Source organism: Gavia stellata, chromosome 13, assembly GCF_030936135.1.
Source record: "Gavia stellata isolate bGavSte3 chromosome 13, bGavSte3.hap2, whole genome shotgun sequence".
NCBI lineage: Eukaryota > Metazoa > Chordata > Aves > Gaviiformes > Gaviidae > Gavia > Gavia stellata.
Window position 1 is genome coordinate 3459725 of NC_082606.1, and position 69068 is coordinate 3528792.

Below are 69068 nucleotides of genomic sequence, written 5' to 3' on the forward strand. Positions count from 1 at the left end.
TTTTGGGGAGGGTTTCAAAGCCAAATGATCCTATCTGCCCTGGGTGGATGCTGAAAGAAACCTGTTTGGCCTATTATTTATTTGCATTTGAATAGGTGCCTGGAAACTGGCTTATGTCACCAGAGCTGTGGCAGCCTCTCCTCCCACTGTGTGTCCATCCCCACCTGAGCCCTGGCATCTCCAGCTCCTGAGGAGTGCTGGTACCGTTATTAACCCAGGGTCAGATCCAGCCTGCCACAGATGCGATGGCTGTGGGGTTACAGTCCCCTTCTCTCTTCCCAAGGCAGTTATGCGTGGCCTGGGGAAGCTTTGCCTTGCCACGGTGCTGGGACCCATGGCCAGCACAGGACGGGGCCAGTCTGATGTTGGGTAACTCAAGAGGAGGTTTTCTGGCTGCTTAAAGGCGCTGTGGGTCTGCCAAGGACATGGCAGGGGAAAAGTGCTCTTATTCCCTTCTCCTTGCTGCTTCCAGGCTGGACTCTGCAGCGGGGCATCATTTAACCGTGCCCCTTCCCCGCAGCCGGGGACAGCCTGGCCCTGCCATGGGGACCAGCGGCGCTGCCTTCTCCCCGAGCCACGCCGTTCTTCTCCCCGAGCCATGCAACAGCGCTGCTCCTCCGGCCTCGGCTGATCTCAGCTCAAATCAGGATGTTAACCCCAGCACTGGGCTGAAATCCCGGCAGGGCTGCGGGGACTTCCCGGCTGATCCAGGCTGTATCCTGCCCCAGGATCCAGCTGTGGGGGCTCCCCAGTGGAGGAGGAGAAAGCCCCTGCTTCTGGGGCTTATAGAAAGAAAGGGTGACTTTTTTAATTAAAGAACAAGATAGAAGTGAAACTCATCGGCATTTTTGCCGCTTGTGAGGCCCCATGGGTGATCTGGTGGTCAGGCACTGAGATGCTTTGGCCCGGGTGGCCTCCTTGGGGTGTCTGGAGGTGGCACAGAGGACAAGGGACACCAGCTATTGAGTTGTCCTCACACCTGGGTGCCTCTACTTGCTGATGTCCTTGCTTTTGAGATGCTCCTTCCTACCGTTTAGGAGGTGGTGGCAGGTATGGCTTGTCATCTCCATCCTGTCGCACCTCCGTGAGTCGCTGACTTGCTCATTGTCCTTTGTCCCCATATCTGGGTGTCTTCTGGCTCCTACCCTGCTTTCTGCCACCCCACATTTTCCCTTAGTGACTTGAGGCTTTGCTGCAGGCTGGCTTTCCTTTTGGCCTGCCTCTTGTCCCCCGCCCTGGGTGTCCTGAGAAGCTGCTCGTAGATGTACAGGGGGGGACTTGATGACCTGTTGATCCAGGTGCCCTCACACCTTCTTACAGCCCCTCTTCTGCCCTTGCCGCTGCTCCCACATCTGGTGTCCCCACTTCACCCCAACCCCACATTTCTCTGCGCTCACGACCTGGGCACAGCAATGCCTCCCTGGCACTGGGAAGAGGGACATCTCCCTCCTGGGCAGCACCCACCTGTGACCCCCTCTTCCACGACAGGGCTGGGGGAGACGTGCACCCCGCCGTGGGTGCAGGTTCCCTGCTTTTCTTGCTTTAAAACCCTGGGTAGAAGGCAGAGGAGGGATGTGGGTGCGAGGTGCCTGGGCTGTGCCCAGCCTGGGGAAACACCAGCAGCTGTAGGTGCGGGAGGGGGTGCTGGGGGCAGACCTGGCATTGGTGAGTTCATGGGCATGGCTGGCTCGTGTCAGCCAGCTGTGCACATCTGGCCTGTCTTGGGGGGGAACAGCACATCTGGCAGAGCAGCTGTAAGCGTCTTCCCTAAACCTCTGCAAGCTTTATAACCAGCTTGGCAGGGAAGGGTGCAGCCCAGCTCCTGTCGCTCCCCAAAACCTCCCAGGTAAGAGCGGTTCTGGCCCAAACTGGGGTGAGGAGGGGTGGGCTGCACCTCTGCGGGAGCAGGCAGCTTCGGTGCCGTGCCCTGGCTGGGCGCAGAGCCTGCAGGGCTCCGGGGAAGGCAGAGATGCTGCACTGGCCCCTTATGCGGGGAAGCCAAAGGGCCTGGCCAGGAAACTTTTGAGCTTGTTTAGACTGCGGTTTGTCTGCTCTGCGGCCGGGCAGGACCCCCCCGGACCCTCAGTCCCTCCCCAGGTGGGCTGGCAGTGGGCAGCACTGAGGCTGGACCTGACCCTGCCCCAGCCATCCTGCTGCAAACCCCCAATAAGCCAAGCGGAACCACCAGCTTTGTCCAGGATTATTGAAGCCTTGCCAGCAGAGCTCGGGCCCGGAGAACTGTGATCCGTGCTGGCATTTTCCAGGTTACTGCCTGTCCTCGCTTGACCCTGTGAAGTGGATGTTTCCCAGCAGTGGGAATACAACCACAAGCCTTAAAAATAACCTGTTTCGCTTTCAATGTTCCTTACAAAATAGGCCACGTTCCTCCTATTTAATCCCTGGGCACGAGGCGAAATCATTCAAAAGGAAAATGTGGCGGATGCTTCCAAGGGGGCCCTTGGTGGATGCCACTGGCGTCCCTGCAAACCTCCATCCCTTGCTGGGGGGTACGTACTTGGCAAAGATAATAAATGTGCTTGTCTAAATGTGACGGGGAAGGCACAGAGCTGGGGTTAATCTGGAAGAGGAAGGGAGGCGATGGCACTCCCTCTGCTTTACAGGGAGAGGTTGTCCCGACCTTTTGGGAGCAGCACTGCCCCAGCAAGATTCTGCACGGCAAGCTCTGAGCCGTGGCGTGGGCAGCCCGGTTGCACTGACCCCATTTTAGAGGGGAGAGGATGTGATTTGCCTCTAAGCAGAAGGAAACCTCATTTTTCCCCCTCTGGATGGGGCAGGAGGAGGGTTTGGGAGGTGGGGAGGTTGCAGAGGGAAGGAGGCAGCAGGGTACAGGCTTGGCACCCATCGGTGTGGGCTGCCTTGGGCCAAGAGGGCTCGGAGGTGCTGGGGCTGCCCCTGCCATGCCCTGTCTTGCCTGCGCCATGGGGTGGGTTGGGGGGACACAGGGCTGCCTGCCTGCACCCCGATGGCTGTGGGTGCCTGGTGGGACGTGCCAGCACCCCCGGCTGGTGCAGGGCAGGTGTGATTACAGCTTGGCAAACATTTAGCCCCATAAATCCGGCTGGGAAAACTGTTGGCGTGGTCCAGGCAAACATCCCGGCTCTGCCAGAGCCTTGGAGCGGGACCACCCCAGGGTGCTGATTTGGGGAGGGATCGTGCATTGACACTGGGGATGGATTTTACCCTGGCTGAGAAGGGTGCAAGGGGGACCCAGCCCCTGGGGGCTCATTTCAGCTTCCCATGGGTGTTGTGGGAGTGGGATGTGCCCTCTGATGAGCTTCCCAGCTGCAACAATGCAGGGTATTATTGTTGGGTCCCATCCTGAGCTCAGGGCTCAGTTTTTCCTCTGCTCTTCTGCAGATAATGTCTATTTAAGTTTTTAGGACTCCAGGCTGGGGAAAATTTGAGCAAGAGCCCAGAACTTGGTCCATTACCTCCAAATGTGGCTCAGCAGTTCGCTGGGCTTAAAACAGGCCTGGCAAGGAGCGGCGACGTGAGGGAGATGGCTTACAAAAACAGCGGTGCACCTCGGAAAAGGCACGTTATTCTGTTTACTTCTGCTGTACTGGAGTATACAGTGGAAAACGGCGCTGGCTCGGGTTCTCTGCTCTCCTCTCTGGTTTCACGCTGCCCAAGCGAGCACCTGCAGTCCCTCCCCGCCGAGGGCACCCTACCTGTTGTGCAACCCCCCCGCCGGGGCTCGGTGCAAGCTGCTTTATGAAACACAGGGCAAGCATGCAGAGAAAGAGCGAGGCGGGTTTTTTCCAAGTGGGTGGGGACTCCTTAAATTCCCCTGGCATTGGCCACAGAGTTTTTTCCAAGTCTCTGCTCCAGTGTCTCAGCCCGCCTAGCCCTGGGGGATTTGGGCAGCTTTATCCCCAGCCTGACTCAGCGCAAGCTGCTCCTCATCCTCCCTCGTACACAGAGAGATGTGGCAGTCAGTGCTGCCCATGGAGAAGCCACCGATGGCTCGGTGGGGACCGGTGCCGGCAGGTCCCCTCCAGCACCGTGGCCATCGTTGGGTGGCCCAAATGAGCACCCGAAGTCAGCATTCCCTGGGGTTGCTCAGGTATTTTGCCTATGCAGTGTCCCCCCTCCCCTGCCCAAAGCCACCTGGAGATTGGGGGTCCTGGGTGGGCTGGACTGGCAGCCCCCATATCCCCAGGGCCCTCTTGCATCTGTGGGATGCCAGCTCCCAGAGGGGAGGAGGAGACCTGGGAGGAGGTGGCCGGCAGTGCTCTGGGAGGGTGCGGACCCCCCAGGTGGGCTCGTGTCCCCACGCCTGAGCCCTTCACACCCAGTACTGGTTGTTTTTCAAGGGGGGGTTGGAAGTCCGGCAGTACTGGAGGAGCTCGGGGTCTGGCGGCGCCCCGGGACCTGTGCCCTGGGGCAGGGGACCTGTGCCCTTGCACTCCAGGGCGTTGACAGTTGTTAGGGGGATGCCTTGGTTGGGGTCCGTCCTCCGGAAGGTCTCCTGGTCCGGTACGGCCCCGTTCTTGGCCTTGGAGGAGGGAGTGCCCTGGACATGGTGCTTCCCCGTCTTGTTGCGCTTGTGCAGGTAGAAGAGCAGGGGCAGGATGAGGGCCAGCAGGAGGAAGATGAGGCAGATGGGGATGATGATGCTGAACATGTTGGCCTCGATGAAGCTGAGGAAGGTGCCCCCCTCCACGGGGCTGGGGCTGGTGGTGGCACCGGGGCCCGGCCAGGAGGTGGGGGGCATCCCCAGCTCGCTGGCGTTGGGGCTGCTCCGCACTGTGCCCTGGGGCACCAGGGGTGAGGGTGCCAGGGGGGCTGTGAGCAGGGTGACACCGTAGGCTTTCGAGGTGTTGTAGGGCTCAATGCTGTACCCCAGGGATGCCAGCGCTGGTGGCACACTGGTGGCCACCAGCTCGAAGATGAAGCTGTCACTCTGCAGGGGGTGGTCGGTCTCCCTGGCATCCAGTACCTCCAGCCCGACCTGCCCTTGCTCCAGCTCGCTCTGGCTGAAGGTCTCGATTGGGGTGGTGAGTTGTCCTGGGTCCCTGGGGACCCTCACGAGACGGCTGCCATGGGGTGCCCTGCGGATCTTGAAGACCGGGATGCTCTTGGTGCGGTTGGCCAGCTCGCTGGCATCGAGAACGCTGGTGTCCAGGAGGGCTGTGGTGCCCCTGGGCCACACGCTGCCTGGCTGAGCCTTCACCAAGGCACGGACGGTCACGTTCACCACCCCAGTCCTGTTCGCTGCCCGTGACATGGCGAGGAACTGGAAGTTGTCCTCGGGAGAGGTGAGGTCGGTGAAGGTGAACGTCACCTCCCCGCGGTCCAGCTGCTTCTGCGAGAAGCCCCGCACCGGCTTTTGGTTGACCTGCACTTGGCCAAACCTTGGGTCCCTGGTGATCCTGTACAGGGCGTTGCCCGCTCCCAGGAGGTGATGGCGGGACACCACAGCCCTGTTCAGGTCTTGGGGCACCTCCAGTGGCACCGGGCTGGCAGCGGTGCTCGCTGCAGGCAGCACCTCGATCTCCAGCGAGGTCAGGGTGGGTGGGTGGTGGCCATCAGAGAGGCTCAGGGCTAAGGACCCTGGGGCACGGCTCCCGGTGGCAACGAACACCACGTGGCCCGCATTGACATCCGCTTGGGTGAAGCGGCTGATGGGCTCCTGGGGGTTGCGTGCGTTGGCCAGATGGCCAGCGAGAGGTCTCTGGAGGACACTGTACACCATCTCCTCTGGGGACCCCGATGGGTCTGCCACATCCAGGTACTCCTGGGACAAGGTCACCACGGAGCCTGGTGGGACCTGCAGCACTTCTTGTCGCTTCACCACCTGCGGCGGCTTGCTGCTGCTGCTGGTCACCGTTATATTGAAAGCTTCAGAGATGACCACCCCTTCCTGCGGAGGACGGATGGACTGCTGCACCCGGGGCCGGAGCCAAGCCTTAAATCTGAAATGGTCATCAGAGACGCCGCCTCCACCATGGGCATATGCCAGGCGCCCTGTGGCCAGGTCTGACTGCAGAAAGAACGGCTGTGACCGCTCCAGGGGTGCACCGGCCACCAAGAGCTGCCCATGAGCCGGTAGCCCCGTCACCAGGAAGACAACATCGTGTGCAGCTCTCTCAGGGACCGGGATTTGGCTCAGTAGGTTGGAGGCATCCAGGACCGAGGTGTTGATCTCAGCCCGTTGAGTTCTTGCGAGCTGGAGACCTGGAGGGAAAAGGGAAAACCCAAAAGCTTGTCACCCCTGAGAAGAGCCAGGGTCTGCTAGAGAAGAGAGCAGACCCAGCTGAGAGCAAGTTATAGCAGAAAAAGGAGGATTGCAAAGAAATGGAGAGGGATGAGAATCAACTGGGACTTATTAGTTTGGTAAGATGATGGTGGAAGGAATTGTGCAGAGAGCCCGCAAAAGGACAGATGCAATTTTAGATATTGCTTGACATAACATCAAAGCTTGTGCTTGGATGGCTATGGGAAATTGCATGGTGGTGATTTCTTCGGACTTCTTTGGACAAACAAACCCACCTGAAGTTTGCACAATCCCCCCGAATGGGGGGATTGCTTTTCTTCAGCTTCTCCTTTCCTTTACCTGCATTTCTCCACAGCTGAGTCGAGCGCTGGGGACACCTCGCTTCGAAGGAGATCAGCACGAGGAGGATGAAGGAATCGGAGATGGTTGTGGGAGCGACCACACGGAAGCGGATGGCATCTTGGGCGAGCCAGAAGGGCTTCTCTGGCATCTTGTGGTGGTAGAAAATCAACCCACTGTCCACCTAAAATAAAAAAAAACCTCAATGAGCTCTGCTAAAGGTCAAAATAAACACCCAGAGTGTGTGATACCATGTGGGAGATGGGTGCATCTGTCTTATCTCTGGTGTGACGGGCATGGTAGCACCACGGGGGACCTTGGTGACGCTGTGTTGGAGCCAACGTGTGCACCCTGAGCTCTTGTCTTGGCTGTAAGAAGGAGCAGCCAAGCCCCAATTAGGTAAGAAATGGGGATCATCACCAGCCATAGCATGGTAGCCACCATCGAGAGGTCACGGTGCCTCTCTGCCAGGATGTTTCTGTCCAGCAAGTGGGGAAACTGAGGCTCAGAGGAAGGGCTGAGCTTGCTCAGCATCCTCCAAGGGTCAGGTGAGGCTGCCTCCGAGGGAGCGCAGCACGGGGGAGCTTGCAGGGTGGGCAAACCTGCGTGCTTCTGCGGGAGGCTTAGAAATAAGCCCTTCATTGTGCTCTGCGGAAGTCTGGCTGTGTAGGAGAAGCGTGGATCTGCTTGGAGCTGGGGTGAGAGCGTCACGCCTGGCTCTTGCCTTAGGCAGCAGCCAGGATGGCTGGCTCTGTGGCAGGGAGGTAGCCTAAGAAAAGGGGATTATAACTCCCCGAGCCTCCCCTGGCACTAAATCCAAGGCTGGTGGCCACGGTAAAGCCGATGCTGGGGCAGCAGCTCTTAATCCCTCTTAGCAGCCGTTGGCAGAGCTGGGAAAGTCACGGCGTGCCTGCAGCCTTGCTCTGCCTCCTGCCAGGGATCAGCAGCGGGGTCGGGCTGGGACCCCCGGCCTGGATGGAGGGCTGTACCTTGGGACCCTGGCAGGGCTGGGGGAGGCGAAAGCTCACCTGGGCTTGGGTGAAGTTCCTGATTTCCTCCCCCCGGGAGGTGCTCAGCCTGCCCAGGCGCGGGGCTTGCTCAATGCTGTAGTACAGAGCGGTGGAGCCAGCGGGGCTGTTGCTCACTGCCTGCAGGTTCTGGCTGGTGATGGGCTGCAGGGCACCTGGAAAACACGTCCAGTACGGACTTCAACCTCACCACCCGCCTGCAGCCTTTGCCACGGGCATCCCTGGGCAGCGCTGGGGCAGGGGGAGGTGGAAGGGTCCAAGGGCCCTGTTTGCCATTGAACTGGGAGGATGGGGAAGGTGCCCGTACCCACCTGGGCAGGCGGTGAGGCTCTGCTTCTTGGCCAGGCTGATGAGGGGCTCTCTCTGGGCTCTGACGAGGAAGAAGTGCCCAGGAGACAGGTTCTCCCCATCCCACAGGTCGAAGGCGAAGCCCCCATCCAGGGCCCCTGCGGAGAGCACAGAGCTGGGCATTTAGGGGGGGCAGGGGGGCTGCAGCCCCCCATTAACCCCGCACGGTTTCGACCAGGGTGCTCTGCGATGGGGTTAGCATCTGCCTTGGTGGCACAGTGCTCCCCTCCAGTGGTGTCCCCTCCCTTGGGCCGGGGGGGTGACGCCTGGGAGCTGGGGCACCTCAGCCCTGCCCTACCTTGGTGCACAAAGAGGATGAGGCCGTTGTTTATCTGGGCCTGGGTGAACCGCCGGACCTCAGCACCGGGCGCCGACCTCAGCACCACCTTCCCGTTAGCCGGGGGCTGGATGGAGTAGGTCACCTCCTCCGCCGGGGAGTCCTCATCCTCGGCGCTCAGCACGTGGGGGCCAATGGCAGCCGTGGCACCTTCCCGCAGCTGAGGGATAGGGAGAGGCTGTAATCCCCCTGGGATGCCCCCAGCACCTCTGTCCCCTTCCCCAGCCTGCTCCGGACCCCGTCCCAGCTCAGACTGCTTCGCTGGGTGCCTGCGCACATCCCAGCCTAACAAGGGTGCCTTGTCTGTGTGCTGGGTGATGCCCCATCGTCTGGCCTCTTCCCAGCCCTGTGTCACCCTCCACCGATGCCGTGTTTCCCAGTACGTGCCGTGCTGCTGGGTCCATGCATCTGCATGGTGCGTGCAGGACAGAGGCGAGGGCTCAACCCTTCGTGCCTCAGTTTCCCCAAGCACTGGAAAGGGAAGAAGGCACGGTGCTGGGGCAGAGGCTGTGCCTTTGATGTGTCTCTCCCTGTTGCTCTGCAGAAGGTGGTCTTTTTGTGAGGTCTGTGAGCCTTGAACTCGCTCCCTGAGCTGCTGCTGTGTACGTGATGACCGCAGCCCTGTCTCTCCCCAGCTGGGTGTTTCTCCTCCCAGCAAAGCACCCGTCCCGCCACCCCCTCACAAGGCTGCAGCGAGGCCCAGCAAACCCTCCAGGAATGACAAGCATGCGGCCGAGCTCAGGGCCACCCTGCAGCTTCTGAGGGCCGCTTCCCCCGGCCAGCAATGCCCACCCACCCCCAGGGACACTGCCACCCCAAAGCCCTGGCATCACCCCTCTCCACCTGGAGGCAACAATTTTCCTGGCTCCTAATCCTATGCCCTATCTCGGTCTCGGCAGACCACGGGGATGAATCCTGCGCTGCCAGACAGGTTCTGCCCACGCTCCCCAGAGCTGCCTTTCACCCTCGGGATGCCTTGGAATCGCCGGGCGCATGGACCCGGCCTTCCCGCAGCTCATGCAGGGTGGAGGGGCGGGATGCGCTGCATCCCACGGCGTCGCAAGCCTGGCCGGCATCCTGCAAACCTCAGTGCCGGGGCCCGCAGGACAACACCCAGGCGCCGGAGGAGCCGCTCAGCTGGCCGTGCTGGGTTAGATGAGCTCTTTTCTGCCATTTCGGCTGGCCTAGCCCAAAACATTTCATGAGTGGGTGTCAACAGTGACATGAAATCCCTCGGTGGTCCCCGCGGGATGGTGGGAGGCAGGCTCGGAAACACAGCTTTGGAGAGATGGGATGGGGAAAGCGCTGCCGGACATGCGGCCAGTGCGGGAGCCGAAGCCCTCGCAGCAGGAGCTGTTGCTCCGCCATGTGTGCACCGAGGTTTTCGGGCTGCTCCCCCTCCCCGGCAGCCACAGCCAGGTCACTTCAGCACCCGTTGGAATTGCAATAACACCCGGGGCTCGGTGCCAAGGAAAACTCCCTGTGGTCAAAGCCCGGAGAGGCGTTTGTGGGCAGGGGGGACCGGCAGCCCCAGGGCATCGCTGCCCACTGGGGACGGGCACACGCAGCGGCTGGAGCGGCTTTGCTCGCCACCGAGAGCCCGCACCGCCGGAGCTGACCCACTTCACCACACTCTGTGTCCTCTCTGAATTATTAAAGCCTTCTGCCTGGTTCCTGCTCTCACTTACTCGGCTCATTATGTTTGCTCAGCCCCCGTGTCGCCTCTGCTCTCCGGGAGAGCGTGCGGGGAGGCAGCGAAATAGCGCCGGGAGCTTGGCCGCGTGTTTTGGCGCAGCGGTGGAAGCCTCTCTCTCGGTGGCATCCGGCCATCCTCCCTCCTGATGCAACCCAAAAAGCTCCTTGGGGCAAATCTGCCTGGTCCTTTCCAGGGGGGCTCCGCTTCGGGGTCTGAACCCTGTCCATTGGCCCCCTGGCCTGGCGTGGACGCTGCACCCCCGGAGCTGGCGGGCGCGGGCGGCAGAGGAAGGCTTTGTGCGCTCGCTCTCCTGGACCCGGCCTGACCTTTAAACGCTGAAGTCATCTCTCGCCGGAGCACAAACACGGCAGGGCAGGGCCCCTCCTGAGCCTTGGGTTGTTTTAGCATTGCTCCCGCTCGGAGCAGGGAGCCTTTCCCAGCTCCAGAGTCCCTCCTGCGGGCAGCCGGGCGGCTGTGGTTACCCCTCCTGGGGCCAGGGGGGATCCCGATGGAAAGGCGGATGGACCGCTGCCTCAGAGTTTATTTTGGGCGCTTTTTCTTTCTTTTCACCCTTTTTTTAGCATGGTGGCTGGGAGGGAAGGATGTGCTTCCCCAAGTGTCTTGCAATCACTGGGCTAATGGGCTGGCTAAAAATAAGGCGGGGAGGGAGTCTCCTCCTTCCCTTGCGCAGGGCCGGCTCTGGGCATCTGCCCCGGGCGGGATGCATGGCACTGGGGACAGCTGTGGAGGGGGGCACCCCCCAAACTTGGCTGGCAGCCCTGGCCCCTCTCCTTGCTTCTGGGTGCTGCCTGGCCCTGGGCAGGGCAGCCCGTACCCTTCCCTTTGGGCATCTCCTCCGGAGCCCAGGCTCCCAGGCACCTTCCCAAAGCTGCTGCCATGCTCCTGGCGTGATGATCCTGGTGGAAGGAGCTGCTTTCCCTGTCGCCAGCCTGGGAAATCCTGGCACGGGTGAGGCTAGCGTGGGGAGGCTGGGGGCAATGTTCCTGCTGGGCTGGCACTCCTGCATGTCTCCCGATAACTCCTCTGCTGCAGTTTTGGATTAGCGATGCTGAACGGGGCAGGGAGGTGTCTGAAAGGGAAGGTGGGACTGCCAGCAGCCGGTGAGACCTCTCTGCTTCTGAGTTCACTGCTACGGGCATTAGTTATCTCATGCTGCTGCAGCAGGGATAGGAAACCTGGGGGCAAGGAGAGGTGCGAGGGCTGCCTAAAGAATGCTTTCCAATCTGTGCCGATGAAACCCGGGCGAGCTGCCCCTTCGTGCTCCCAGGAGTTACTCGGGGAGCTGGGGAAGGGCGAGCAGGGGTTCTCGGAAGGGGGGGTGAGGAGCCCCTGCCTGCCGCCGTGGCAGCCCGGCTCCGCCGGGCCCGGGGGGAGCGCTGCCGCGGGGCGATGCTCCCACCTTGCGGGCGCCTTCGGCATCGGCGGCGGGGAGGGACGGGGGGAGCGGGGGGGGGGAGGACGGGACAGCCGGGTCTCCGCCTCCTGCAAAGCCTCGCCCCGCCGGGAAACCGTCCCCCCCCCCGCCCCGCCTTCCCCGGAGCCCATCGGCTGCCTCTGAGCTGCACCCCGGCTCTGCTGTGCCCAAATTCCCGGGGGGGGGGTGTGTGTGACCAGGCTCGGAGTGGGTCCGGTGGGATCACAGAATCAATCACAGAATCACTAAGGTTGGAAAAGACCTGTAAGATCATCAAGTCCAACCATCAACCCATCACCACCATGCCCATTAAACCATGTCCCATGATGTCACATCCACACGTTCCTTGAACCCCTCCAGTGACGGTGACTCCACCACCTCCCTGGGCAGCCTCTTCCAGTGCTTCACTGCTCTCTCAGGAAAGACATTTTTCCTAATATCCCGCCTGAACCTCCCCTGGCGCAACTTGAGGTCATTTCCTCTTGTCCTGTCGCTTGTCACTTGGGAGAAGAGACCAACACCCACCTCCCCACAACCCCCTTTCAGGTAGTTGTAGAGAGCGATGAGGTCTCCCCTCAGCCTCCTCTTCTCCAGACTGAACAACCCCAGTTCCCTCAGCCACTCCTCATCAGACTTGTGCTCCAGACCCCTCACCAGCCTCATCGCCCTTCTCTGGATGCGCTCCGGCACCTCAACGTCCTTCTTGGAGTGAGGGGTCCCCACGCTGGGCTGGCCAGCCCGGGGGTGTCCTAGCGCTGAGCACTCAGGGCCCGCGGGGGTGGCTGCCCATCCCCGTGGCATCCCGCTCTTACCTGCAGCCCGGCGTTGACCCTCAGCCGGGGCCCCTTGGAGCTGCGGGGCAGGATGGTGATGAAGAGGGTCCTGGGCTGGCTCTGCCGGTCCATCTCGGAGGCATTGGCCAGGAGGGTGAAGCTGTCAGCCTGGGCCCAGGGGCCATCCTGCCTGTACTGGATCTGCTGGTTCTCCACCTGAGGGGCAGGGGCCAGGTGACCCTCCTGGGAGGACACGGGCCACCAGCCCTGCTGGGGAGGGGACCTGTGCACCAGCCTGGGAGGAGGGAGGGAGCCCGCCACCCACTGCTTGCCCTGGGACATCCCTTCGGGATGGATCCAGCACAAAGACGGGGAGTGGGATCGCCATGGGGAGCAGACCTGGAGCCCAGCGTGGGTGCTCTGCCTGCATTCCCACCCTGTATCCCCAGGGACATTTAAACAACAACCTTGGGGGTTGATGTGTTCCCTGTCTGCAGGGCAAGCGTGCCACCCCAAACCCCTCCATCCTGAGGGCAAATATCTCTGATGAGGATAGGAGCCCCGCAGCCCTCCCCAGCTTCCCAGTGCCACTGGGGGCTGGAGCCCACCCTCAGGCTCTTCCCAAATCCCCTAGGAAAGCAGTGTGGTGGGCAAGCAGGCACCCTTGGCTGCTCACCTCGCTCCAGGTGAAGCTGTGCAGCCCGCCGTCCTCCGGCTGCTCGCTGCGCAGGAGGGTGCCAAACCGGGGGGGCTCAAGCACCTTGAACTCCATGCCGAGAGCCGTGAAGTAGGCATTGGGGATGTTGAGGATGCCCGTGGAGAGGGTGACAGAGCCACCTCCCGGCACCGTGATGTTGCGGATGTCCAGGGGGACGGTGATGGGGAGCACAGCCAGGCTCACCACCACTCCCTCGAGTGGGTCTGCACTGCTGGCCGTGATGTCCACAACAAACTGGTCACGCTCCTCATCCGGTTTGGAGTGGAGGTAGAGGACTCTGCCGTTGTTGATGTCCTCCTGGGTGAAGGACTGGATGGGGTCCAGGCTGGGCTGCTCGTTCGAGTCTCGGCTGTGCTGAAGCATCGCCAGGAAGCCGGAGGCCGGGGGGCTGCTCACCAGGTAGACTATGTCTTGGGGAGGGAACTCTTCGTGGGTCACCTGGGAGCGTGGGGGAGACAAGGCATGAGTGGGGCGCTGGTGTCTGCACGGCTGGGCTGCTCCACAGCCCACCTCTGTGCAATCCTGCAAGGCTTTGCTGTGGGATGAGCTGCAAGAGTCACCTTCTTGCCGAGGCCATGCCTGACCCCCCCGCCCCTGGGCAAAGCCTGACATGGGCACGAGTCCTTTGCTCTGGGCAGGTGGGAGTAAAATGCAGTCCCACCGGTGGCTGTCCTGGTTTGGTGGCCAGGGATGTGATGCAGGCTTGGGGAATGACTAGAGAAGGGGATACTCACCAGTAGGTACTCCTCCTTGATCCCAGCTGCTTCCCCCTGGAAGACGTGGATCTCCTTGTGGTTGACTATGCGCAGGGGGCTGGGATGGGTGTCCAAGAACACGCTGATGGCCAGCGTGTCCTCCACTGCCACCTCGTTCGCTTCTACAGTGAACTGGAGCTCATCTCGGGTGTTCCTGCTTCCATTGTGGCGGTAGGAGATCTCTCCCGCTAGCAGGTCCCTCTGGGAGAAGGCCATGACCGGCTGCTCCCCTCTCAGCACAGTCCCCCACCTCGGGGGGGTCGTTATCAGGAACCGTATCTCTTCATCTGACCTGATGTCCATGTTGGTCTCCAGGCTGAGAACAGAGGAGTCAATGCTCCCTCGGCTGCCTTGGTGGATGACCAGACCAGTGTTGTTGACTATTTTGATGTAGGGGTCCGATGCCTGTACTTCCAGGAGGGCTGTGGTTTGGTGGAGGCCATCTGAGACCTGTAGCTGGATCCAGCCCCGGTCAGCCCCCGAATGGACAAAGAGGATCTTCTTCTTCCTCAAGTCATCCTGTGTGAAGCGATAGACCTGGTGGCTTCTGTCATCGACAGACACGATGCTGCCAAACAAAATGTCCTTCCTTGCCAGCACCAGCTGCGTGTCGGAGAAGCCAGAGTCCTTGTCGGTGAAGGCGATGTCATCTGTTGTCAGCAGGTGCTGCCCATTGCGCACCACACTGAAGACCTTGTTCACCACCTGGACCGGGATGTGGTCATTGACGGGTTGGATGGAGACCCTGAAAACACCTCTCACCTCCTCCGCCTCAGGCTCAGTGCTGCCCTCGCCCTGCCTGATCGCTACGAAGGGGATGTCGTCCTCCAGCGTCTCGGAGTCGTCGTGCTGGTACAGCAGCCGGCGGTGGAGGATGTCGTCGTTGGTGAACTCTGTGATCTCCTCTCTGGAGGCCCAGCCGTGGGACGCAGCCCAGGCCAGCCTCCCGTGCGCTGGCCCCTCAATCACTTCGTAGATGTAGTCCATGCTGTTCATGCTCTGCACAAACAAGTGGTCCTTGGAGATGACGGCTTGCCCCCCTTCTGGCACAGTCAGGAGGACGTTGGTCAGGGCTGGTGCATCAGGATCCCCACCAATGCTGATTGTGTAGGTATAGACGGGAGAGTGCTGCTCGCCAGCGCGGACGCGAAACTGGAAGGTATCCTCGGCTTGCTGAGAGTTCCTGATGGTCGCGCTGTAGCTCAGGTGGTTTCTTTGCAGATCATCTTGGGTAAATCCAAAGCCTTCGGTCAGCCTGTTGCCGAGCAGCTCCAGGTTTCCCTTTTTGGGAGCCTGGATTATCATGTAGTGGAAGGGGACTGGGGCAGAGTTTGGATCTTCCAACATTGCCTCCAGCTCCTTACTGGTGATATTTCTGTGCCGCTTGTTCTTCATCTGGAGGGGGACCATGGTCCTCATCTTAATGGTGGCTCTTTTAATCCTTATGAGAAAAGTGTTGTTTTGCAAGACCTTCTGCCCCACCTGGACTTTGAATCTCACCTTCTCCACAACATCTTCCAGCCGGTGCTCCGGGTCTGTGCTAAAATACTGGACGCGCCCTTGCTCCAGGTCTTGCTGGTGGAAGGACTCGACTTTCTTCCATTCCCCTCCCATGCTCCCTTGCTTCTGGACTTCACCATAGCTTAGGGGCTCTGTGAGGACATACAGGATGGCAACCCGTTGTTTCACGGCGTTAGTCTCCACTGACAGGTTGGCTGTGGTAATGCGTGCAGCCCCTCCTTGGGAGATGGAGAGGCCGGTGTTGTTGTGCAGGCGGATGTCAGGATCAATGGCGAGGATCCTCAGGGTGGCAATGGGGCTTGGGACTGTGCCGTCGCTCACCTGCAAGGTGAGCTGTAAGTTTGTTCCGCTCTGGTGCACGTAAACTATGTTGCCTGCTTCCAGGTCCCTGCAGGAGAACTCTTCGATGGGCACTCCAGGGTGAAAGTCATACTCCACATAACCCTCCTCCATCTGCTGACCACCGTGCAGCTGGAATTCGAGCTCATCACAGGATGTATCATCATCTAGGACCTGCAGGATGTCCGTGGTAAGGTGTTTCTGCGTGTGCTTCAGGATTGTCATGTGGTTCCCATGGGGAAAGATCACCTGTGGGGCATCATTGATGGGGTTGATCATGATGGGCAGCAGGTATATCTGCCCCTGCCGCAAGCACTCTGGGACCCCTTGCTGGGCGGTCACTGTCACCTCCAGCATCAGCTGGTCCATGGGCCCCTCAGAGCCATCGTGGACGTATCTGACTTTCCGATTCACAATGTCCAACAAGGTGAACTTCCTTCTGCTCCTGGACCCAGGAATGTCCAGCTCCAGCTGGCCATGCCTAGGGTCATTGGTGATGCTAAAGAGGATTTGGGACTGCCGGATGTTTGCAAGGCTCAAGTCTACCGTTGGCTGGGCATGTTTCCACTCCAGATAGGCCATGCCTCCTTCAGAGACAATGAGCGGGCTGACGTGCAGCAGCCTGCTGATGTTGGCGAAGGCGGGCGGGAAGCTGTTGTCTGGCCGGCATGGTTCCACCACCAGGCCCGGTGCTCCCAACCAGACATCTGGAGGTGGGGAGGTGGGTGCCTCATCCTGCTCGTACGCCTCATCATAGTCCCAGTAGTGCTCCTGCTTTCCACAGCCTGATGTGATGTCCTTCGTGATCACAGCATCCTGCAGACTCCTCCTCTGCAGGTTTATCCGCAGGTCCTCCAAGCAGCCGACAAATGAGTTGTTGGTCATGGTCCACACAGAGCTGAAAGCCAGATGGTGCTCCCTCAGGCTTTGCAAGGCTTTTTCATTCATACCTCCGACGAAGAGATTTCCCTGAAGGTCCAAGTAGTTGTTGATGCCCCGGTTGGACGTGGATGAGGCGTAGTAATCAATCAGGATCTCAAACTTGTGGATGTCTGTGTAGACTTTGACATAGTGCTGCTGCTCATCGCTGATGAAGACGTTGTTGTGCAGGACGATGATGCCGTTCCCCTTCTCAACAAACCCTCTCAGGCGCCCGTTGGAGATCTCCAGGTAGAAGAAGTCATTCTCCAGCCCTGCGTGGTAGATGAGAGGTGCCTGGGTGATGCTCGTCGTTATCACAAATTCGATGGTCGCTTCCTCCCTTGCATCCCACGTGGGAAACGCGATGTAGGAGTGTGGCCCCAGGAACCCGAAGGGGTCCTCGGGCTCTGCAGAGAACTGTGTGCTGCACCCTTCCTGGACCCGGTGGAAGATCTTGGAGCTGCCATCAGAGGACAGCGGGGAGAGGACATCCAGGCCGTTGAATGTCACTAAGTGGAGGCAACCTCTGAAGGGTGAGCTGGCCTCGGCGAGGTACGGCAGGTCGAGGCTGCCTGTCCCACCAGCATAGAGGCCGTACTGGATGTCCAGCTCCCGTACGGGTCCTGTGACGTCCACAGAGCTGTTGAAGAGGCCATCGATGGTCAGTGTCATCCTGCCGTCTTCCACCAGCAGCTCCACATCATGCACCGCCAGGTTATTGAGCTGCAGCTCTGCTGGGGACTGCAGCATCACCTCCTCCGAGCCCAGCTGCAGCCTGGCCTGCAGGGAAGGACATGGAAAATGCTCAGCTCAAGCAAGGTGTTATCGGTAGCACAGGAGACACCTCTCCACCTACCAGAAATACCTACTGAAGCACGGACTGTTCCTGGGGGCTCACAAGTGTTTTGGTCCCTCTGTTCACTACTGGTCATCCTGCCCTCTTCCTCCTCGGTGCACGTTCCTCCCTCCCCGGCTAGATCCCCCCGTGGGCATGCCTCCTCTGTCCTGCTCTCTGAATTTCTCTCCTTTTTCACTCTTTCTCAGCAAACCCCAGTCTCAGGGCTATTTCTCTGGGGTCCTCCATCTCCCGGTCCTGCCGCCCCACTGCTGGGCTTTCCCTATCCCCCCGTGGAGAAGCCCTGCCAGATGTTGGTTCCTCTTTCCCTGTTCCATCCTGCCTGCTGCCCTCCATCCCTGCAGCCTGGGCTGCTTCCAGTCCTTCCCCTGGGAAGTGGCAGGGGAAATAGCAGGCTTTGCTCCCCACAAGCAGCGGCCTGGAGCCTGCCTAAGTAGAGGGTTAGCTGATGGACACCGAGACACACGGTCTGCATTAGGGAGACCTCCAGCCAGCTCCTTGCTTCCTCTCCTGCTTCGGTTTAGATGTGGTTGGTGGCCCAGCCCAGGCTGCAGGAGAGGTGGGATGCGTGCCTGGGATGCTCCCTGATCTTCTCCTTCATGGCGGATGCCAACACCACAACCCCAAGAGGGAATTTTATTCTTCTGTCCCTTCCCATGCCCCAGTTGGGCTTGGCCCATGGTGGGATGGGGGCATCTGCTGACGGAGACCTCTCCGTTCTCTGAGCTCTCTGGATCCTCTTGGCCTCTTGGCTCATCCCGTCTCTGCATTAACCCCTTGCATCCCGAGGGTGCTGTGCACCATGTCTGCCCACGCAATGTGCATGGGGTGCCGGTGCCTGGGTGTCTCCATGATGCTCCCCGGCGTCACCCTAGGCAGTGGGTGAGGACCTTCCCCAGCTGAAGCCTGTTTCTCTGTATTTAACTGATTCTCCCAAGACTCTGTCCACTCTCCTCTTGAACTCTTAACATCCCCTGGCAGGGCTCTTGGCAGCTTGGCTGGCCGTGCTTGTGGCTGGCCCCGTGGGCTGCTGTTTTCAGGTGCTGCCCCTTCATCCTCGCACTGGATGGATGAAGCCCTGACCCATAGACCCCAGCCCGCATTGGGGAGCGGGACGCTGACCTGCAGGCTGCCGGCTCGCAGCTGGAGCAGGAGGTGGTCGGGCTGGCCGGCGGCCAGGAAGAGCAGCCCGCTCCCCTGGCTGGTGTACAGCTGCAGGTGGAGCCGCACCGTGCGCGAGGCGTCCGCCAGCGGCATCTCCACGTAGCCGTCCCCGAAGAAAGAGGCTGGGGAGAAAAGAGAGAGGGTCAGGCAGGGAAGGACACCCCTCCCGCACGCCCTGTCTGTGTGGGTGCTGTGAATCGGGAGCCTCCCAAGCCCGTCCATCGGTCCTTCCCCGTTCGCCCTGCGACAGAGTGCTGGAGCCCAGCAGCCTGGGAAGACCTTCATGGGAGTCTGTTTTCCGATTTTCCTAGGGAAAGGGGTTTCTAGGGGCTGGGTTTGTGTTTCTCCTTGCCTGTGCAGCATTTAGAGAAACCTTCTGCCTCGTTCCGCGGCCAGGACAGATGCAGTAGCGCCTGTCACCGGGCCGAGTTCCCGAGCGTTAGGAGGCGAACTGTTACCCGACCGAGTCTTTCCCACGTCTGCCACAGCCGTCTCCCTTTGGAGGAATATGCACCCTTCCAGCAGTGGCTGTGTCGTGCCTTGGCCGGATTCCCCGGCCAGTGCCAATTGCTGCTAAACAGAGAGATGCTGTGTGGGAGCCTTGGGGATGCCACTGACTTAGCCAACACCACACTCTGCTCCCCTCCCTGTTTCACACCACTTCCTAACAGCTCTCCGTATCATCCAAACATTGCTGCCGTTCACCCTGAAGGTGGCTGCTCCGTCGGTGCTGGAGGAATAAACGCGTGTGCCTGCAATCCATATGTGGATGTGAGACCATACGGAAACCTCGGCTCAAACAGCGTGCCTGAAGCCGCAGCTGGAACATGTTCAACGCCCAGTATACATCAGGCTCACAGGGACTCAGCGCAATGGCATGCGGTCATGAAATGAAAGACTGTGTCACAGGGCATACACGGGAGAGGGCGAAATTAAAAGCATAGGGAGTGGCAAGGCTTAATTTTAGAGTGCTTAGACTTTTTTTGCTGGCTCAATGCCTGCGCGTGCGTTGCGCGCGCCTTAAATTTGTGTGTCTGCGATGCACTGCCACCCGTCCTGGTTAGCTCCAGAGCAACCCACGGCAAAGTTAACTCCGCACTTGCGGGGCAAAGCGTACTCAGAAGACCTGTAAGTTGTAAATGTTTGGTGAGGATATGTCAGAGGGGTGAACCTTTTCAGTCCATATGTAGTCACAGGCTGTAAAGCCCGCGGTGCTCGAGTTTATACGCGGGGAGCTTTCCTGCTGTACGTCACTATTGCACTTGCCATCAAATTCACCCAGCTGCAGACCCACGCTTGGGTTTAGGGTCCCACATGCAGTTTGCTGAGGTGCCATGGGGCGACGAGGCTTTGGCTGCTCGGAGGGTCCCAGCCCAGCCCCTGCTCTCTTTTGGAGGAGGCAGGGATGGGGGTTCAGTGCTGGGGTGAAACCAGCCTCCTGCATGGTGTGCTCCGGGTGTAAACCCCCACGCGTGCCGGGAGAATAACGTGGGTGTTGGAAGGACCGTCACCCCACCCGCTCCGGGCAGGGAAGAAATGGCACCATGGAAATATCTAGCTCTTGCTTTAATACCAAGCCCTTTGCTCAGCCCAGGGCAGGGCTGCCAGCCCGCCTTACTCAAGCCTGCTCATTTCCTGGCCCTCGTGCTTGCCGTTGGCACGGGGCACTTTGGCTTCCTTGTCCTCTTCGGCCCAGCCCGTGACTCGGAGGAGCTTTGCTATTCTTTGCAGGGCCGTGAAGGGCTCTGTCCTCTCCTGACCTGCTCCCTCCTTCCAGCCGTTCTTGCAAAACCAGCCAGCCCAGGGGTACCTTGCTCGGTGGCCAAGGGTGGTGGGTGCCGTGCCGCGTGCTGCCTGGGGCTCTCGGCAGAAACCTTATCCCGGCATTTGGTGAGCAGGAATGACACTGAGTGCTGTGAAAGGGAGTTTTTCTCTCCCTCCTTGCACAGACGCAGGCGGCTGTGCCGGGCCTCAGCAAGGCGTGCACACATGCGTGCAATATATCGTGGTCCCCGGAGACATTGCATGCATGTTATGTGCTGGCTCTCGCCGAGGTTCCCCCGTGCGTGCACGCTCTGTGCTCCAGCTCCCACCGGGATTTTGCTGCGTTTTTGGTTTTGTGGCTTCCCCTAATCCCAAAAACTTGTTCTTCAGATGGGCACCGAGAGGCTGCTCTCACGGGGAGGGAAAGCTTTGCAGGGGCCAGACCAACCAGCAGCTCCTCTGCCAGCCCAGGGGCCGTGCAGCGTCTCCCATGGGTGCTGGGGATCGCGTTTTGGGGCTGGCGGAGCCGGTCCAGCACAGCCGGCCTGTTTTCCAGCGTGACAAGGGGCAGCAGCTCCTGCAGCCAGCACATTTTGTCCTGCCTCCGTTCTCCCGAAGCTGCCAGAGATGCTTTTCTTCTCTTTCTCTCATAAAATGCTACTAATAAAAAGTTACCGAAAGCGCGGATGCCCCGGGGAGCAGTGCTGTTTGCTGGGGGAGGGAGGGGGGACCCTTGCCCGGCTCCAGGAGGTGCTGGGATTTTTCTCCGGCAGCAGAGCAGTGTGAATTACTGCTGTTTGTCTTCCCAAATCCCTGCTTTATTTCAGGGCCGCTCTCCTCTGCTCTGCAGCCCGGCCAGGACGCGAACGCCACTCGACCTGTGGCATTTCTCTTTCACAAGGGACTTGCAGCTTTTCACCTCCTTCTCCCCTCTTCCTTGCCCTCCACGTTGCAAAAGACACAGAAAATATTTTTGGGGGATTTTTTAAATGCATTTCACCCTGGAGGAGCCTCGGCAGCACAGGGTGCACCACCCCGACGGTGGCTTCGATTCGGGCACGCGCGGAGAGGGCAGGAACCACCCCGCGTACCCGGCCACGTCTGCGGGCTGGCTGCGGCTGAGCGTCCTGGGATGGCCCCATGCCGATGCGCTCCTGTGATCCAAAAGCACCTTTCCCAGGTGATCTAAGGGTGCCATCATCACACCACAGGGATGCCGTGCCCTGAGCCAAGCCTCATCCCTGGATGGGGATGCCCGAGCTGGCCCTTCTTCCCCCATCCTGGGGAGCAGCAGGTCCCCGTGTCCTGGCCACAGGTTGGGGTGGGCACCTCGGCCATCCCGCTCACCCCAGCTAAAAATAATTGATGTTCCCAGCTCGCCGTGTCCCGCAGGAAATTGCTGCCCCTGCCTTGCCAGGCCGATGGAAAGGCGTTGCCGAGGCGAGAGGGACCTCAGTCACAGTTTCCGAGCAGCCGGCCAGCAGCCAGCAGATTATAGGCTGCAGTGTCATTTGGGTTTTGGGTTTTTTTTTTTTTTTTCATTGAAAAAAATAAGGAGACGAGCCAAAAGCTCTGAGCAAGGGGCTGGGAGCGAGGCCCCGGGTGTGCTCAGCTCCTCCCGGGGTCGGCGAACAAGTGAGGGCTCTGTGCGAACCGGCGCTGCCCCAGCACCCGCCCCAGCCGCCGGCCACGCGCCGGGTCCGGGACGCCTTGGCCCCCTCTCCCTGCTCCTCCAGTTGAAAACACGGCGGGTTTGGCCTCTCCAATTGCTGTTTTTTGGTGTTCAGAGAGTTTTTTGGCACCACAGCCGACAAGCAATCCGGGTCCCACAGCCCAGGGAGCAGAGCCTGGTGCTGGGCAGCACCATGGAGGGGAAGGGATCCCCATCTGCCCAGGGGGGGTCCAGGCTGGGGGGTTCCCGGGGTGCTCTGGGGCTCAGCAGGGCCGGTTTGGGCTCTCCTCCATGTTTTAACATCTCAGCACACAAACTTCTCCCACCTCCTCTCCGGCACGTAGGAGGATGGAGGAGCCAACTCCCGGCCCAGGCGAGGGAAAGCGCTCGCGAAGCTCAGCGCGAGGGTTTGCGGAGCGAGCCGGCGCTGGGCGTGAGGGTTTTTCAGAGCGGGGAGACGTCTCCTGGTGTGCACGAAATGCGAGCTGGTGGATGGATGCCTTCCCCACCCGCAGGCTCCTACCCCAGCTCGGGCCACCCCCAGCCGTGCCCACGGGACAGCTGGACGCGTTTCGGGGTGTGTGTGCTCCAGGGGCTGCAGGGACCCCCGTCGCTCTGCCCGGAGGAGGATGCTGCGGCTGGGCAGGGAGGAGCGGAGCACGGAGCGGGGCAAGGTGCTGGGGAGAGGCTGGCTGCTAACAAGGCTTCATTCAGGCTGCGGTGGGGGGGCAGGTGGGGGCCAGGGCTGGTGGCCCCTGTGTGTTTGCAGGGAGGGGACTGGAATTCATTAAAGCAGCTCTTTAATTACCGGAGCGGGTGCCAGGAGAGCCCCATGCGCACACACGCTCCCACGTGAAAGGCTCTCTGTGTTTGCAGCCGCTTCCCGCCCCGGCCACACCGGTTTTCTGACGGTGGTGGAAAAACAGCCGGGGAGTGAAGGCTCCTTGTTGCCCGAACAGCTCTGGGCTTGTGCGGCCGCTGCTCCAGCCCAACCCGCCGGCTGCCCTCCTTCCTGCCCGCCGGCCGATGCCAACAAGCGGCCCCTGTGTCGGCGGCCTGCCCGGTGCTGCTGAGCGCCCATCACCGGCACGGGGTGCCGGCTGGGCGCCCCTCGGCCAGCCTGGTGCGTTCCTCCTCTGCAGCGTCAGGAGCTTGTTTTGAGGCCCTCTGAGTTGTTTGGGGTTGTTTTTTTTATTTTAATGACTTTATAAGGTAGCGAGCTCGCCCGTCGCCAGCCGCGCTGTGCTGTACCCACACGCTGTGCCAACACCGGCGGGGCTGGGGGGGGGCAAACACCGGTGGGGCTCAAGAGCAGCCGCCCAGCCCTGGAGATGCTGCTTGGAAGCTTGAACCCCTCCTCGTCCCCCACCGCGTGTGCGTGAGCTCCCGTCCCCGTTCCCAGCGCAGGCAGGATCAGCCGTCCTGCCTCCACCGTGGGTGGCCCCAGACTTCAGCCTCCCGAATCCCGATCCTGGCTCGGCGATGCCCGATGGGACCTGCAGCCCACCCCGCGCCCCACCTGCATCCCGGGCAGCGGCAGGGCTGGGCTGTGCCCCCGTCCCCGTGCTGGGCGAGGACGGGATCCGATGGGCTTTCCGAGAAAGGCTTCATTATGTTACACATTCCCTTCGTTTTACGGCGCGGTTTTATTTATGGCCGGGGAAGGAAATGAGCAGCTTGCAAGGCAGGCTAAGGCAAACACAGCCGCTGCGGAGCGGCTCTCGGGTTTGGGGGCCTTGCTGGGAGGAAGGGGTGCCGGGGGGGACGACTGCTGCCTTCAGGGATGGCCAGAGACCTGAGCGGCTGCCTGGGTGCAGCAGGAGGGCTCAGCACCCGGCCGGGTCTCCCCAGCGAGGAAATTCAAGTGCAATGGAGACAGGTCACACGTGAGCCGGTCTTGGGATGCAGCGATGGCATCCGAGCCTGGCGGGGACCTCGGGGACGTCGCACGGTCCCCCTCATGCTGGCAGGACCCTTTTCTGCAGGCGGCCTCCAGGATGGGCTCAGGCATTTGGGATGGGGCAGAGCCAGCCCAGCAAACAGCCCCTGCCCTGGGAAAAGCCTCTCCCCGCTCTCCTGCTCCTGGGGTACAGCCTCCGGGTTTATGGGGTGAGGTGGCATCGGCACGGATCCATCCCTATTGTGATAGCTCCCACTGCGGAGGAGGGTTTTTTCTCTTTATCCCCACTTCCAGGTTTTATCCTCCACGACTCCAGCCGGTGATTGCAGCTCCCACACCCCGAGCCAGGGCTGTGCGTGCTTTTCAAACTCCGGCAATGGGAATGAGAGCTCCGGTTCTCGCCTCCCACCCTCCACCTGGCCCTCCCTCGCAGCGGGGCTCCCCGGGGCCGGCGCTTTCCAGGAGTGCCGGCCAGCGGAGATTGCTGGAAAGCAGCGCTGGAGAAACTGCCAGCAAAGCCACGGGCCGATCGCCCTCCTCGGGGCTGCCGACAGCCAAGGGCTTGCCAGAAGTGGCCATCACTCTTGTGTCGGGCGCGGGAGGAGAGCCCCTGGGCCGGGGTGCTCTGTTTCGCCCCCGTCCCGTCCTGCTGGCCCCTGGCTCCCGAAGCCGATCATCCATCCCTACCTCTGGCTGCACTGCACCGCTTTGAAACCCTCCGCCTGTGTTTATTAATTCAGTTCCTCTCCCCATTCCCATTCCAGCTGCTCTCTCTCGCTCGCCTTCCCCTGGCTCCTGCCTGATAGTTTTGGGGGGGGAAAAAAAAAAAAGCCTTTTTTGCAGCCCACGGACTTTGGGGTCAGGGGAAAACATGCCCTCTGCTAATTCTGCGCTGCCCAGGAGGGGGGTTTGCCGTATCACCCCATGTCCCGCCAGCCCTCGACCCCCTGCCCAATGCGTGGGCCAGCTCCTGCCTGCATCCCCCATCCCTACAACGAAGGAGCTGCTGTAGCTGGAGGCTATAAAGGGGGGTCCAGGAGGCTTGGCCGGAGCTCCGGAGCTCCAGCCCTCGCTTATCCAGCGTGGTTTTACGATGATTCAAACAGCCCTAAAGCTGATGGTATTTCCTGCGCTCTCCTGCTCGGCCAGAAGCAGAGCCACGGAGGGGAGGGCAAGGAGCTGGTAGCTGGCACTGCCGCGGCCCCGGCCGCACATCGGCCGCGTCCCCCTTGCAGAGCTCACGGTGCTTTTGGGAAGAGCTGGGGGGATGCGTCCCCAGGGCGAGCACCCCCGAAGCCTGAGGCGAGTGGGAGCAGATACGGAGAGCTTTTAATGACACGTGCCTAATCAGCTCCGCAGGGACTTAAGGAATAAGCTCGAGCTGGAAGCGGTGGTTGGAGTTTTTGCCCTGGGAAGCAAAGGAGGGGGAGAATTTTGGAGGATTTAGGGAAGAGGGAGGCTCAATGGGGCTTTTGTGCCGTCCCCTGCAGCGTGACTCAGGCTCGCTCAGGCTCCCGCTGCCAGAAGTTGGCCTGGAAATATTGTATCAGCCCCAGAGGACGTGGTTTCCAAACCGTCCCAAGTTGGGTTTTGTTCTATTTTTTTCCCCTTCTCTTTCTTTTTCTTTCTCCCAAACCGTCTCCCCCTCTCTCGCTGGCTGGCAGGTTTTCCAGCTCCACCCTGCACATCCCGGCCCCCGCTCCCACAGCTTTCCCGGCACCGCGCCGGCCACGAGGCTTCCCACCCTGCAAGGGAAAGGCTCGCAGAGCTGCAGGAGGGCACGCGGTGGCATACAAGGGGACAATCCCGACCAGCCCAGCACCGGAGAACCAGGGGGACCTTGGGGAAAGCCTGGGCTGGAGGCTGGGTTACGGGCGAGCGGGTCACCCAGGGCGCACATCCCACCTCCAGATCCCCGAATCCCATCCCTGCCCGCCCGACAGAGCCAGCGCCCGTTCCCGAGCCCGTTCCCGAGCCCGTCCCCAGCCCTGGCAGAGGGAAGGGGCCTTCCCGGGAGCCAGCGGCGGTGGGGAGCGGCAGAGCCTGGCCAGGGGATGCTCATAGACATCCCTGGAACGGCTGGACGTTACCGGAGAGATCCTTGCCTGCCGTCAACAAACAACGCGGACGCTGCTGGAGAGGGGCCCGTCTCCAGCCGTGCGGGCTCAGATGTTTCCCAGACTCGCTTGTGTCAAACGGCTCTTGAAGTGCCAAGATGGAGGGGGGGTTATCGGCCAAAGTTGGGGCGAGGGGGGGAAGGACGGGCATGAGCGGCGCACGGAGGGAGATGCTGAAGCTCTGCCAGGAGCTACCTGCCGGCTCTCATTTCAGCATCCAGCGCCGTCCTCAGGCGTAGGGAAGGAGCTTTTAAAATGTGCAGCTCGGGGTGATCTGGCAGTAGCTGTGCTGGCAGGGCAGCACCCGCAGCACCCACAGCACCCCGCACCCCGCACGGCTACAAGGGCCACGGCTGGGATGGGCTTTCGGTGATGCCAGGTGCTGCGAGGGGCAGGAAAAAAGTGTCTCCATGGCCAGGGAGGGGTGTTTGCAGCATGGAAGGGGAAAGAGGATATTTTTTTCTTATCTGGGGGTGACATGCTTAATTCTCTGTCTTGCAGTTCTCACTGCAAAGAAAATGAGTATTTTGGTTTTTTCCCCTTTCTAGAGCTGAAATCTCTGCCTCCTCTTCTCTTCTCTTCTCTTCTCTTCTCTTCTCTTCTCTTCTCTTCTCTTCTCTTCTCTTCTCTTCTCTTCTCTTCTCTTCTCTTCTCTTCTCTTCTCTTCTCTTCTCTTCTCTTCTCTTCTCTTCTCTTCTCTTGCCTTCTCTTCTCTTGCCTTCTCTTCTCTTGCCTTCTCTTCTCTTGCCTTCTCTTGCCTTCTCTCCCCCTCTCTCCCCCTCTCTCCCCCTCCTTTTGGAGGTCCCCCTCCCTACCCTGCCTCCCCCTCCCCACCCCTGTTATCCCCCTGGCTTTTTCCATCTATGAGAAACAAGTGGCAGGGTGATGTTTATAGAGAAAATAAACGCCTGCTCTATTTCTAGCGCGGAGGGAACGTATAGCTGACCGCGTGGGGCTGTGGGGGTGTGGAAGCGGGCACGCACATCCCCTCCCAGGGCTGCGGGGCAGGACAGGAGGCTTTTCTCAGCCTCATCTACCTCGGGCCAAAACTTCCCTCTCTGCTCCCCGGCTCCCAGAGGAAATGACCCCGATGGGCCCAGAAATTTCTGTGGGATGGGATGCAGAAAACCTTGAAGCCCAGCTGAAGCCCAGCCAGAGGCTGGGAAAGGGAATGGGAAATTCCTCCCGACCCCCTCTTGCTTTCTGCCTGTGCACTGGGGAGCACCGGAGGGGCTTATGGCATGATAACAGATGGGGAGCGTCCATCAACACGCCCGGGGACGGGACCGCAAGCAGCCGGGGGCTCTGACCCCAGACCCCCCCTGCCTCGCCCGCCTTCCCTCTGCCCGCCCACAGCCGGCAGGAAAAACAACCACCAGAAAGCCAAGATTTGGGCAAAAGAAGCAGCAGGGATTCACAGGGGCTGTCCCAGGCTGACTCACGGCTCAGGAAGGCTCCTTGAACAGCCAGTGAGTCACGGCGACGGATGAATGCGACTTTTCTCTCTCCTTGGCTTGGAGGCACGTGATGGCACCGGCCACCTCCAAACCATGCTGTTTGCCCCGTGACTTTCTCCTCTCCCATCAATTTTTGGCAGCGCCCTCCCTTCCCCGGGATGCTTTCTGTCTGCTACTGTCTGTCTGTCCGGCTGTCAGGCAGCCAAGAGCAGCCGTTGGGTGCAGGGCAGCTCCCAGAGGTATTGCACGGAGTAAGGCACAACTGGCGCAGGCGACACACCCGGGGAAGGAAGGACGGAAAATGGGAATTTATCACCCTCTTGGATCCAGGGCACGGGCATAAACATCTTTCACCCCATCTCGCTGCCGGTTGGCCGGAGGATGCGCGGAGGCCCTATTTGGTCTGTCCTGAGGATGAGGGACAGCTAACGAGCGACAAACCGGGCAGCAACCCTGCATCCTCCCCATCCCGAGGTTGGGAAGAGCTGCATCAGTCCCGCTCCCTTGGTTTTAAGCCCAGCTTTGGAGAATCCAGAGCTGCCCTGACTCTGGGCTCTGCTTTGCAAAGCAGCCCTTGGCTTTGCAACAGAACGAAGTGGGTTCTCTGGTTACGGCACATTAACAAAAAGCCTCGGGTCCGTTTGCAAACATCACAGGTAAAATAAGCATCACGCAGGCACGTCCGCTCCCACCGCAGCAGCTCAGGGAGAAAGATCAGAACACCTTTCTCTCTATCTCAGTTTTTCTGTTACATTTACCCCAGAAAAACTCTACGGGGCATCCCATCCATGGGCAGCATGGCAATGTGCAACCAAGCACTGGGCATGATGGAGATGGCTCGGGGAAGGGCTGGTTTGGGAATGAGGGGTCTCCGATGGGCAGCCTCCTTGCTCCGTGTCTCCAAGAGGTTTGGAGCTATGGGGTGGTGAAGGGGCTGGTTGCAAACCGGGCTGCGCTGCGTGCAGACCTGCCTTGTACCCGCTGGGGTGACTTGGGATGCCCAGGCAGGACCCGGGAAGTGTACAAATATGAGCTGAGGAGTTTCTAGGACTTTCCCGGCTGAAGGCTGGGGGTGATGCTAACGCTCGGGGAGGCTGGATTCCCAAAAAGGAGACAAGCCAGAGCCCGGCTCCTCCAGGCACCTGGAAAGGGCCGAGGGAGCGGCCCCTGGGAGCTGAGGCTGGGCTGAGCCAACGCCTGTTGCGAACAGTCTGTGCTTTGAGCTTTATTTAGGCACACAGACAGCATCAGCCTACCGCCTCCAAAGTCCTCTTTCTGTCCAGCCTTCAACCTGATGTTAGTTCCTCCGGGTGAGCTTAACCCCGTCCGGCGATCTTGGAGGAATGCGCTTATATATTTGCCCGCAGCCCTCTGTTGCTAAATATAAGAGTGAGACGAGAATATAATATTCCTTCCCGATTCCCACGATACCAGTTTGCTTTCACCCCCCTTTTCAGCCTTTTTCCTGTTCTTTCCCATCAGCTGGAAACTTTTCCAGCTGCTTGGAGCTATGACCTCAAAACATGTGGCGCATTCACAAAAAAGAAACTTTGAATAAATCGGTCGGATTTCCAAAAGTGGAGGAGAGGAATAGCCGAGGCGGCTCCCTAGAGCCGATAACCCCGGATAAGGCAGGAGGGGTCCCGGCCGGGTACGCTGGGGCAGGCACTGTTCCCTTCCCATGAGCAGGTACCCTGCACGGGGCAGCCGTGGATAAGCCGGGGTGACGCTCACCTCCCCGGGACCCCACTGCCGGGGACCCACCCGAGACTTGGGGGGGATCGCATTTTTGGCACCCCCTTGCTGGAAGCTCGGGGTGAACGTTGCTCACAGGGACCCTACGCATCCGATTCCTTCTACCCCCCGTATCCATCCTCATTACAAACCCCCAGCGAGGGGGTTTTTGGGGAAGGGGGAGCTCAGCCCGCGGGTGACCTCACTGGGAACCGGAGCAGAGCCAGGCTGTCTAAAACCAGTTTACTAAAGCTTCACACTCAGATGTCAAGAGGACAAGTTTTACGAGTGTTTTTTCTTTTTGGTAAAATCTTGTATTTATTGAAGTGCATGGTGACTCTTTCCATTTCGGGCTGGGCAGAAGACCCGGGCCCCCCGAACCTGAGCGTGGAGGCAACGCAAAACACAGGCTTCACCCCTAAAAATGCGCCTGTCCCCAGCCCCGTGCCCGGCACGCTGCTGGTGGCTGGTGTGGCTCTCCCTGAAGGGGATGGAGGGACGTCCCAGGGCAGGCAGCCCTTGGGAACGCTTGGCACCGGCGCTGGTGGTCTCAGCAGGGATGCTCCCGAGGGGATGGGGCTCGTGGGAGACCGGTGCCCAGACGCGGGATCGCGGCTGGCACGTCTGCTTCAGCCAGGCACAGAAATAGTCCCCGGCATCAGAAAATGGGTGTAACCCCCCTTTCCTTTCCCAGCCCTGAGGGTCCGTGCCAGGCGGGTGCCCTTTGATCCCTGGAGCTGTGCCCCGGCCGTGGGTGGTGGTACCTGGGGGGAATCGGGGGGGATTGGCGGGTGGCGGTGAAAGCCACGTGCTGTTTTTTGGGGTTGCTCCAGCCTATTCACCATGAAAGAGCTCGGGAGTGCCAGGGCAGCCCTGGGAGCTATCCTGGATACCCAGGCAGGCAACAGCTCGGCGTGGTGAAATCCCTGCCCGGGATGGAAAGGTCAGGGCTGGAAGGAAGAAGACCACTTTGTTCATTAACAAAAGGGATTTTTTTTCCACTCGGCTTGCCAGGCATCCTCATATTTTGATGCATGGAAAAATAAGAAGGAACAAGGCAGGAGGGAGGGAGGAGCATGTCCTGGAGGCCACCTGCTTGCTGGGGAGGGAATGGGGACAACAAGGGACCTGCAGGGACCTTGCAGGTGACGAGAGCCACAGGGCTGGGCCCTGGGATCGTTCTTGTCCTCCTCCTTGTACCGACACAGGCTCGGACGCAGAAGATGGTTGGGGAGCAAAAGACCAGAGGTGGTTGGTAATTCCTTTGGAAACTGCTTGGACAAAGGAAGCTCCTGCCCCACCGCTGGTCGGAGCCCCGGAGCCCGGGATGAGCTTTGGGGAAGAGAAACTGCTTGGTGGAATGTTATATTACTTTTGGGGTGAGTTAGGGAAAAACAAGTGCTTTTTAAAGCCCCTTCTGAAGCGGTGGATGCCACTGACCCACTGCAAATGGTCAATTAGACCCCGAGCGCGGCTTGGAGGGTTGGGCTAAGGTGCAGACCTGTCCCGAGCAGGATGAGACCCATGTCCAGACCCCGCAGAGCCTGCCGAGGCTCGGGACATCGTCCCCAAGCTGGGGAGGGAGCAGGGGGCAGGAGGCGCAGGGTGGGAGCGGAGCTGCGGGATGGCCGTTGGGATGCTGAGGCAAGGCATGCCTCCATGCCAAGAGCTGTGTGGTCAAACCTGGCCACTTCTTGGGGAAAAGTGGCTATAAATCACCCGCTCTGCTCCCCGCCCAGCCCGTGCCCTGCAGTAACCCCTCTGCCCAGCTCGGTCCCTGTGCAGTAGCCAGCGTCCCCTGTCCTCCCCGCTGCCTGCATCCTGCAGCACTGTGGCTCCTTCTCGGGGAGACCCTCAGCCCCGGGTGGTGCCCCATCACCCGAGGGGTGATCCTGCGTCCCCCTGGGGCCATGCTGGCAGGAGAGGTGAGCCCCTCGCCCTGTGCTGGGGTCTGCACCCAGCCGCCCCGAGTGCACAGGACAGACGGATGGAGCAGTGCCGGGAGGCAACACGCACCCTGGCAAACCCTGCCCAGCTCCTTCCCACCGGCACCGTCCAAGCCCCTGCTCCTCGGATGAGAGGGGCTGCCCTCGCAGGCAGCTACTGTGGCAGGGCCAAACATGGGCAGGGAGGGCTGGCTCTCCCTGCCGGGGCTGCGGGACGTGCCCACGCCCCGTCCCCATGGCACAGGGCTTCGGCAGAGCAGGGAAGGTGCCTTTCTCCCGCGGGCTGCCCACGGCGCAGACCAAAGCCCTGCGGCTCCTGCCTGTGTGCGGGGAGCGAGCCCCATCCCACCCAGCACCACGTTTGCCTGTGCCCCTGGGGAAAGCATCAGACACAGCCGGGGCACGCTGCGCCCCAAGAGTCAGGGTGGGCACGCAGCCCCACTCCCTCCCTTGGCTTTCCCCACAGGGCAACCTGGCCCAAACACCCTGCCCAAAACCAGGCAGCTGCCTCTCCTCCCTCCTGCCAGCTTGGCGACAGGCCCCCCGCACCTCGGGGAGAGACAGCCTGCACCCATGGGTGCCCGCACCGCTCCACGCTGGGTCCCCATCCCTCCCAGCCCACCCCACGCACCCGAAGCCGAGCCTTTCCCCCCCGGTTTCTTAGTGCTCCATCCTTTGGGTGGGCTGGCGGGACGGGACTTACCTCCGGCCGGGGGTCCCGCGCGGAGGGGCAGCGGCTGGCAGGCCAGCAGCAGCAGCAGCAGCAGCAGCGTGGCAATGCCACCTCGGGCAGCCATGGTGTCCCGCGCGGCTGGAGCAGCAGCTCCGGCTCCGGGCACGACACAGCCTCCACCAGCGCCCGCTTCCAGGCAAGGGCTGCTGCTACTACTATATTTAATAAAGCGGAGCGAGGGAGGGACCCGTAACTTCTCCCGCCTGTCAGAAAGGACGAATTCGCTCAGATTACAAAGTCAATTTTCGCTCTTAAAGGGCTAGAGGCCCGCCGCCCACCCGCCGCTCAAAGCACCCTTGTTCCCGCCGGGGCGAGGCGAGGGAGGAGCGGCTGCCGCCGCCGCCGGGAGGGAAAGGAGCTCAACATAGGGTGCGACGGGTGGCTCCGGAGGCACCGCCTGCTCTGGGCGAAGCGGGGCATCCATGGCTCTCCCCGGCACCAGGCATTTTTTGGTGGTGTCCGTGCAGACCCAGATGAGCGGCTCGGTCCCAAAGCGGTGTTACCCATCCCCAGCCGTATCCTCTGGCCTGCCGCCGTGCCGCCTTCCCTGCCACCTGCCGAAGCAGCTATCCAAAGCTCGCAGGACTAAAGGCAATCGGGATGATCCTCAGCCCTCGAGGTTCATAACGGTCCAACCGTGGTAGTGTGGCACTGGGAAAAGACCTTTCCAGCTTCTCCCCCCCGTGTAGAGCTGATGCCACACGTGTTCCGGACAAGGTCACAGCGTTTCAGAGTCACAGCATCCCACCCAGCCTGGGTCCCTGCTCCTCGCTCCACAGAGCCCCGGCGGGTTTCGGGGCTCCCCTTCCTCACGGCATAGCTCCTCTCCCATCTCTCCACCTCCCTCCAAACCTGCTCCCGGCCTCCTGCTTGGATCTCGTGCAGCACACCCCTCCTTCCTCTTGGATGTCTATATTTCAGGTCCTTTTTCCCCTGCGCCGTGTTTCACTGATGGATTACATGCAGCTTGTTTCCTGCTGGTTTATTTCTAACCCCTTTAGGGTCCTTGGTGTGACTTTGCTGTCTTTGGCAGCGTTTGCAACACCTTCCAGCTTACAGTCATCTGCAAACATAATTAATTTGTTGTTTACTCTTGCTTTCAGATCATTAATAAAGACATTAAATAAACCTGGGATGTGCCATTTTCTCAGTAACTTTTTATGAGTAATTGTCAGGGGCTCGGTAAGTTCATTAGCTAATTCTATTTAGTCTGGGGGTTACATATTATCCAGACTTGCTGATTTGTACAGATTCAATTTTGCCAAGTAGTCCCTTTCCTGCTCTTTATCTCGAGGTCTACTGAGGACCTCTGCGTTGCTTTGCTTTCTGTCTTGTCCTCAGCGGTCCCGCTTTCTGCACCTTGTTAAGGGCTGACTGAGGGATAGAGGCGTGCAGGGCTTGGCCCTTCGGGTGGGTGTTTGATCTCGACTGTCCCCATCACTATTCATGGCTAAACAAGCAGGCTGAACGCCTCCACTCCTCTCCTGCCCGTTTGGCACAGGAGGTCCCATTCCCCTCTCTGGAAGGATGCACCAGGACCATCTCCAACCCATCAGAACCACCTCCAACCCACCAGAACCACCTCCAACCCACCAGGTCTGCCTCTGACCCACCAGAACCACCTCCGACCAACCAGAACCACCTCCAACCCACCAGGACCATCTCAACCCACCAGAACCACCTCCAACGCACCAGAACCATCTCCAACCCACCAGGACCACCTCCAACCCACCAGAACCATCTCCAACCCACCAGGACCACCTCCAACCCACCAGAACCATCTCCAACCCACCAGAACCATCTCCAACCCACCAGGACCACCTCCAACCCACCAGAATCATCTCCAACCCACCAGGACCACCTCCAACCCACCAGCAAGCAACCCTGGGTTTGCTCCTGGCTCCCCGCCCCCATGTTCGCTTCGCTTCCATCAGCACCGGGGACGAGCCACTACTTGCCAGGGGAACATCGGCCTTGGGCAAGGGCAGCAAGTATGGCTTGAGCAAGGAGAAGCTGGCTCCAAGCACCCCAAGCATCCCCCACCTTGGGGGTGCTCGCTGGTGGGAAAAGATCAGAGACAAACCCCACCACGGAGAGTAAAACCTTCCCTGCTTTTTTAATTATTATTATTTTTTTCCCCTCCAATAAGGAAATTACAACCTCTGGTTGAAACCTCATGGCTTATCCGGAGAACTGCCCCCACCAAGTCCCCGCGGCAGCCCGGCGCTCCTGCCGCAGGCTGCTCTGGCCGCCCCCCTCGCCGGAGCCCCCCAGCACAGCCGCGTCTGGCCAGCACATTTGCTATCCCTCAGCCAGGCCCTGGCAGAAGCTGGGGATTTGTTTTTTCCTTTCCGAGCCAACATCTGGCTGAGCGGCGGAGGGGCAGAGCCAGCGTGGAGCTGTGCCTTCGCTCTCCGGGCGCTCGGGCAGGGCTGGCAGCCTGGCTCTGCACCGAAACCCCGCTCCGGTGCCGGTGCTGCTGGGGGGGGGACCCGCATGCTTCCCCCAGCAAAGGCAGCTCCAACCGGGGTTTGCGCGCTGCCGGCACGGGGAGCCGATGCCTGGGTGCCCCCACCTCCATTTGCCAGCAGCATGGAGCTGCCCTCGCCCTTTGGTGAGTGCCCACCGCAGGGAAACCCTGCTGCCAGGGCAGGCGGGGGGCTGCGGGCTCGGGGGGCCTGCCAGGAGGTGCTTTGAGGAGGGCTGGGGCAAAAATAAGAAAAGTTAAATTCTTTCCTTCCCCTGCAGCCCGGCAGGCTGGTGTTTGAGGTGGCGGCGGTCGCCGTCCCTCCGGGCGCAGGGCTGCTCCCCCGCCTCCTCTCGCTGCTGGCCGGCCCGCCGGCCTCCGGATGCGGTTATTTATCTAAGCCCAGCTTTTATTTAGGATGTCTTTCCAGGGTGGCCGGTGCAAAGGGAGGTGCGGAGGGCTGTCGGGCACCTCTCAGCCACCCCATCTCTGGTGGGAGCCCCACTTCGTCCGCTGCATCCGAGCCCAGCGTGGGCTGGCCAAGCCGGGAGCCCTTTCCCTGGAGAGCAATGTGCCCTGTTTGCTCGGCGCAGGCAAAGCCGTCCGTGGCATCTATTTCATGGGCTGCCTTTTGCTGTCTCCTGTGTCCTGCACCTCTGGGTGAATAACCCAGGATGAGATAAATCTCCGGAGAGCCTTTCCAACCCCACTGCTTGCTCTGTTTGAGACTCAAGCGACTGAGAGCAGTGGGATGCTGGCCTTCACCTGCGGGGAGGGAACTCCCCACGTGCCCTTTAATAAGCACAGCTCAGCTTCTGGGCTTGGCTTTTCCTCCCCGACGCAACATCCCATGCCCTGGCTGGGCTTCGCACCGGCCCCCCACTCCCATCCTGCCACCCACCGCCAGCAGAGGAGGGGCTCGGCCGCCCGTGGAGCAGGGATGGGGGTTCCCGACGGCTGTGAAGGGCTGCAGCTGGGGAAGCAAGTCCAGCCGAGGGAGGAGAGCAGCAAGCGTGCTTGGAGCGCGCCGCGAGCGTCTGGAAGGAATATCCCATCCGGTGCTGGCAGGAGGGAGCGCATTCATGAATGCTGCTGGGATTTAGCTTCTCAGCATCTGCCTTCCCAAGTGCTGGAGGGATTTTAATAGGAAACAAAGCAAAGCCTTCGGATCTGACTTGGTCAAAGCAATACCCTGGCTGGAGGTGCCGGGCGGATTTGCCCTGGGGTAGTGGGTCCCCAGCCTGGGCCGTGTGGCTGTTCCCCCAGGAGCGGGACATCAGCTGGGTGCTGTTTCAGCCAGGCTGGAGCCCGCTCCTGCCTCCACACGTAGGTGCCGCGCAGGCAGCGGTCGCCTCGGGGAGGTTTTCTCTCTACTCCCTCGGGGAGAAAGCAATGTCAACCTTGTGACTGTGGTTTGAAACAGCTGGGCAGATGTGCAGTGTCTCTGCGGTTGGGCTCACCCAGGGGAGCAGAGAGGGATGTCACGGGGTTTGTTCGGTACTTCTGGCATGCCCCGTCTCAGGGTGAGGGAACGGGCTCGAGGAGGAAGAGGGTGCTGCAGGGAGTTAGGGCTGCTGCCTGCTGCATTAGGCAGGAGAAGCGCAGCCCCGCGTCCTGGCAAGACTTTCTCTCGTCTCTTTGCAATCACCAACAAAACAGTCTTTGTCTGGCAGAGACTTGTGACGCTGTTAATTTAAGGAGACAAGCAGCTCTTCACAGAGTTTCGGGGCCCTGAGTGCTAATTGCCCTGACGAACCCCATCTGGGCTCTCACCCACACCCTCCGCCCCCCGCACCCGGCTGCATTTAAGCTCAGATGCCATCAGTTCTTGTGCCCCTTTGTCAGGGGAGTGCTGTGGTGCTGGGCTGGTGCCAGCCCTGCCTGCCCTGGCAGAGCAGCCGGCCCCTGGGCAGGGGGCTGTGTCCCTGACCCGGCTCCCTGCTTCGCCCAGCGCAGGAGCCCCCCTCTCCTCCGGCGACTTTCCCCCTGAGGACCGGGATGGGGATCAGGATGTGTCCGCAGCACGGTGAGCAAACATCTCCCCTCTGTTGACTTGGTTCTACTTTGGGGTGTTCCCACCTGAGTGCATCACGTGCAGCCTCTGCACGGGGATGGGTTTTGAAGTCCCCAAACAAGCGACCTGCCGGGGTGCCCCTGGGCAGTGCTGGGGGGCTGCCACTGCGCTGGGGCCTTGCAGCCGCGCTGGATCACAGGCTAACGCCAGACCCATGGCTCTCCTGCTGCTTTCCCCAGGCCCTGTGCGAGGGGCTCGGTGTGAGAAGGGCTTTATTTGCCCCCCCTGCAGGGTTCAGAGCACTGTGACTGTACTTCCCTGTGACTAATACCCTTTGCTCTTCCTTGAGCACTGAACACATCACTCCCCAGCGTTAGTTTAAAAAAGGAAATCAATAAAGCCCATTTATTTTTAGCCTGGATTTAGGGTGTTTTGGAAGAGGAACTGAGCTGTGATTTGGAGCCAGCAGGCTCACCGGCTTCTCCAGGGCTTGTCTGATAGAGAAACCGGCTTTTAACACTAGATAAATATTGACCGATGTATTTTCAAGGAGTGAGTTCCCTGCCGTGTGAGCGGGGAACGCTCTGAGGGCACGGGGAAGGCTGGAGCAAGCCCTTGGAGCATCCAGGGGAGCGGTGGTGAGCTGTGCCGGCTGCCTTGGGGTGGCCAGCATGGTCTCGGGATCTAACTGGGCTGTGCTGGAGCTGGGCTTGGACTGGGAGCTGGTGGCAGTGTCTGCTTGAAGAGCCGCTCTTTGTCACCAAGCACCAGCTAGACCTAAAGCCCACTAAACCCAGCCCAAAACCGTGGTGGGCTCCAACCTGGGGTAGTTTGGGCTGGCAGGGCTCTGGCTGGCGTTGGGAGCAGGGCGGGCGCTGAGGAAGGTGCCGGTGAGGGAGGAAGGCTGGAGCAGCCCGGCTCGGTTGGGGACGACGTGGAGCCTGTGTTGTCGCGGTCCCGCGGGGGCTGTGGGGACCCGCAGGGCTTGCCCCCCTCTGCAGCAGGCAGGAGTGCGGGCAGGGCCCGGGGAGCCGCTGCCACCGGCGGCAGCCCAGGAGATGGCACCAGCGGACCGCGCTCCCGGGCCGGGGATGCTCCCGGCGGGGCGCTCCCGGGCCCCCACCACCGGGCCGGGGATGCTCCCGGGCCCCCACCACCGGGCCGGGGGTGCTCCCCCCGAGGCGGGCAGCGGACTGCTCGCAGGGCTGCCCTTGCTCCGAGGGGCTGGGGGCACGCAGGGCTCTGCTGCCAGGCTGTGCCCTTGGCTCTCCTGGGGTTAGGGAGAGGTGGGGACCCTGGGGGCTGATCCCCCCTCCCCTTGCTCCTAATCTTCACCCATGCTGATCTGGGGGGGGGTATTCCCTCCAAGCCAGTGCCAATGTAGGGTCTGGAGCCCCCCTGGTGCTGCCGGGCTGGTGCCCCGCAGCAAAGCCCCCCCCGGGACATGGGGAGGGGATGGGGAAGAGCTCTGGCAGGTACAGCCTGCTCTAGGCAGGGTCCTGGTAAGCCCTCCGTTGCTCTCCATCCCTCGAGCAAGCAGGGGTGCTGCCTGGGCATGTGTCTGGCAGCTCATCCCAGCCGGGTCAGCATCCCGGTGAGGGGTGGGATGTCCTGTGACTCCCAGGGGTGGGTGACAAGCAGCCCCAGAGCCCTCGGGGTCCCTCCTGTCTCTGCTCTTGACGCAGGTGCCCTCGTGGCTCCTCCACCTTGCAGGCAGTGGTGGGACACCAGTTAAAAAGGAGAGACACCAGCCTTCTGTGTCCCTCCAAATCCCTATTTTTGCTCTCGTGTGCTGTTTTTCTTCCCAAACACCCTTCCTGCTGCTTGGCCCCTTGACGTCTGTCTTTGGGGTCACCAAAACAGGTCTCTACCTGCAGCGACCTTCCCTCCTAAGCACGTGTTTGCAGGCTGCCGGGAGCACGCACCGAAACCACAGCAGCATGAAGCCTTGACCCTGGAAAGCCCTGGCTTCTTCACCTGGTGCTCACCAAGCTCATGACGCGAGAGGCACCAGGAGCTGCCCCTCTCCATCCAGGTTCTCGGAGAAAGGTGGAGGCAGCTTCTTTACCTGGAAAGGCGGCAGTTTTGCTGGATGGACTGAGCTGGCAGGGTAAGATGCTCGTGCTCCATCTCCCCATTCCCAGCCAGGCTCATGGTGGAGATGACACCCAACCAGGGACCCAATTCCTCTCACCCCCTTTTCTTTTCCCTCCTTCACACAAACCCCGAAGCCCCCAAAGATTTAATGAGGTGGGTGGGAATAAATAAGCAAAGGGAAGATGCAGTGACTCCCCTCCCATCAGCCCAGCTCCTGGTGCTGTGGTTTCCCTCCTGGTCAGACTTCACCGGGAGATTTCCCTCCTTGCAGTGGGACCTGTCTGTCTTGGAACAGCTTAGGAAGATGTTTCTTTGCTGGCACAGTCATTTGTCACAGGGGCTGGGCATGGAGGAGGGAAATTGGGCTTGTCCTGGTAGTGTAAGTAAAGGTTGTGGAGATTTCTAGGCTATTTCTAGCTCAGCATTAGTTTGTCCTGAGAAGGAAACCGGTGCCTGGGATTTCCACCTTTGTGTCCCGATGGGGCTGAGAGCAATAAATTCTGCCAAAATTTATGGGGCAGAGTATCTGGGATCTCTCAAGCACTGGGGCTACAAATGCCCGGCTTTTAACCAAAAAATAATAATATTCTCCTTCCAGCTGTTAATTCTGGGAGCTGGAGTATAAATTAAGCCTTCAGCCTTGCATTAATAATTACAAGGGTGGGACAAACCACATCACCCTGTTGCAGTTTGCAGGGGTTACCTCGTGCGCAGGAGCAGCTGAGCCAGCCTTGATGCTTTGCACAGGGGACAGTGATGGGGTAAGGGGCCTCGATCAAGAGTTGCCAGCTCGAAACATGACAAAACTCACAAAGGGGGGGAAAAAGAATGTTATTTTGCAGCTGTGGAGAGACAGTGCTGCAAACAAATGAAGAGTAAAATGCAAATTAAAACCGATAAAAATTCCTTGGCAGCGTCCCCTTTAAGCATCATATATTTTTATCTTACTCCAGTTTTATTTGCTGGAAAAGGAAATGTAAAGGGAGAAACATTCAATTAAACCTGCCCGTCAGCTGGAGCCTCCGGGCCGTGTCACTCTGGGGCTGGAAAAACGATGCTGCCGGAGGTCTCCTCTGCACCATCCCCATCGGGGTGGCTTGGGGCGGCTGGGACCGTTGATACTGTCTCTTGTCTGTCTGTTCGCCCACTGCTGTCACAGCCATCTTGTAGCACACGATCGCATTTGCAAGGCAATGTTAATCACCATAGTAACGAAGGCCTTTATTTCTGGCAGGATCTGTCCCCCCGGCTGCGTGGCAGAGCACCAGAGCACGGCCATCTCCTTCCCGGGCTCCTCGGAGCAAGGCTGGCTGCAGTGGCTCCTCGAGGACATGCTTGTGTTTCCATTCTCTTTCCCCTCTGTGCCACCGTCCCCTCCTTGCCCATCACCTGCTGGCTTCTCTCCTGGCTTCTCTCCATCTCCTCCTCCTCCTCTCCAGTGCAGTGCCCACAGAGGACACGTGGGGACCCAAGTCCTGCGTTAAGGACCCCGTACATCCAGGGTCAAAACCGGGACTTTTGGGGCAGCAACTGCCTCTTCAGTAGCTTCTGGGGGGCTCTTCGGTGTCCTGCGCTCAACTGACACAAGAAGGAGATGGTCACAGGCTGGTTTCTGCTCGGACCACTGGCTTTTCCTTCTGGAGGGTAATGTGTTGGAGTTTCCACGAGCATTACTGGTCTACAAAGACATACACCAGTTTCTAGACAGCAGAAATGAATGATGACTATCAACTGTGAAGCCCAGCACATGCTCACCGTCGGGCTTCTTAAACATCTCGGTGTGAGAGCTGGAAACGTCACTGCAAACCTTGAAGGCTGAATATTTCTGATCTTGTAGCAAGGCCACGTTTCAGTGGGTTTTGGCATTTTTCCGTGAAGGTAGAAGAGCCAGGGAGATGGTCCTGGAGATGATCTCTTTCTCCCCAAACCAGGCAGGGCTTCTCTGACCACTCTTTCCCCCAGCTGGGGTTGCTTCCCAGCAGAAACTGGTGATGTGGAGAATCCTGGTCATGTTGTGCTGGTGGGACCCCAGCACTGACTTGAAGGAAACCAGCTGCTGGCTTTGTCCTGTTGAAGGCACAAGGCAGTGGAGAAGATCCTCCCAGAAGTACTCACACCTGTGGGCACTTGGATTTTTTTTCAAGGCAAGGAAGTCTTCTCCCCTTGGTGTGGAGGCTGCTGGTTAGCAATGGTTGCGACAGGAACGGCTGTGATGTGGACATCGGTCTCCTCATAACTAGACTGAGACCAACACCTTATTCCCTGGCAGGCATTCATCAGTCGGCAACGACTTTCTGTCTCTATTGAGCCAGGGCTGGAGCTGAGCCAGCGACACGGAGGTAAAAGGGTCTGTTTACCCATGAAAAATACTCCTGAGACATCTAGAGCCTCTTCAAGCTTCAAATACTGGCGAAACCAAAGATGTGCTGTGCCTGGGGAGACGCAGGAGCTGGTGGGACTGGAGCACCCAGCAAGTGTGCATGGAGCCTTGCTGGAGCCAGTGGTGTCGGTGGAGGTGATGCTCAGGAGATGTGGAAGAACTGCTCTCCGGGCATGGGTAGACGCTGCAATGATAGCGGCAATTTTCGGAAGGTGCCTCTTGTGCCCCTGTTCCCTGTCAGCACCCCACTGGGCAGAGGGGAAAAAACCAAGCGGCTGTGAGGAATATAGCCATAATAAACCCAGACCCCTGATGGGAAGGGTGTAATGTGCTGGAGAGAAATGGTTCAGCAGGCAGCGGGTGGTGGGTGTGTTACAGAGCCGGGGATAATAAGAATAATATAAAAAATGTCAGGGAGAGTGGCAGCTCGGCAGGCTGGGGTCAGGCTAGCCTCCCGCCAACATCCTGCCGCCCACCAGCACCTCCGGCAGTGCTGCCGAGCTCCAGGAAAGCTGTCAGCCGCTGACACGGCACAAATAGAGCCATTTCCCCCCACAAAACCCCAACCTCTGTTGTGTGTTTCCACTCGATGCATTGCCGCTGTTGCTCGGTGAAAGTCCTCGCCGAGCGTGCTTGGGCGTACGCCTGGGCTGCTTGGGTCTGATTGGGGCTGGAGCGGGGTGGAGAGAGGGAAATAGAGATGATAGAAAAGGGACAATGTTTTTTTAAAAAGAGCAAAGCCAGGAAGGATTGACTGGTTGGAGAAGGAAATGGGGGGGAAAAATGTTTTGGATGAGAGAAGTGCCTCCATCCCTTGAAGCATGGGCTGACTTCAGCCCCTCCATCACCTCCTCAGCCTTCTCCAGCCAATGTCCCTCATCTGCCCTGCTCCTACTTGCTCTCTCCAGCGGACTTGGCACCCACGGGTCCACCTCCCCATGCATGGTCCCCATCCTCTCCTACCCCCCAGCAGAGCCCTCAGTTCCGGAGCTGTATCTGCTTCCCACAGCCCTGCTGGGATGCACACAGTCACGCATCCCCTTCCCCGTGTTGTTTCTTTAAACAGATGAAAATTCCCTATCCTTACTGATTTTTCTCATTCCATATGCTGTTAGGGAGACGCATCAAATTTAATTCTTGCACAGATAATCGTTATTTTTTATTTTCTAGCTTGCTAAAAGGGCCAGGCGCATCCCAGAAGACTTTCCTGGGTAAGCCAAGGCTGCCAGGATGCATGCGGAGAGCGGACCAAGAAATCGGGTCTTCTGCTGGATACGGATGGTCCCCATCCAGCCCAGACCCTGCGGGAGGGATTAACCACAGAGGAAGAACACAAGTTGGAGGAGGAAGAGTAAGGTAGGAGGAGGAAACGATGAGCTGGTTGGCAGTGATGTTGAAAGCAGGAGAGAACGGGCTGGGTCTTAGCTGTGAGGATGAGGACGGATTTTTGGAGTAGCCTTGGGGTGGTGTGGTTTTTTTGTTGGAAACTGCTCCTTTGTCAAACAGAAAGTGCTTGTGGGGAAGCTCAGACTTGCTAAATCTCCCCAGTTTGAAAGCAGGTGTTCAGGAATGTCCCATTTCGGTGATTTGTAAGCAGACAAAATTGGGGGAGCGTTGGTTCAAAAGACTTTTTGCCTGGGAAATGTGAGTTTGCAGTACAACATCCAAAGACAAAAATATGAAGCGAGCCCCAGTGACTGAACCCATTTGGTGCTTTCTGGTGTGATGGGCTTGACTCCCACCCTCTCCTCGCAGCCCTTCCTGGCCGTCTCCGTGTCCTTGCATCATGGCCCCATGAGGACAACAGTTCTTTTGGGGGACAAAACCCTTTCCTGCCAGCTCGAGCAAGAAAGCATCTGAAAGCCAGTCCAGAAGCCCAAGAGGGCGATTCAGGGGACCGGGAATTTAAATGTGTCTGAAGCTCAATGTGCCTTGACCAAGGCAAATATGAGCTCTGGTTTTATGGGTGCTGTTACAGACCCCCTGCCCCTGATTTTCCAGTGCGGCTCCAGCCCTGGGGCAGAGGGAGCGGGAGCCCTGCAGCAGCATCCTCTGGCACGAGGGCTGGCGCTCGCCCAGGGTAAGTCGCTAAATCGGGGGAATCTTCTTTAAATAGTCTGTGCTGGAGTGACTTCTGAATGCTGTGTGGTTAATAAGGATTAATAGAAAGGAAATAAGAATGGGAGAGAAGTGCTGGGAGGTGTAAACTGCCTTGGGAATAGGCGTTAAGCAGGGGGAAGTGTTACCTGGAAGGTATCTGGGGAGAGATTGTTGCTGGTATGGGATGGCTGGAAATTGGGCAACTGGGATCCTTTGGATGATGGTTTTCACAAAGCCTCGGGGCAGGGGGATGCTGCGGCTGTACCTCAAGATGTGGGGCAGGGTTTGGGGGTACCAGCCGGGGTCTGGCAGGGGCAGGCAAGGGGTCTGCTCAGAGCCAGCCGGGGCTACTTATTTCTACACCTTGCGCACAGAGTTTTTTGCAGCTAGTGAAGTATGATTTGAAAGTCACATACAATCCTGGGAGAGGTCTGGGGGCTGCTGGCTCACCGGAGGGTTTTGAGGGTGTGTAAGGCTCCCCGACCCTCCTCGCCCTCCCTCATGACATACCAGTCCCATGCTACCCAATGTGACAGCAAACTGGTGTGAGAGGGAGGTAACAGCTGGGAAAAGCTGGATATTGATCTGTACTTAGCTCCGTGGAATTACAGCAGAGCGCCGGTGAAAGGCTTCCCTGGCAGATGCTGCCCAGGACAGCGCGGACTGGGGTGTCTGTGGGGTTAGGAGCCCCCCAGCCAAGGGCTCTCCTGGCTCCCGATGACAGCGGCTCCTCTGGGAGATGTCCCAGCCACCAGCCAGAGCCCTGCGCAAGCTAATTACGGTGTCGTTAGCGGCTCCAGCTACTAGAAATCTCCTAAGTGCTGACGCATGTTGTGTTGGCGCATCCTTGCCTGGGCTGTGATGGAGTCGGGTACGGAGCAGCCTGCGGAGCTGGGCGCGGGGATGCGTGGTCAGTGGAGCTGGGTCATGGTGCGAGAGAGGACCTGCCTGCTGAAAACACCCTCAAGAGCTCTGGGAGCGGGGCAGGGATGCGGGAGCAGCACTGCCTGCCACCCTGCAGCTGGCTTCCCCGAGTGCCGGTCTGCTTGGCTCACCTCCGAATCTGGCTTTTGTGTTTTCGTTTTTTTTTTTTTCATCTGGGCAAGCCTCATAGGGGCAGCTATTGAGAGGCAAAGCAGCTGATTGGGATTTTTGTGTCCACATGAAGTAGGTTCTGGTTACACAGCCGGAGAGAATAGGATCCTCAATTGGATTTTGCTGCGCACTTGGAATGGGCTCCAGTCATATGGGATTATTGGGGATTTAAAGCTAACATATAGGAAATGATAATGAAGCCATCCCCCAGCCAAAAAGCTGGGGAGCTCTGTGTGCTGCTCCGTTAACAACTGCTGAGGAATCACAATTAATATCTGAGCCGTGAACAGAGCATCGCTGGCGACGCCAGCGTGGTAATGAAAGTTTGCAGGATCACAGCGTGGCTATTATCTCCTCCTCTGTTTGCGAAACAAAGGCCTGTGTGTCAACACAGCCGCCTCCTTCCTCCTCCTCACTGCCCCGTGGGCTCCATGTCCCCTCCTTGCCTCTCCTGGCCTGGGTGACCCTTGCAGGGGGCTCGAGGGGACAAAGCAAATCCTCAGGCACTGGGATGGCCGGCACCTATCTGCAGATCTGCAAAAGCATTTTGTTCTCCAGTACAATCAATGATGGATTTTTAAATAAAAGAATGAAATTTGGGATGCTTAATTGGATTTGCCTGGTGCTGAGATTCAGTGTCTGTGATTTTTTTTTTTTTCCCACGCCACCGCCACGTCCTCGTTTTGGCCCTGGAAATGTCAAGGTTCATTGCCAGCATTATTTCTCCTCTTGTTTCAGCCTCGCTCACCTGAGCGCTGGCAAATTACGCGGCGTTGTGCGAGCATTGTCACCCAGTGCTGGTGTGGGCATCCCCTGCCCGGGGGGCTGGCTTGGGTAGGGGGAGAGACCTTAATTTGGGGAGCAGCGCTCCTACCAAGCTGCTTAGCGAAAGAACGTGGCTGAGAGAGTCCGGGCACGGATCTGAAACGGCAACTGATTTTTGCAGAGAGATAATTGAAGTGGAGCCGTGGGAGCTGAAGTGGCAAGGGGGGGATCAGAGCCTGCAGCTGGGCAGGCTGGTTGTTTTGGGGTGTGGTGGGGTCTGAGGCTGCCTGGGGACCTGCACCCTGGCTGTTTTTGGGGGGATCTCGGTGGGGTGGGGTGCAGAGCCGGGTGCCACTCCTGAACGTACCACCCAGCCTCTTGCTTTGCAGAAGCTGCTCTGAAATGGCTTCTCCGTGTAGTTGCCCTGGGCTGGCGGTGGTGGCCCAGCACTCTCCCTGAGCTTGCCCTCCATCCTTGCCCTCTGTCATCCTTGCTGCCAGCATCTCCTGCCTGCAGACCCTGTGCCCCACATCTCTCGCTCCTCCTCACCCGGAGGAGCCTCTGCTTTGCTCTCCCACTGTGCCCAGGGTGCTGGGTGTGAGGAGGTGGGGTCTGCCCAGGGACCCCCAGCACGAGGTTTCGGTGCCCGTGTTGGAAACGTGAGCATCGCCAAGAGCGAGGAGGAGGGCTGGGAGCAGAAGCGTGCGGAGGCTGTTTATTTTCTGTCCCTTGGGTGGTAGGCGCTCACCTCTGCCTCGAATTACAAGTCATGTCACATCTTGGGAGGCTTGAAATTGTGTTTCTCAGCAATGTTCCCAAAGAGATTAGAAGCACTGAAATGGCTGAAATACTCTCTGAGCTTGGAGCGGAGCAAGCCACCAAACACAACGGAGCGGGATGGGGAAAGACCTGTGGCACCCTCACTGGCGAGGAGGTGGGGGCCGAGGGCAGCTCATCCCTTGCCCCCTCCCCACACCCCTCCTGGTTTGGGTTTTTTTTTTTCGGTGCCAGTTCATACTGGTGTAAATGGGATGTGGGAAGGGCTGGGGTGGTCACCTTCCCTCTGGTGCGGGATGGAGAGACCCAACCACCATCCCAAATACAAGGGGTCTTTAAAGGGATGCCTAAATGTTTACCCGTGGAGCTGGGTGTTGCTCCCCAAATTTACAGATGGAAAGTAAGGAGCTGTGATTTAAGGGGATTAAGAAGGGCCAAGTAGCCAGGCAGAAGCTGATCCCGAGCGTGGAGGGGATTCATTTCCAAGGCTGATATAGAGGAGGTGGAGATTCAAAACTTAATACAAGGCAGAAGCTACGTGCCTTCCCGAAGCTTGGCTGCTTGTTTGCAGTTGACATATTGCTAAGACCAACCAAAATTGCCCAGCTCTGCTTCTGCAGTCTCTTTTTGCTGCTGGAGCCCCTGCAATGTGATGCAGCTGCGGAGAGCTGCGTCGGGTGCGGGACTGCATCCTGGTCCTCGCTTCCTGTGCACATCCCTGTTCCCAGGACTGTGCAGAGCTGTCTGAGATGTCACTAAAGTGAATTGGTCCCCAGGTGCTGCTTTGAGGACCTGGCTGACAGTGATTGGTGATCAGCCGGCTGAACCGACACATCATACCACCGTTAGAGACCTCCTGGTAAGAGAGATTCAACCCAGGCAAAGACCGAGTCGGTTACAAATACTGGAGGAGCCGTTAAAGATGCCAAATCATTATCTCCCAAGCAATCCAGCGATGCTCACGAGGACGTTAGTGCCAGAGCAGCACATAGGAATGATGAATGTGTACGTACGTGTGGGTCTTGCATTACAGAGTGGACAGAAAGACGAGCTCGATGACGAACACGTCCACGAACGCGGCCATCGTCCCAGTTACAGCCTGGAAAGAAATGCAGAGCATTTTGCTCCAAGGAATGGATGAAAGAGGCATCGGTGAAGTGGGGCAAGGTCTGGTCTGCTTCAAGGAGAGCTGACCGCGGGTCCTGAAAAGGCAGAGCATCGGTAAAGGAGGAGCTGGGATGGAAGGAGGAGCTCGCATGGATTGGGTCTGTTTGGGGAAGAGCTGCCTCCCGTTGGGATTCACCGCTCTGGTCTCTGCCGGCTAATTATGCTGCTGTGTTGTTCTTCATGACTTGTGAGTCTCAGCAAAAGCCTTGGTGAGGGTTGCCTCGGAGGTCAGCAAAACTAATTGAATTGAATTTCCACCGAGAGTATTTACGTGGCTATTTTCAGAGCGTGCTTTTCCATACCTCTGGAAAAATGCAAACCAAAAGGGCAACAACCCGCTCCTCCACAGCCTGGTGGGACCTGCCTCTCCGGTCCTGGCTGCGGTCGTGCCGGCGGGGAAGATGCTCCTTCCACCACGTATGGTCAGATCGGTGGCAGAGGAGGCGCAGGGCAGCGGGATGCTGCTCCAGAGCCCTTCCAGCTGGGGTATTTAAATCCTCCTGCTCTGGTGAGAGAGAACCCCAAACCAATTTCTATCCGGTTGTGCGGCTTTATCTCTGCAATAACAATGTGCTTAGTGCGCAGGGTGAAATGAATACAGAGCCAAATTTACCTTGGGAATATTTGAGCAAGTTTTTGAATGAATATTCATTGGAATTTTCATGCTCTTACGTCTTGCTTGGCCTATCATGGCTCTAACCGGGCAGCTGGGTCAGCTCTTTGCGGGGCATCACTTGCCGTGTCAGAAATGCTGGAAACATCCCAAAAGAAAATATCTACCTCCTATTTTCTCTGCAGCCTCTGAAGTCGCGGATGTGATGCAAATCCTGCCATCGACATCCGTGCTGTGATGTGGGGCTGTGAGAAAAGAGGAGCTCTGCCCGGGGTATAGCTCCTGCCTCCCATCCCAAAGGCACCGGCCGGCCGGAGCGGAGGGATGCGGGAGGAGCCGGGGGTTTACAGCCCTGAACGGGAAAGCGGCTGGCAGCCAGGAGCCAGGTCAGAGCTGCAGGACACGGGTGGACTCGGCAATTGTAATAAAAGTATGTGAGCTGACCTGTGGCCAACTCTATAGAGAGCTCTCAATGCTACGACTAAATGAGCTGGTGGCAGATTCAGGCAAGACTAAAATTAAAACAGGTCAGGTACAGGCAGTAATGCGGAGCAGGGAGCCAGGGTTTCAAAGCACGCTCTCTCTGAGAGAGGGAGAGGAGAAAAAAAACCTTCCTGCCTATGCAAAGGACATTTCCAGAGCTTTAATCCTTTGATTATAACAGATCTTAAGAGAAACTGTGCTGCTCCTTGAAGATGGGGGGGGAAAAAACCATAACTGCTCCAAACTGATGGAAAGAGAGCTGCTATTCGGCAGGGAATAATGATCAATTTATTGGTTGTGATACATTTAATGATGAAATACCAACTGCCTTTCCTAATTCCTGTGACTAATGGAGAAGGATGTAGTAAATAGTATCTGCAAACACTAGTACAGTAAGTGCTGGAAGAAATACAGAGGTGGGGCAGTGGGTATTTATAGGAGCGCAAATGGACAAGGAGCGAAACACGAAGTGCCCGGAGCTGGGTGGCTAAGGGCTGAAACACGAAGTGCCCGGAGCTGGGCGGCTAAGGGCTGCCGGTGGGTCCGGGAGTGGACGAGGCTGGCAGGCTGTGTTTCAGGAGAGGGGCTGCCTTAGTGGGGAATGAAAACACACCCAGGGAGACAATGTCCCTTTCTCATCGCTTTCCCAGAACTCTATAGGCTGCAGAGATTCACGCCGGTGTGTTAGAGATGTGCAGGTGCTAAAATGAAGGCTGGCCGCCCCAGTCCCTGAGCTCGGTTGGGTGCCACCCCAGCACCTCAGTGTCCCTTCACAGCGGTCCTGCTCCGACAGCCTGTCCTTTCGCAGCTGGCTGCTCCAGCTCCTAGGGCGCTTCTTAACAAGCCAAGAAAAATTAAGACAGGGAATGATTCCCCCCCTGCCCCCTTTACTGCTGACAAATGCAATCTGTGAAGCGGTGCGGGAGAGGGAAAGTCAACAAGGCTCATCCGGATCATCCAGCCAGGGGAGAATCAAGCTGGGACTGGTGGTGTTGGAGAGGAGCCTTGGCTGCTCGTGCAGAGGCTGCAGCAGCCCGGGGTGCTGGCAGAGGGACCCTGCTGATGCCCCCTCCCTTGGTGGCCTCCATCCCTCTGTCCTGGCTGTTCTTCCTGGCACTGCAGGCACCCCGTCTTGGTCTCCCTGCTCTCCTGGACGATGGTACGGCATGCCTGCTAGCTTGCTGAGGATGGCTTCGGGGGGCTGCAATGCTCTCCAGGACTGGAGAAGGCTTTGCTGAGCAAAGACCCCGTCTCTGAATGAACCAGGGGGGTGTTGCTCCAGCAGAGAGCCGGCGTTACTGCTCCCAGAGGCAAGAAAAGCCCCTAAGGAGGTACAACCCTTTCAATGGGCCTGATGCTCAGATGCCCGGTCTGTCCTGGAAGGCCACTCATCCCGACCCTGCGAGAGGCAGGCAGTTGCTGGCCCGTCCCGCGGGGCAGTGGGACCAGCCCTGGGGTGGGAGATGCCTTCGCAAAAGCGCGGCGGGCTGGCCACCGCCTCGGCTCGCCGGGCTCAGCGTCGGGGCCGGGAGCACGCCTGGCCCCCGCACGCTGCCTGGCACGAAGGCAGCTGCCTGCCCTTGCACGCTAACGCCGCTCTCCTTGCCTGCGTGTCTTGCACTGCCATTTTTCCTTATTTTTTCCGTCTGCTTGCAACCCGCGAGGTGGAAGAGGGGTTGTGGGAAGAGCAGAAGCTGAGGGAGCCAGTGAGCCACCGGTGAGCATCCCTGGATGAGGGGCCGTATGGGGCTCGTCTCCCACCCTTCCCAGGGGTGCAGGAGGGATGGGTTTCAGCCACCAGACAGGCGAGGGATGATGACTCTGCTCCTGGAGCCACGCGTGCCTCCGCCGGTGCAATAGCAGAGCCCGTAGCTAGATGCCACTCAGTACTAAGGCGTCATTATTTTTTACGAACTAAGAGAACATTCCCTAATGCGCCTTGGAACATTATCGTAAATAATTAAATCTGAACTGCAGTTGTCACAGTAAATGAACAAAAGATTGTTCCGCTTCCCATGTGCAAAGTACAAATCACAGACTTTTAGTCTCCCTGCGTTTTTACTGCCAATTTAAGGAAAGCAGCGCAGAAAGAACCAATATAAAGTCTCCAGGTTGGGAGCGGATCCAAAACCCATCCTAAAAACTCAACCTTTGGGCAGATCAAACCTGTTTCCCTCTCTGCGGGGGCTGAGGAGGTGCTTGGGAAGCAGGATCACCCCAGCTCGTTGCGATGGCTCAGATGCTGAAGAGGCACAAGGGTTTTGGGGCTGAACTTCCATCTTTCCCCTGTGGGATCAAGGACCATTTGAAAGCAGATCAGAATTAGCGAGCTAATGGGGCACGTCGCAAGCTCCAGGTATTTGCCAAACGCAAGAAGCCGCAGGCCATCGCACCGGATAAATTCTGGGAAAACCCAATACGTAGGATTTGCAAGTCCTGCCTTAAATTTAAAGCTCAAATTCCTCCCTAGCTGATGAAATGCTTCCACGCCTGCTTAAGTCTAAGGAACGTAACAGGGCACAATTAGGGGTTTATTTATGTAACTAAGGTTTTGTTTAGCTCTTGGTCCATCACACAGGAGCATCTTGGTCTGCTCCTAAAGCAGCGGCTTGAGCCAAGCAGACAAACGATGTCCCTGAAGGGCGGGAGCCAACGGCCTGCTATGGCCAGGACTTCAGGAGAGAAAAATAGAGGTTGTGTCTGGGGAAGAGGGCTCCTGTATATCACAGGGACCCCTGCGGCCACCTGAGCTGAGCTTTGGAGAGCATCTCCTGCCCCTTCGGTTGCCTTGATTTGAGGCTGTCGGTGTTGAGGACGGGGTGATTTGACGATGGATCCTGATGGCTGTTATGTACGTCTGAGGGCCACGTCTCGCCTCCCTAAATCTTCCTGCGCAGGTCTTAATTCAGTGCAAAGTGGGGACGTGTCACTCCGCCTCCCGTGTCACTCCGAGTGAGCTTTGCCCTTCATCATCCTCGTGGCTGTGGGGCGAAGGCAGGGAGGGCGGTGGGAGGGCTGCTGCTTGCCCAGGGCTCAGTGTTTGTGCAGGCGAAGGTGTGACCTCGCCTGATGAAGATTGCATCGTGGAGGGGATAAGAGCCTGCTCGTGTCAACAAGGCTGGGTCCTGGTTTTGATCAGACCCCCAAATTCTCGCTGCTGTGCCCGGCAAACACGCCGCTGTCCTCCAGCAAGAGGAGAGCAAGAAGCAGGATAATCGCCTTCCTCCACTCCATCCCAGGTTTATGATGCAAAACATTTTAAAAGGGTGAATAATTAAGTGCTGCTCATAAAAGAGTCGGTCGGCACCGCTGCTGGGCTCCTGCATCTCCAGGAACCGCGATCTGGCCGGGGCTGTGCCATGGAGAGGGGCGAGAGCTGGGACCTCATCCTGTGCTGGGCGCTGGGCTCATCCCGCAGGCAAAGGGACCTGGGCGGAAAACAAACAGCCGGGTTTGTTCTGACAAGCAAGACAGAGACTTTTCATTTGCTGAGTAGGTCCCCACGGCTGAATCCGTTTGCAGGCTGTCCGGTACAGGGGGTGTTTCTCTTGGCAAGATCCAACCGCGGTAAATAATCCAGAATTTGTGCTTGATGGATGTTCGCTCCCCGCCAGCTTGTCTCCTGAGAGTTATATAATTCCCTTTCCTGCAGCTCGGCTGTAAATTCAGCGTGATTCACGACAGGTCCCTCCGCCAAAGGCGTTTACAGCCCCGCCACCCCGGGCGGGCAAGGACGGGGCAGAGGGCGCGGGGTGTCCTGTGCAGCGCGGGAGGATGCTGCTTGCCTGGGCATCGGGTCTCCGAGGGCTAAAGCTCTTGTGTGGGGTGGGCAGGGCTGCGGGGGCAGAGTGGGATTTGATTTTTGGAGGGAGCCATCCCTTATTCTGCTGCATAACGTCCTGCCCGTCCATAAACCCGGCTGGGGTGATGGCAGCCTGGATAGGGGGTGGGTGGTTCACGGGGTGGGGGGGAGCCCCCGGGCGTCGGGTTGGCCCCTGCCCGCTCCGGCACTGCCGGAGGAGGCTGTGGCACCCCCGGCGCTGGGGAATGAAGAAGCAACTCTACAAACAGCCTTCGAGTCTCGGCCAGAGCCGAAGGATGGGGGGCTCCCACGCCTGTGCCTGCCAGAGCACAGATCCTGCGAGACCTCGGGGTGCTGCTTTCGGGCGCTCCCCTGGGGACACTGGTGGCATCTCGCCTTGCAATGGGGTCGGGGTGGGAGGATGCTGGGTCGGGTCCCGAACGCCCTGCCCCAGCAAAGGGACCCTTGTTAGTGCCGTTTGCCGGGCTGGTCCCCTTCCCTGCCCAGCCCTGCCCGCGAGCTCCCACCGCAATTTGTTCGGCGCTCAGGGGTGAGATCCCATCTGCAATATTAAGACACGTGTAACAGAGTATATACTTATCCCCCCCTTAAATCAGATAGACCCCGTGGTGGAGGCAGCTGATAAATCCCCCGGGCAGTTACAAAGGCAGAAGAAAGGCAGGCAAATTTAATTAATTCTTATCATCTCCGACTGAGGCAGCGAGCGGCAGGCAGGGAGAGGGATCATTTTGGCCTCTTTTCCCCTCCGAGGAGAAGGAGGGGAGGGCAGGGGAGGCTGCAGCCCCCTGCCTGGACTCAGGGCTCCGTGGCCGTGTCCTGGTGACGCAGAGCGGGGCGGGGGCTCGTGCCTGAGCACGGGAGTCTGCTGGGAGGAGAGGAAACAGAAACCTGCCAGCCTGCTGCTCGTGGGCTCGATCCATCAAAATCCAGGCACCTAAACGCGTCAAAACACTGGGACTGTATAAATATCTATTTCCAGGTACTGGAATTATGTCTAAATACAACAAACCAGGCTCGACTGCTCGTCCCAGACAATAAACACCTGTAAATCGTGAGGTTTCTATGACGCACCGCTGGAGCGCGCCCAGTTCTGCTTGGAAAAAATATTTTTGAGCTCACCTTGTGGTATTTGTCTCCGGTGGTTGGCTCTGTAGCCGGGAAAGCAAAGCAGGGCTGGACGCTGCGGCGAGGGGCAGATCGGATGCAAAGAGTAGGGAGCGGGGCAGCGGTGGTGCTGAGAAAGGCAGGAGGAGGGGACACGGGTCTGCTTGCGGGCTGGAGACCCGCTGGCGTGTCCTGCTGCCAGCATCTTCTGCCGCTGATCCAGAAGCTTCAAAGCACCCTGGAGCGTGATTTTGAGCAGGGTGGGAGTTAGGGGTGAGCCCGCTGGCGCGCTGCAAGGGGAGAGCTGCTCCGAGCACCCCAGGCTGCCGCCAGCTGCTGACCTGCCCCAGATGTGCTGGGCTCGGGGGCCGGAGGGGCAGCGGCACCTCTGAAAGCTGATCTTTCTGGAGGGGCCCACGGCACCCAGGGCTCCCTTTAAGGGACTTGGCAGCAGCCTGAGCATGGCCTGAGCTCCCCCAAAGCCCTCCCCACGCATGCAGCCCTTGTCATCCCCGCTCAGACGGGACAGGGCACGGAGCACGCAGCAACGGCAATGCCGTCTGGTAGATGGGATGGGCTCAGAGAGCCGAGGATGTGGTCTGGGAGCGGCAACGGCTCCCCCGGGACCTGCGTTCATGTGCCAGGAGAGGGGAGATGCATTTTGATGTGGCAGGTGAGGATGGCTTAGTGTCCCCTGAATTAAAACGTCCCCATCCCAGGGGCAGGACTGCGCTCACGTGCCCCCCGCGTGCCGGGCACACGAGGCTCGGCGCAGAGCTGGGATGCTGGCACAATAACCAACACGGCACGGTCCGATGCGGCGGCCCGGGCTGCCCGGGGCTGTCCCCCCCAGGGTGGGTTTCCCCTCGTCAGGACAGGCTGAGGGTCCCAGCGCAGTCCTCCTCCATCCTGCCGGCACGGCGGGAGAGGACAGTCCCTGCTTTGCACAGGGTGTTCGAACTCCATCCAACTTCACCAGCGCTGATCAATTACTCCATTTTTAATGTTCCTGTCCTCCTGAGAAGCTTCGTTTTCTTTTCCTTTTCTCCCTATCGCTGGCCATTGCATTTTCATCTTAATCTGCCGATAGTTCGTTTTCATTTGACATATTAATCTATGCTTCTTTCTGTAAAGATAACTCATCCCTGCTTGGTGGCAGGAGTGCATAACCAGCGCCACGCCGGGAATATTTTACTCGCTTTGAAAAGACAGTGGAATAACAAGTAACCAGATCGGAGCTGGTATCGCCCATCCGTTTTAAGAAGCCAGAGGTCCCTGGCAGAGAGCGGCTGGGTGATGCTGTGAGAGCTTTGCTCTGGCTTGCAGGCGGGTGAGGCTTTGAAGCAGGAGCTGGGGGTCACGATGCCAAGGTGGGGCTGGATGCTGGGACCCCCCCATCCCTACGCACACACGTTGGCACTGGAATATTCGGTTGTTGGCACCGGATTAATTTATTTGCTGCTGTTTATCAGGTTTGCGGCTGGCTGGCGTTTTTAGTGCTGTTTGTATAAGGAACGGCACCAGCGTACAACAGTGATTATTTCTGTATAAATAAGAGCGTGGATGCTGTTGGCTGCCCGCGACGGGCCCTGGGATGGGAACTGAGCTGATGCCACCACCCCGTCCCTGGAGGTGGTAGTGGGGACATGGGAGGTACCGCACAGGGTGGGAAATGTCACCAAAAGGAAGATTTGACAGCAAAAGCAGCCCCTGGCGTCCCCTGCACCCCTCCTCTCCGCTCCCCTCCACCGAAACCACACAGCTCCGGGGATGCTCCCGGTGCTATTCCCTTAAACACATAAAAGGGCTCCATCTGGTTTTAATTATTCAAATGAGCTGACGGGGTAATCAATATAAATGGTTAAACGTGGCTAGGATTAGTGTCGGCTCTGCTGCAGCACCAGGTAAAAGCTCTCGAGGTGGGGGATTAGCTGCTGCCCCGGTGCTGTGGGGGTGCTGGGGACCCCCCTTGCCCATGGGGATGGGGTGGCACCACAGCCTGGGGGTCACAAGGCGGGGAAGCACGTGTCCGTGGCCACTCTGGCAGATGCAGGATTTCAAACAATAACCTGCGGTACTTCTGGCTCTGGCTGCTTTTTTATTGCTAATATACTGCTAATTGTGCTCCGCTGTGCGGTAATGCTAATAAAGCAAGATTTAGAAAGCAGGAGGCTTAAGAGAGTAAATCAAGGGCACAGCGCAGCCTTGGCAATCTGCATCGCAATTACCCACAGCTCCCCAGCACCGGGGAAGGGCGAGGGACCCCGGCATGAGGACCCGGGTGCGGGGTCCCCATCGTACCCTGAGCTGTTGGGATGAAGGGATTTGTGGGTGCTGCTCCCTGGGGTGGGAACCCCGATACCTCCCTGATGCTGGAGGACCTGTGTTCCTGTGCCATCCCCAGCAGCAAAGTTTCTCCTGACCCATTTCACCTCTTGGGGTTGCTGCCATGCTGGTTTTTTGCTGTGTTGCCATGGCAAGCCTGCCTCCATCCCTGGTCCTGCCTGCCTCCATCCCTGGTCCTGCCTGCCTCCATCCCTGGTCCTGCTGCCCGTGAGTGCCACCAGCCTCCTCCCTCAGGGGACCGTCGAAGGGGATTTGATGGGTTTGCTTGGCCCATAGCTCCCATCTCTCCAAATGCTGGATAAAACATTATTAAAAGACAAAAAGAGAGAGGGAGGGAGACAGGCACCCACTGGGTTATTTAATCCATCTCTGCTGGTCCCTTATTGAAGCCGCCGGTGCCCGTGCCCCTCCGCGTGCCACGGCATTGGTGTGTTTCATCAAGCTGGCGCCCGCCTCGGCGCGGGGTCATGCAGAGACAACCACTGTAATGAGAAGAGCTGAAATTGCTGTGTGTGGCAGGAGTGGGGCTGGTGGCAAAGGCGGGGGGGGATAGCGGCGTCCTCGTTCCAGCCGCAGGCTTTCTAGGCTTTTCTAGCCCCGAGCCATGGCAGAGCCAAGGTGAGGCCGCTCCCGTTCCTTCTCCTCCCAAACCCTCATTTTCATCTTGCGTTATGGCATGGAAATGTTTGACTTTACAGCCTTAGTTTATATTGCCGGGAAGTAACTTAACCGCGCTCTCTAAGTGTTGAAGCTGCATTTCTTTTTGATGATTTCAAAGATTTATTAAGTTCTCCCAGGGAGAAGGAGGAAAAAAAAAAAACCCAAAAAGCCAAAACCACTCCAGCAAATAAGATTCAGTGGTAGGCCCAGCAAATAAACCAAAAATATATGTGCAGTGTTTAGAGATTTTGCTGGAGCGCTCACTTTCTGCCGGCTCCTATCTACAAACGCGCCTCTGCGATGCTCAGCGTTACCCTCGGCTATAGAAGCTTTGACGTCCAGGGATGCTGCTTTTGAGGTTCCCCCTTTATTTTGGGGTTTGGATACAGGAGGCAAATAGGGGATAATTAAAGGCTTGCTGTTTGCTAAGAACCTATGCACTGGAAAGTGTTCATCCAAACCACTCGGCTGAAATTAAAACATAGTAAGTGTCCTCCGAGCAGGAATCTGGAGCAGTTCCTGGGCAGCTCGTGAACATGAAAGATGGGTCCAGTTCACCACGCGAGTTAGTTGCAATTAATTAATGGACTGGGTCTATTAATTTACTCCCAAATCCAATCATTGGGGGATGAGGTCACAGCTGGCAGAGAAGTACCAGCAGGACCCGGAGTTTTCTGCAAAGTAATTTAGCAGCATTTAATTTTGCAAGAAAGATTATGTGTTAAGAGGTGACAGAGGCCTGAAAATCAGCCGGGGCTGGAGCCGGGAGAAGCATGGCCAGCTGTGAGGTGGGCGAGAACCAGAGCCAAACTTATATCTGAGGATTTGGGTTTTTTCCCTTTCTATTGGCACTTTGCAGACAAATAAGCGGCGCAATCTGGTGGGGTGATGCTGGCGTCGGAGCCCGGGGCTGGCATTGCTGCTGGGTCAGCAGGGGCCATCCCCAGCGGCTCGTTACCCTCCCGTCATGCCGGCTTAATCAGCCTCCGCCTGCGGCACTGGAGGTGAAGCGCCCTGAAAACTCCCATCTGCCAAGGAGCAGGCGATTGCCGAAGAAGAAACCCGCGATCCCGTTTTACTGCAAATGCTCCGGGTATTGGGGAAAAAAAGTGGGGGGAATGCTAAGAAACTGCAATGTCAGCAGAATTTGGAGCCAACGAGGGGCTGCATTGAACACGGGCTGCTGCATGCGTCTCTTGCCGAGCAGTGCCGGCACCCCGACAGCAAGGGCCAGGCAACCCCTTCCCTGCGTGGCAACTGTGCCACGTTAACGCGAGTATCTCTTTTCAGGGAAGATATTTAGTTGTAAACGCGCTGCTTTGCAATAGCGAAGGAGAAAACTTCGCTTGGGGGGGAGACCCCAGGGAAGGGCAGAGGTCAGAGCTGGGTCTTTTCACAGAATCACTAAGGTTGGAGAAGACCTGTAAGATCATCAAGTCCAACCAACACGTTGCTTTTAAAGTCACCTTTGAGAAAGCTTTAGCCCAGGGTATTTATATATCTCAGTTTTACCAGTACAGTCCCAGTTTCCCCAGCACAGTGTATTAAAAGAACATAATTTTGTTACCGGCGCTTCTTTTCAGCCCCTTTGAAATGCCCTTTGTAGAGATAACCAAGTGGAAGGCATCGGTGTGGGGTGCTGGGTCCTCCCCGAGAGGAGCCGGGGATGTGGGCTGAGCCTGGCGCAGGCGTAAATGCCATCAAAGCCGCTCTCTTGCCCCCAAAACATGCTAACGATGCTCGGCTGCCTTTTCTGAAAGGCTTGCCTGACACGGTGCATTGCTAGGAGATCTGCTCCCAGGAATAACCTCGTCTTGCTGAGAGGAGTCGGCGGTGATGCCGTCAGTTATTAAAAATAGAGGCTGGACTTCTACCAAGCGCCCAGCTCTTACTGCGCCTCTTCACGTGCTCGAAAAACCCGCCATCCCTTCTGCCCAAGGAAGCAAGAAAACGCAGGAGGATCCCCTCTGGCTTGGGTTTATTTTCGCACAAGCCTCTGGCTTTGGCGAATGCTGAGAAAAAGCTTAAAGATGCTCAGCGGGGGTGGCTCGGCGGGACCTGGGTGAATTTGGGGACCCCCTCTGCTCTGCCAGCCTTCTGCTCGCGGGGCTGAGCCCCATGCTTACGGGAAGAGCAATACCCGGGGGAAGCTGGTCTCAATTACCGTCTCCCCAAATAGACGTGATTTGAAATAATTTCCTTAAGGGCGAGATTATTACAGGTAGATTATATATTGATTTTTGAAGGCTTTCAGATGAGCACAGACACTCTCCCCTCATCACAGAAAAGACTGAAGGGTTGGAGTTGTTTTATTTTCCTTTTTCCATTTTTAAAGAGGGGAAATGCACCAGAATAAGGCAGCGGTGAGGCATGGGAAGGTCCGAGGTCTCCAAAAGAGCTCTAACTGCTGAATTATCCTCCAAGAAAGGTGAGAGCCAAGGAATGGTGGTTCCCAAAGCCGCACGGGTGTTCCCCCCTGCCAGCCCAGGCAGGGGGATGCTCACCGAGGGAAGCGCCTGGGATAAAGCGCTGTTAATCTTGGCTCCCTGTACGTGAAGGGTAATAGCTCTGCAGGTTGTTTGCTCACCTATTCGATGAGCCAAGGGAAAATAAAGGAATATTCCTCCCCGCCGCTCCTGTCCCTGCTCTGACAGCAGCCAAGCCGCCGTGTTTGGGTGCGTGACGCTTCGGGGAGCGGTGGGTGGATGTCCCATATGCCGTCCCATCCCATATGGGATGATCCCATATCCTGGTGTAATTATCCAAAGCGTACCCGGAATCCCCCTGCCCCAGGAACTGGTCTTCTAGTTGTAGCTACAAAAAAAAATATGCAGCTTTCCGCATTAAAAACTACCCATCGTTAGGTAATCAGCTCAAGCCGTGTATTAGTACTTAGGTGGGACCTGGGCTGTCTCTATCCCCCCACCAATGCCGCTGGAAAGGGGGTTCCTGACATCTACCCCCCCCTTTCTCTCCTCCCCACACTGGATGCAGAGAAGAGGTTTTCTTTTCCGCTTTGCAACTGTCGTCTTCTGTATTTGCAGACTCAGTTTTGCCCTTGACCGTCTCTTCTCTGGGTTAAGCAACTCAAATTCATTCAACCTTTTGTATTCCCCAGATCTCCTGGATTGACTTCATCGAATTCATTAGCGGGTACTCGGGCCAGGAGGAGGGAGCGTTCTGCCTGAGCCCGGGCTCATCGCTGGAGACAGGTATTCCTCCTCCGCCGTGATGCTTCGGGGGCCTTCGGAAAGGCGCAGGGAATGTTTCCAGCAGTTTAGGGGTTTTTTTTTTTCCCTGTGCCTTTCTTCCAGGGGTGCCAACAGCCTTGTGCCAGCTGAGAAATCGGCTCTCAGCATCTTTATCTAAGCCCATCAGTTTGGCATTTCCTGAACTCAATCCTGCACGAGCACCTCGCTGTTTCTCCCCCCATGTATATATTTAGGTATTTTCCTATATCCAATTAATTCAGCCCCCACCACCAACACGTTGCGCTGCCTCGATCCATCCTGCCTTTCATCCTCCCGCAATAAAGGCATCTTTTGTTAGCGGCTCGCCGCCGGGCCGCACTTCTCTGTCGGGTTTGTGTAAAACACCCTCAGAACCTGTTAGACAGAGACGTTCATTACCCTCTTCTGCAAACCTCGGTGCCAGTGAGGGGAAGGGAAGAGATTCATTATGTTCTGTGGAGGTACCTGAGCCGGAGACCCCCGGATGAGAGGCTCAAGCGATGCTATGATTAGTCGGGGGAAAAAAGTTGGGGCTGTAACCCCGGGAGCTGTGACAGAGCTCCCCGGAGCATCGTAGTGCATTGTTTTTTTTTTTTTTTTAGCACCAGCCGCTGGATGACCGTAGTGCTGAGCGATGGTGCCGGGGCAGCCGCCGCGGGCTGCATCTCCGAACTCGGCCGCAGAAAATGGGGTTGAGGGAATCGACGCTTTTTTATTTTCCTCCTCTTCCCCATCACAAGCCCTTTGAGGTAATGGAATTTTTTCCCCACTGATGATGTGTTTTATTTCCATCCTTTCCCCTCCCAGCCCAGGGATAATAAATCCAGCCTGGCTGGATGGTTCCGGCACCTCCCAGGGAGGGGGCTACGCTGTAGGGTTCATCCTGCACCCGGCAGGGCTGGGGCTGGGGGTGTCCCACCAGCGGGGTCTCGCTCCCAGGGGCTTCAGGGGGATGCCCAGCTCCGCATCCCGTCATTGGCAGCACTATGGCATTTACTGGGAAAGGTGCAACTGGGATTGCAGCCACCGAGCCGGGCATCACCTTAACTCTGCCCTCTTTGAGACGTATTGTACGGAGCAGGGAAATTACAAGGCACTGGGAGATGCCTTCTCATCTTCATGTGCTTCATCCCCAGCTCGGCTTTTCCACTATAAAACTAATATCCCTTGTCGGGGCGCTGGTTGAGGGGGGCTGAGAGGTTTTGGTGCGGAGACCTGCCAGCCATCGACATCCCCCGGGGTCCCCAGCCCGCCCTGCCCCAGCGGGGAGCGATCGCGATCAATCGGTGTAATTAGGCAAGCGACCGGCTGTATTTGCACGCAGCGCCTGGCAGTAACGCCGGCCGTAAAGCTGCGCAGCCGTGGCGGGGCTGAGATTGAAGCGATCCAGCTTTTACGAGCAAAGATAAAATTAAACCGCTGGTGCGGGGAGAGTCACCGCAGGCAGAGCTGAGACCAGGTCCCGCTTTGCCTGGCCAAGGGGGGTTTTGCAGATGTGAGCAGGGGTGACTTCCCCAAAGCCCTGAGGGATGCGACCCTTCTCCCGGCCCCTTTCCCAGCAGGTCATTGCTGTCCCTCTCCTTTCCCTCCTGATGAATGCTCTGCTGTTCCAATTTAGCGTCGGTGGGTCTGTCAGAAAAATTAATTTTTTAATTAAAAACATTTTTTTTTGGTGGTGCTTTAATGTCTGGGTCTGGAGTAATTATTACTAGCTCCAGGGAGACTGCTTTAGAAAAATTGTTGGTGCTACTGCAAAGGAATTTATCTGATTAACGTCAGCCTTCGCACGTGGCTATGGGGGGAGTGGATGAGGGTGGGAGTCCTGCCGCTCTCAAGCGAACTGATTAATCATGGCAAATGAGGCAGGGCTCTGCAGGTGCTGATTTTCCACCTCGGAGGTGGGCTGGGAGAGGAGGAGAGCTTGGGAGCAGCAGCGTTGGCCTCCCTTGCCATCCCCTACCCTGCAAGCAGGTCCTGAGATGTGGCTTGCGAGATTGAAGAGGTGAGGAGTGATGGTTTTGTCTCTTGCTGGAATAAGGAGGCAGGAAAACACCCAAAGAGAGGGTGAGCAAAGCCTTGCGTGGTTCTTGTCTCCGGGCACCCGTCCTGGGTGGGAGCGGAGGGGCTGCTGCCGGCCGTGGGGCTGGGGATGCTCGGCGATCCCCGCTGCGGCCGCTCGCGCGGGGGATTTAGGCTTGTGCGTAGCCAAATCCCTCTCTCAGCAAAAGGTCAAAGGTTCCCTGAAGGAAGGAGCTTTTCCACCAGCTCTTCTCTCCCGACTTCTCATTAGAAGCTTATTCCTGTCCTGAAGCGTAAGGGTTTAGATTCCTCCCAAAACTCCTGGTTCCGGAGGGTTTCGCTGTGCTGTTTTAATCCCCGAAGCTCCGGCTGCTCCGGCTTTGGGCTAGCCTGGCTGTGGGAGATTAACCGCGGCGTTGGAAGGAGCTGAGCAGAGCAGCACCGTCAGCAAGCGGAGAAAGCGGCGTGAAGGCACCCGTTTGCTCATGCATCCCCCCCCTCTGCAAGCACCTCCCGCTGAGGGGGTGCCCGGGATGCCCAGGGTGGGTGGCTGGGTGCAGCGGGAGGACGCGGCTGCCTGGAGGGGCCAAACGCTGCACGGCTCAGGACCGCCTTCCCCTCGCAGCACCCACTTACCCGATTCCATCCTAACGTTATCGGCTGCTTCTCTAATGGGTTCTGCAGGCTCCAGGCAAATCCTACCCTTTGTGCTCAATTAACAGGCTATACCTTGGAGAGTGGGAGGTAATATAAATATTTTCCGTGTAGTAATAGGACTTTTTTTTTTTATTTCCTCTTTTTTTTTTTTCCCCCCACTGTGGTGCTGTCATTATAATATTGATTTGACATCCAGGTGTCAGGAACAGCTGGATGGCAGGAAAAATGGCAACTTTAATTCATTTTGCAGGCAGGGGAGGGGGGGAAGATTTTCCTCCAGGCTTTTCCCCCTGCACCTTCCCTCTGCGATGCTCCATGTTCCACCCTGACAGGAACATTTATAAACTGCCACTGTGGGGAGTATTATTAACAGCTCGATTCCTTAAAGATGCAATTAATTATTCACCTGCTTCCAAATCAGTTTAAGCAGCTTCTAAGCTGCAGTGTAAATAAAACCTTCCCAGCTCGCCTCTCCTGTTTCTCACGCGTACACACGCACGCGTGCGTATTCCCGGTATTCATAAAGCTGAGCTATTTAAATTGAGCCAAACGAGCAGTTATTGTAAATTACTGCAGCTCCATTGGCTTCCCGGGCTCTCTGCTGAGTTACACCAGCCAGGATTTTAACTCATCCTTGTGGGGATGGCAACTGTCGCTATTTTCTCATTTGCTGTATTTTTAGGCTATTTTTGCCTTGTTGTTAAATCCCTCCTGTTCTGTCATGCCTCCCCCCTCAGCCCAATCTCCCTTTTACCTGTTTGCTGTTTAATAAATCATCCCCTAAATGATCCCCTGACTTGAGCATCAGCTACAATGCCGGTTCTGGAAGGGGTTTGGGTTGGTTTTTTTCCCCTTTTTTTGGAAAGATGTTGATTAGGTCTCAGCTGACGGCTGCTTTCAAAGGGAAAATACCGGCTGTGCTCCTGGGGGGTCTTCGAGGGAGAGGCTGCGCCAGCCCTGGGAGGGGCTGATCAGGGGACCCGGAGGGGACCCGGAGGGGGAAGGCTGCGTCTTTGCTCCCCTCTCGCTTCCCTGGGTTTGGGTTGGGATGGCCAAAGCAGGTTGAAACGGCTTTAGGGTCACGGCGCTGGAGCCCTGATGGCCCTGCTGGGTTTCATTTATCGTGGTTAAGTTGCTGGGCTGACGTTTAGGTTTGGCAAATGGCAGATGTTTGGGGAGAAAACATTTTTAGGAAGAAGTTTGGGGTTTTTTTCTCTAGTGGAAAGCTGAGACCTGCGGTGGATTTTCGTGGGAGAGGGCAGCGCTCCTGAAGCACCTCGCCATCGCCACCCCAGGAATGCCGAGCACCCAGGGCTGAAGGGCAGCGGAGGGGCCGTGGCCAGCACCCCTGCTGCGGCCCTGCCTGGCCCGGGGAGGTGGGGACCCCCCCACTGCCCTCTTGCTCCCCCACGGCACAGCCCCCCGTGCCCAAGATGCCGGGGCTTGGAGGAAGCGCTCACCACCGAAGCGATTCAGCATCTCGCCCCATGAGCTCCCGTGGTCCTAAGCAGGGAAAATCTGCAAACCCTGTGACAAGGGAGTGAGCACAAATGCCCGGAGGATGCTCATCTCCATAAATAGACTCCAAAATGGAAAAAAAAAAAAAAAAAAAAAGATAAAAATCCCCTTTCCCATTGCAGGGTCCCTCGCTGGCACGAACCCAACCGCCGCCTCGCCCGCTTCAGCCAGGCCAAATCTTCGCATAGATTAGTCGTTAACAATGGAGTTAATAACGATAATGGCACAAAAGTCCTGTGTCTGCGTGAGAGACACTTAGAAAAATCTACTAGCACCAGGTAATCACCGCGTTTCATACTGTCAAAGAGATCAATCATGTTGAGAGCCCATTCATCAATCAGCTGTGCCAGGGGCTTAGCAGGCGGGGAGGGAATGCAGGCAGCTTGCAGCACCCCAAAAAAGCTGCTCCTGGGGGAGAGGGGGTGTCCCCCGGGATCGGAGCAGGGCTGGGAAGGGGGATGCCGGCAGGCTAGCTTAGGGAGGCGTCAAAGCCCTGGCAGGCTCCAAACCCAGCTGGGCTCCTGGCAAAGCCTCTGCTCCCCTCTGCTCTCGAGGATGCTCCCTCGGATGCTCCCCTCTCTCCGGCGGCTGGGGCTGACGGGGCTTCCTGTGCCGGAGACAGATTGTTTGTTGCTGTTTCTCCATCTGGCTGGAATCACGTCCGTCTTCCACCAGCTTATTTGTTGCCTGATTGCCACTTGTAACCCATCCTTTCTCCTTGTTTTCTATTGAGGAGGTGGCCTCAGCTGCGTGGTCCCAGATCCGCCCTCAGGACCCAGCACCCCACGTGGGATCCCAGTCCATTAGTGCTGGAAATCCTGCTCTGGGGAGCTTTCTGCTCTGAAAAATAGGACCTTGCTCCAAAGAGCGTCCGCAAACCCGCAGTCCTGGCGGCAGTGAGCCAGCAGGCAGGGAATGGGCAGCCGTCCCGCGGCAGCTCCGCTCCAGCCAGCAGCGGGAGGTGGTGGGGAGCCTGTCCCCAGTGATGGGGAGCCTGTCCCCAGCCTGTCCCCATCTGCGGTGAGTCGGGGGCCGGACCCTGCCCGAGAGGAGGCAGCTGGCAGCCGCAGGGGCCAAGCACCGCCTTGCAGAAGAGAGAACCAGAGGCTGCCAGCGGCATGTTACGGGCAGCTTGGGGTCTGCAAATCCTGCTGGGCAGCCCTTTATCTCCCCTTCAGAGAGGGCTGCCGTGCTGGCAAGGGGAGAGACCCCTGTTCTCCAGTCCCCCGGCTCCTCTCGCCACCGAACCCCGTGGGAGCAAGGCACCCTGGCGAGGGGTGGTCCCAGGGCAGGCAGCCACCACCCTGCCCATCTCGTGCCTCTGTCATCCTCCCTGCGAACCGGCGGGCAGGCAGACTGGGAGCTGGGAAAGGGCTCCAGGTGCTGCCGGCTCCGAGCTGGCAGGGCTGTCACTCCTGGTCTGCATAAATCAGCCAGCTGAAGGCACGGGGAGATGGAGGGGACACAGCCCTGCCTGTCACTCCACTGTCCTCTCTGTCCAGCGCCGGACCATCCCTCCGCTGCCAGCTCTGCCTGCCCGGACCCGCTGGGCTCTAGCCTCTATGCTGGATGAAGAAGCACCCCAGGGACCCTCTTGGCCAAAGCAGGGCTTCGGCTCCCTGCCAGGGCAGGATTTCGGGCAGAGAACCCTACCCCTTATTTTGGGTCTCGCAGCCACACGCTGCAAACCCCCAAGTGAAAAGGGAGCAAATCATCCAACCTGTCTCATCGCTGTACCATGTCAGGAAAACTTGAAAACCCACTGCAAGCACTGGCAATGCCCGCCTGCAGACAGCCGAGACGGTGGCTCCAAGGGTTGGGCACTTGCTGGTGAATTTTAACTCTGATATCTGCATGGAGCCCTCGGTTGTATAGCACTTCTATGATTCATGAGGCTGACATTATTGCAGAGCGCAGCCCATTGCCCCAGGCTCAGCGATGTGCTCTCCAGAGGTTGACCCGAACTTTCTCAAAAGCAGTAAGCCTTCCTCGCAGCGCCATGGCCGGCATCCTCGACTTCCACAGCGTGGTACCCAGCCACCTCCATGCCTCTGCCAAGGATGCTGCAGATGTTGCCCAACAGGTAACAACATCTCTGCCTGCACGGCTGCTCCAGGAAGGGATGCAGGGTGAGAGCGGACCCCAAGAGCCCCCCAGCTGGGTCTCCCCTCCCTTATCCCAACCCTGCCTGGCCCATTCCCTTCTTTCTCCTGGCAGCAACCCTCTCTTCCTCCCCTCTCCTCCTTTTCCCCACTTCTGGGAGGCTGCTTGATTGCCTGGCTCCCTTCATTAGCGTGATACCTCCTGGAAAATTGGTAAACAGAGGCGTATGAATGAGGTGTTGATTGCAATCAGCAGGGGAGAAGGGGGGCTGAGAGCACTGGAGAGGCCAACGATGCTTCCCAATCACCCGGCAGCCCAGGGCGGCTGCTGGAGAGGATCCGCTCCTCGGCACGAGCCGCGCAGGGCGGCCACCCCGCACGGCTCGTGCCGGGGAGTGGATCCTCTCCAGCAGCCACCTGAGCATCCCTCCAAGAAAGGGATGGTTACCCTTCCCTCTTGGGAGAGCTGGATGCGGTCTCAGGGAGCCCGTCCTTGCTCCTGGGGGGGTGGGATGAGGAGGGGATGGGTGCCAGGACACCCTGTCCCAGGCTGATGTAGGGTTAAAGGGCTGAAACCATTCTCCCCCGGTCAGCTCCAGCGCCAATGCCGCCTGGCTTCGCAGGTTACGCCTGCGAAAAGGTTACGCCAAGAAGAATTATCAGCTCTGGTTTGGGGCATATGCGGAGAGATGCGGGTGCGGGTGGTCCTCCGTCACCCCGCAGCATCACCGGCAGAGCGGAGAGCGTAGGGACCCCTCCGTGGGGAGCTCTCCCCTGGGTGAGGGGTGCCAGAGGGGCAAAGAGAAGACGGACAGCACGACACCCATCGCACAGCCCAACACCATGCTGCGGCAGCGTTTGATTCCTCCTGCTCCTGGTCCTGGGCTGCTGCCAACATGCTCACCCAGAAGTGGCTGTCATTAAGCATCTATTTAGGCGTGCAGAAGTTGCCTAATTTTTCAAGGGTGCTGCAAACCCCAGGTGCCCTTGAAGTCGGGAGTTGCTGTAAGTACCCCGTACCTCCAAAAACAGACCATGAGAAACCTGCGTCTGCTGCCCAGCAGAAATCGGTGGGCAGAGCCAGCCCGCGTGATGGGATGGCCGTCTCCCTGTTAGCACAGGGGTGTCGGGGGGGTATCAGAACCCCCCAGGGTGTTAGGGAGCGATGCCCTGAGCGCATGCCGAGGCAGGCTGCAGCCCTGCAATGCTGGGGGAGCGCCAAGAGCAATGGGAACCCCTCGGGAACCCTTTCCCTGCGGGGCCATCCCTGTCACCATCCAGACCGGGTCTCTGGTCCCCGGCCCCGTCGCTCTGCAGCGGTGGCTTTCGCTCGCAGGCGCCAAACTTCTTGCAAAGCCCTGCCTAGAAAAGACAGCCGAAATAGGATCCCAGAGGATTATTCCCCAGCCGTCCTCAGCGGGAAACGTGACCGCGGAGGATAAAGGCAGGAATTAGAGGAGGGCACCTGGAGACTGGGGCTGGGAGAGGCATCCCTGCAGAAGGAGGCAAAACACTGGCAGTATTTTTTGCTACCGTGCATCTGTTATTTGACCTTATAAAACTCTATTTGTGGAGGTGGTTGTTATTTTTCGTTAAATCTTTTAATCTAAAATCCCATTAGGCTCAGCAGCGTGTTCATTTGCGAGCAGAAGCAAAACAGTTCGGTGTTTGCTCATTCCTGTCTCTTCCTCCCTTCAAACAGATGTAATAAAGTATTTTCTCTTTCCCTCTTGTTTCCCTTTGTGGTTTGGCTTTTTTAGGAGCCTTCGAGGCAGTTCAGCCCGGTTTTCCCCCCTCCCAGCACTGCACACCGCTTCTAGCTCTGCTGCTTTCTGCTCTGTTGAAATCAAATAAAATTCACATGATGTCCTCCGGAGCGGGGACATTTTTTTGCCTGGCTCTCCCGGCCGGCTGCACCAGTGGGGTTAAACCAGCCCTGCCGTTTCCAGACCACAATGTCTGGCTGTAGAATAAAACAGCATTAAAAGATACATCCACGGGGTGGTTTTTTTGTGGGGGGTATTTTTGCGAAAGCCCAGGGGTGCAGAGCAAAGCCTGCAGCATCCCGTCTCCGCCAGTCCACAGCAGCCCGTGGCGGGGACACCCTGGTCCCTGCACCCGGGGAAGCATCGCGGTGGCCCTTCGCAGTAGTTTTCCTCCCTCCCCAGTCTCCGTCATCTTTATTTCAGGAATCACTTAAAACCAGGCTTTGAATAATTCACCTGGAGCATACGGCAGTCCACCCTAACTGACTCGTCACAACTTCCCTCGACTTCAATAATTCACTTTCCTGCTAGGAGCTGATGTGCTTTCCTCGTACGTGGGTTTGCTGCCCAGCACGCCCAGCTCCCGGACCAAATCTGTTCAGGAGGATGAGCGAAAGGGGATTTAAGGCCAAATGCCTTTGTTTTAAGATACGCTAACTTTCAAGCGGGGCAGAGGGTTTACTGGGCAGCTCGCCCAGCTGTGGGAAAGGTGAGCTGAAGATGGTCTTGGCTCGCTGCCGCAGATGCTCCTCTTGTTGCCGGCATCGGTCCGAGGTCCGCACGGCGGCAGCGGGTGGTGGTCCTGCAGCCCCCTCCTTGGCACGAGGCTTTGGGGCTGCAGCACGGAGGAGCTCCAGTGGGTCAGCATCCATCCCCCGAGAGCATCCCGGACTCCCCGCCACTGGGAATATGTCCAGCCCCACTGCTCCGGCTGGCCGGGAGCTGCTTCCCACCTAAGCCTTCCTAACGAGGCGCCTGAGCTTGTGTTTCCCCCCAGCAAATTACATCAGTGTGGGTTAATTAGCCAGCGATGGCCAGTAACAGCTCATAAGAGTGGGAACGAGAACAGCAACAAGCCGTGGGGATTTGGATTCGGCAGCCTCTCCACCCAGGCCCTGCTTATCTGGGTAAATTAGGGTTTAATTTAAAGGAAGTACAAAGGCTTCTATTGCAGTGTATTGACAGGGCTGTGCTGGAGAATGTATGATACACCCGGGGGAGAGGCTAAAATATATAATGTACAAGCTCTACACAATAGTGTTTCGGCTGCGGATCTCTTTTCCTGCTATCTCGGGAGTGCGGCTGGCGAGTGATGTGTAACAAGGAACCACAGCCATGAATAACCAGCAAACTCCGGGCAGGAGAGCCGCGTACCCAGCCGGGGCCCTGATCCTGCAAACGCCGGGGAACGCGTCTTTGCTGCGAGGCAGCCCGAGGTAGGTGATGGTGAAGATGCTCGTGTGCCTGCGTAAGAGCGTGGCTTGTGGGAAAGGGTTTACGCTTATGCTAAGTGCGGTGAATTTAATTTCCTCCCAATAGCACTTGAATATTACAAGGTGCTCCAGAAAAATCAGAGAGGGCCTGAAGCGAAATGCAGCTGAGTCAATTGAAGTTAACTTCCCCGGGCACGGGGCCAGGCCCCTCTTTAGAGGCTATTTTCCAGAAAGGTGCTGGATTGTCTGCAAAAAAAATGTATTTTTTCAGTTGCTTTTCATTCGGCTGCCTTGAGCCTGCCCAGGCAAAGCCCCTGAAAGCCGGGGTCCGCAGGAGCGGGGGGCAGGCTGTCAGGACCCAGCCTTGTTTTCTCCCCTGGATCCCTTGAAGGAACCCCAAGACTGCTATAGGGGCACTATAGGGGCACCCCATCCCAGCCCTGCCCTCTTCCCGGCACTGCAGCATCACCCAGGGAGGACTCGGGGGGCCGCCTGGCTGGAGCTGGGGGATGTTTTGTAGCCCCCACAGCATGGGGAAGGGCTTGAAATGGGGCAAGGTCAAGCCGCTGGCCGGGGCGGCAGAGGGGTCCCCAGTGTTGAAGGAGCTGGGAGGGGTGGCGTGGCGGGAAGGGAGGCACTGGGAGAGCCTGGGTTTAGG

The 69068-nt window shown here is 58.3% G+C and overlaps 1 protein-coding gene across 1 annotated transcript; it reads right to left on the reverse strand.

The window, feature by feature from the left end:
- Positions 1-3996: 3996 nt before the first annotated feature.
- On the reverse strand, positions 3997-31858 carry CSPG4 (chondroitin sulfate proteoglycan 4). Its single transcript, XM_059823950.1, has 10 exons — positions 31765-31858; positions 18430-18593; positions 13650-17231; positions 12874-13353; positions 12237-12413; positions 8255-8453; positions 7920-8054; positions 7609-7763; positions 6581-6764; positions 3997-6201 (listed from the first exon to the last, which is right to left on the reverse strand). The coding sequence occupies exons 1-10, from the start codon at positions 31856-31858 to the stop codon at positions 4310-4312; spliced, it is 7062 nt and encodes a 2353-aa protein (XP_059679933.1). The 3' UTR covers positions 3997-4309.
- Between the last annotated feature and the right edge of the window lie 37210 nt (positions 31859-69068).

Excerpts from the sequence above, each read along its gene's own strand:
- CSPG4 (XM_059823950.1), bottom strand. The coding sequence starts at position 31,858 with ATGGCTGCCCGAGGTGGCATTGCCACGCTGCTGCTGCTGCTGCTGCTG. Across the intron at positions 17,232-18,429 it reads TGCGAGCCGGCAGCCTGCAG|GCCAGGCTGCAGCTGGGCTC; the intron begins GTCAGCGTCCCG and ends CCTTCCCTGCAG. Across the intron at positions 8,454-12,236 it reads GGGTCAACGCCGGGCTGCAG|CTGCGGGAAGGTGCCACGGC; the intron begins GTAAGAGCGGGA and ends CCTATCCCTCAG.